The sequence below is a fragment of the Genypterus blacodes genome, unplaced genomic scaffold (genome assembly GCF_046128005.1).
Source record: "Genypterus blacodes isolate CSIRO-AG114 ecotype Tasmania unplaced genomic scaffold, CSIRO-AGI_Gbla_v1 ptg000055l_1, whole genome shotgun sequence".
Lineage (NCBI taxonomy): Eukaryota > Metazoa > Chordata > Actinopteri > Ophidiiformes > Ophidiidae > Genypterus > Genypterus blacodes.
In genome coordinates this window covers 7310558-7382646 of record NW_027466867.1, presented here as the reverse complement: position 1 = coordinate 7382646, position 72089 = coordinate 7310558, and the positions used below count along the sequence as shown (strand labels likewise).

The window sequence follows — 72089 nt, the reverse complement described above, 5'->3', positions numbered from 1 at the left end:
TCTGCCTTCCCCGTCCTGTAGGCCACTGCGATAAATACAGCGGTGAAATAAATGTCAGAGGGAGAAAAGGAGCAAACTAAATTCAGCAGGAGAGAATAGTCGTTTCACCATTTCTTCAAGTTGTATCCTGGACGACTGGAGTATATCAAGGATATACTTTCCTATGTTTCATAACGATTATGACAAGAGTTGGAGATCGAAACCGGGCTTGTACTGTAAAGTATATTCCAGAGAATCCTATTGATATTCTTCTTAAATCGCAGTACAGACAAATAACCGGAGTATCATTAACAACCTCACCGGAGTTGCATTTCTGTTCACCTGCTTACAGCTACAGTTTTGTGGCGAGCATGCTGCCGTCGCTCCAGCAGCAACAAGCTGCTTTCACACAGCCTGAAAGGAAACGAGCGTGTGTCACTGAGCCGAGGTCACCGTTCTACTAAACAAGGCATCCACAGACTCGTTCTGTTTCTACAGCTATTTCACCCGGATTCAATCCAAATCCTTGCGATGAACACAAAAAATGTAGACTTGTGAATTCAGCAGAGTGCGTTCATCTGACAAGCAGATTAAACGATGAGATATGAAGCCGCATGTGTGCTGAATTGCGATCGATTCCTCCCCCGCCGGCGTATTCGCAAAGTGTCTTTTAAACAGTCCATTTGCAGAGAGTCCAAAAATGTGCTTAAGTGTAAACGATGTCGTCCTGTGTCAATGAGTGAAGCTTTTGTCAACGCCGTAAACTTACAGCTTTCAAAAGTTGTCTTCGGCCTTGTCTGAAAAGGATTCCATTCCTGTGGGCATTTCAACATTCAGGAACAGTGTTAATTGAAGTTAGATGTTGGGGAAAAAAATGAAAACTATTTGATATGAATCTGCCTCATTCATGTAGTTCAACCAAGGTTCTGATTACATTTCTTAAGTATTTTCTATTGTTTGGCGACTTCAAAAGGTGAACTTGCTCCCACTCTCCATTTGTCATCCTCTGCTTTCACCTTGTCCTTGGTTTAATGTTCTCCAACTCTACTCCGCCCCTTATAAAGCACAAGTGGCTCATGCGCGGCTGCAGTTAAGCAATTTGTCTCTAAACGTGTAGCAGAAGAAGCGGCGGCTTTTGACTCCTCGCATTTCCTTTCCCCGCATTTCTCGATCTATACGTCTCACACCCCAACCGGGCTGACCCCTCTCCCCTCTCCGCTGCTATGCGGTCACACTTGGCATCGCCTCAGCGAGCGTCTCTTCACCTCCGCCGAATAAAAGCAAGGGGGAAGACGGGGATGCATTATACATGAATTACAGGCTGGCAGACAGCGCGGCACATGGCACCCATCTCGATGTGATGAGCCTGGGGAGGCATCTACTAATTCTACTAGAGCATGCACGGTGAAGACGGCGTAGAGACGAGAGATGAGACGCTGCTGGAGAGCTGCGGGCTAGAATATGACAGAAATTAGGGGTAAGGACAAGCAGAGGGGAGGCGTGTTTGTTAAAATATTCAGTCAAGCAAAAGGGCAAATGAGGATGATGGCAGGGTTCTGTGTGCAATAACATGTTTATGTAAGTGTTGACTTGATTCATCGGTAGTGGTGTGTTTGCATGTTTAAGCATTTCAGTAGAGCTGCATCGGTCTGGGAGCTTGTTATGCTTACATATTTGAATGCATGCATGTGTGTGTGTGTGTGTGTGTGGCAGAGGGGGGTCACGTGTGTTTATATGGTGTGTGATAGGCAATCGGTGGTGAGGGTCAAGCAAAGCCTGTATAATGACAGAGTAAAGTGGCCGGGCCAGGTTCTAGTCACGTCTCCGTCATCGACACACACACACCGCTCTTAAACAAGGCATATACACACACACACACACACACACACACACACACACACACACACACACACTCTCTACTTAGATAAGGCACACACTCAGCACTAAAAACAAAAACACACTCACAGTTCAGATGAAGGCGCTCAAGGTCGTGGGCTAAATAATAGATCTCTAAGTCTGTTTAGGACCACAAAGCTCATTGCTTCACCAAAACGGGATCAAGTGGCACTACAGCGCAGATTGCTCTGTTAGTCTCAGCACAGAGTGTTTACAGAAAGAAATCTAGCATCTTGAACAGCCTCAACCAGGAGGAGATGGCTGTTATCTAGCAGCGGTGGCGATAAACGTGTTGACGGCCACGGCTCATTCCGCCGCGCTTTTTTTGGAAGATGGATCTCGCTCGCGTGTGCGGCACCTCGGCACGCCCCGTCGAACACGTGCACGCACACACACGCGCGCCAGAACCCGCTCCGTCTTCCGTCTGGCGGCTGATGGAGCGGTTGTCTGAATCCCTGATGCCATTGATCTGAGGCGCTGGCTGATAGCTGCCCCCGCACCCGCAGTCACAGCGTCTCCACATTGCTTCAGCCCGGGTAAAAAAAAAAAACTAACTGCAATTGATCCTCCTCCTCCTATCAGGGAGATGTTTCATTTTTTCCTGGAACAAAGCCACTTTTTGTTGTTGTATTTATGTCTAACAGGAATGAAGTGAGCGTGATGAAAAGTGAGAAGCCGAGAAAAGGAGGGGTGACTCAGGTTGTCAGATCTAATGACTTACTGTTATTTTTATGTTTCTTAAGCTTTCGCAGTTCAATTAGGTGAACCATCTGCCTCGGTGTCAACGCTATCCGCTTAAATGCGAGCGTAGTTTGATTTGACGAAGATCTGGGTAGCCACTTGTATGTGTTCGATGAGTGTAATCTGTACGGGCAGCGCAGAAACAAACCGGTGGGGCTGCAAGCTCGGCTCAACGTCTGGCCGTTATGAAAGCCGCATTTAAGCCCAGCAAGGTGCATTAGGCAGCGAGACGGACTAAAGGTCAACAAGGGGACTTGGAGTGGAAGCAATATGCCTCCCCCTCTTCTGCTACGGCCAACAGAGACAAAGACAAACGGTGGTGCCCGCTATCCCTGCACACCCACTAGTGATCTTTTGCTGAGGATCAATGTGAACTACTCCTACTCACTGCATGCAAAGTCCATAAAGGTGATGGGCTGCTGCTGCTGCTGCTGCTGCTGCCGCCTTTCCAAATTAATCAAACATAAAAACCGATAAGAATAGGAGCAAAAAGAGAAAGAAACGATATTGAATTCCGGCTGATGATATCATTTGGTTTTCCGAGCGCGCTGCCTCTGAATAATACAACTAAAATCCTCAGACTAAGGGGGGAAATCATAAATAAATCAGTGGTACCTCCTCTGTAAAACACTGAGTATGCACCCCCGGTAATTGAAACTCATTCAGAAAAGCTTCTCTGACCTTAATTACTGCGTAGGCTAACATTTCAGATACACCGTTACGAGGGCTCTGCCAGGTGAAAGCCGAGGAAAGCCCGCATGTAAATGAGCGAATGCTTTGTGCCGCTGCCTCTGTTGTAAAAAGCAGAATGGACCCGTCAAATCTGCAAATGGAAACTTGAATTCTAATCGGCTTTCTCAGAGAGGTGGGTACAACGGGGGTGGGCGAGGAGTGCTGTGTGTGTGTGTGTGTGTGTGTGCGTGTGTGTGTGCAGAGCGGAGGGCCAGGCGCTGTACAAACGAGGCGCACCAAATTCAGCATAAGTAAACTGCATAATCAACTGAGTGGGCTTACATATTTTGATTGGTAAATACTTGAAATCATAACCTAGATACACAGGTCAATAATTAAAACAAAAAATGCCGATATGACGGTTTTTGTGAATGAGAGAGTTAAGTTTGACTTTATGTATTCCTCCATTGAATTTCTAAAACCAGCAGAATGAGAAATCTCTCGGAGAATAGGAAAAATGGAACTTCCTGTTTACATATTTGACCTCATCAAAGTAGATCCTACGGGTGGACGGTGACAACTGCTTTGGTTATGAGCACCCTGCAGGAGCGCCCGGCATGAAAGAGCAAAGGCAACGCAAAGACGGGTAAACACAAAGTGTGCAAAAGTCTCAGCTGCGGCGGGATTCGAGCCAGCGAAGCGTTACGGCAAGCCTGAGTGAAAGACAGAATAGGCGGCGCAGAGGAGCTGATGGCAGCAATGGAGATGGATCGAAAGACAGCAATCAATAGGTGAGGGGGGAGAGGACAGGTGAGAGGGAAGAGAGTGAGAAATGACAGGAGGGGACGAGCGGGAAGGGGAAGGGGAAGGTGGAGGTGATGGAGACAAATGTGGAAGGAGGGCGGGCAGCTCTTCTCAAAGACGGTGCCTCGACCAACGACATGGCAACGCTCAGTCATCAAAGGTCCGCTGGGGGAGGGGGGGGGGGGGGAGGGTAACTCCAGCTGGAGACGGATTATTATGCAGTAAATCAAACTGCTGCACGCGATGAAAGACAATAACTCACACGCAGATTTGCAAAACACATCATCAGCTGAGCCAGTTGTTAAACCATTAACATCTCATTTCCCGGGTGTCAAACAGGTGAAGGAGTAAAGACTATTATCTCTGTTAAAGTTTTGATTTCATCATTTTAACAGCAGTAATGTGAAACAAAATCATATAATCCATTATGGGCGTTCTGTTTACCCCTCGCCTTCTTGCCTAACGCTTACTTTGCGCCGCTGATGCGAAATGAAAACGGTGGCGCTTCTAAATCGTTTCTAATGCCGGTTTGTTTTTTAAACGCGAAGGCATCAGCGACAGAGACCCAAAGAGACCTGTCGCCATTTGCAAAGAAAACTATAAAATCCTCAGATTTCAGAGGAAATCACTGTGAGGGATGAGTGAAGCTACATTAATAGGGACCAAACGCAGGAAGCCTCGCGAAAATGATTGTTTAAGTGCCAATAAACTATTCCAGACAGGTAATTTGGCAGCCGCGCATAGCAAATTGCACGTGTAAATCAGTCTATTTTAGAGCCGCGCAAGAGCTCCGGCAGTGTCAACACCCCTTTGCACGCTGCCGATAACACACTGACACGTGCAGGCTTCACACACGACCTGCCCCCCTAATGTGTGCAGGCCTACAGCAGTTTGCGTTAATGTACGGAAAACAATACGTATGGTGGATTGGATCGGGTATTTACAGTATTTGGAGAATACAAAGAGACAAATATGGACAAAGATTCAATCCTCAAACAAATACACGTCACATACATGCATCTAGAATACTGCCAGGCACACACACGTCATCCTCGTGTACTGTAACACACAAACTCTGTCTCTCTGGAGCACATATGCACACACACTCTCTCATTAATCACTGCCACTGGTGTCTGTGACAGGTGGGCTCCAGAAGGGTCCGTGGCAGGAGCTCACCTCTCTTTCTCTCCCTCCTCCACAGGCAGAACAACACACAGAGCGCTACACACACACACACACACACACACACACACACACACACACACACACACCAATCTCATCTGGATGTCAACACCTTCAGCAAGACACTGACTTCGTGGGCGTTGAACCCACAACCTCACCTTTGCTATCGCTGACCTAAAGCACAGAACGTTTACTTTTCCAAATTACAACATGCCATGTTGTAGATGTTGTAGGCGACATGGAGGTGTGTGTGTGTGTGTGTGTGTGTGTGTGTGTGTGTGTGTGTGTGTGTGTGTGTGTGTGTGTGTTGCGTGCCTTGTTTTTCAAGGCGATATCCACAGTTTGGAAAATGTGGACAATGTGCAAACTATTCTCATTGCGGCATAAGTCGGCATGGCAACTGTCAAATCCTGTTTACAGGAGTTTTAATAACATACCATTCCTATGATCACCTATGGTTACATACCTGCTGTATAAAGATCAGGTTTGGTCATTTGTGTAAGATGGATTGCTGTGAATAAGCCTCACTCACACACACACACACACACACACACACAGTAATAGTTGATTTAGCAGGATAGAATCAGAGCGAATAGACTAAATACACTTTAAAATGAACCACCTGGCAGGACGTGGAGTCAACTCTAACTATTAAACAAGTCCAAAAGTAGCCGTGATAACGTGCAGTGTGTTCTTGTGGATTCTCCAAAACACCTTCAGTCTTCTGAGAAACATTTGGAGGAGCGCAGGGAGCACGAGAGGAGGAGGAGTGGAAGCATAACAAACAGCATGGGGCTAAAGCACAGAGCGGAGGAATAATATCCCCGCGCCCCTTATTCTCTACTTTTTCGGCCCTTGGGTGCGGCCCGGCTTTGTTTAATACCAGTCTTTTTCCGTAAGTGCAACAAAATGCTTTCATTAGCAAAGCATTATGCATAATGATCCTCTTCATTTCCATTCTTTGCCCCTCAGTGAAGACACTAAACGCAGCGCTGAGCCTCACATGGTGGGCGTATCATTAATTAGACAGCCTCCAAGCAGGGCATTGTTTATTTGCTCTACCTGCGTCTGTGTGGGTGTGTATACAATACCTACCGTGTGTGTGTGTGTGTGTGTGTGTGTGTGTGTGTGTGTGTGTGTGTGCGTGTCATCCTTTGAGTGTGTGTGTGTGTGCCTGGCTTCCGTCACCACTGCTCAAACCATAATTTTCTTACATTTCTATGCTCCTTTGCAATTAAGCCATATCTGCTTCACTTTTTACCATCTTATTTTTCTCCCTCTCTCTCTCTCCCTCTCTCTCTCTCCTTCTCTCTTGCTCTCTCTCTGTCCTCTCGTGTGTTCTGTTGCTGCGTGACGTCTCTGTGGCTAGGCAGAGACTATAGCCGGTTGCTTGGTATTTAACTGCGTCTGGCAGCTCGTCTGGCTCTGGGCCGTGTTTATTAAGCTCCGTACTCCCCGAAGCCTCCATACCGGTGCGGTTTCGAAAAAAAAAAAAAAGCATTTGCTCTTTAATTGACTCCAGCACTGACTCACATTTACATAGGCTCATACCTTCCTCCGTTCATCCCAGATTGTGTATTTTTCATTTTATCGTTCCATTACACTCTATTGAGGACCGTGAAGTGGCAGTGGAGGGACTCAAGATAGGATTTCCAATAAAATCTGTCAAAATACGCCAGGCTGAACCTGTAAACAGGTAGTGCTACAGCAAACACTTACTCACTTCCCCAGAGGAAAGCCATGCTTTGCTGGATAACACAGACTTTACTCCTTCCCTTCTTCTCTGATACAGTACACACCACCTCAGAGTGCATTTCAGAATGCAAACAAACTTAAGATGGATGTGGTCGCGTGCAAATCCGCACACTTAATCTATGTTGTTGGCTCGGAATACAAATATATCCAAGCTTTGGCGCAGGAGCGAGGGATCGAGGTCAGGCCCAGTCACAAAGGTCACTTAGGAAAGGACTTAAGAGAGATAGGAGCATATTACAGGAAGGGCCAGGGGTGTTGGAATATAGAGAGTGGCCATTGAACAGAAGAAACTAGTTTATGGAAAAGAAAACAAACCGAAAGAGATTTATACTTTTGGAGGAACGGAAATAAGAATGGAAGGGGAAATGTAATTTCTGTTTTCTTCCTAGTCCATCATTTTTTTGCCTCCTCTTTTTTGCCGCGTGCCCACGCTGGAGCTCCAATTATTTACGCCGACCTCTCCATCTCTCTGCATGAAATAAGTACTCGCCTATCTGGATATCGCCGGAACATATCTAAGGCACAGGCCGCGGGAAGGTAATTGGACCGAGCCTTTATTTTCTGCCGTTCTGGCTGTTGTCCAACGTGAGAACTCGGAAATGAGAATCCTGAGAGTGCGGACGCGCTGGGACACGAGGGGCCGAGGCGAGACTCTGTGCTTAAAGTTGGACTAAAGCTCAATTTGTGGCACTGCTTTGGTTATTTGACTCAGGTTGACTTTAAGTAGCAGGCTGCCTCTTCCACTCCAACTCCTGCTTATGATTCCAGACACCTGCCGGCGCCGCCGCCTGCGTGGCCTCCTGTGGAGCGTTCTGTCAGGACCTGCTCTACCCGTGGACTAGATGTGACAAGGGCTCACTTCTGACGCAGCGTTTTGGCAGGGCAACACAAGGCGGACATCTTTTTCTAGCTGAACACAGACACCTTTCCCAGGAGGTACGACAAAAACTACTGCTGCTAGTAGGACTGGGAGCATTTGTACTGGAAGATCCCTACATTTCAGAATATGATTTCATCTTTCACACACACATGAAATAATGCTGAACATTCTGTGAAATTCTGTCTCAAGACTTCTAAATTTATGCCATTAAACATTTAATGTATGGGAGATCGAGAGCTACATCACAATATAAAAAGTGATTGACAGCTTCTGGACGGCCATGATATATTAAGGCTCTGTACAGGAAAGGTTGCGTGTTTTCAAGGGAGACTCATGATTACTGATTTAAGACCATGCTAACAAATGATCCTGCTACAATGTCACCTAGAGGCCAAAATATTCAGAACTCTCCTGAATTGTGATAAAAATGTGTTTGCAAATGTGCCATGTGCTGGTTTTTGACACAGAGCCAAAACAACAAAAGCTTTAAAAATGTTCAAATGGCAGCACTGTTGGATCCAGATAATCAATTCTTCCTTGGCCCGATGACGAGGACCAATCTGACACACAACCATTTTGGATGGCGGCGACAGTGCGGTTGTAAATTGCTTGGTGTCGGAGCTCAGATGAGCCACAGCTGGACCGGCGCAGTCCTCCGCACAGTGGGGACACACCTGCTCGTCCGGCCGGTCGGCCCGCTCGCCGAGTTCCTCCATTAACAGCGGCGTCAGTGGGGAGGCAGCTCAACGGCACGCAGCGGACCGCTAACCAGATAGGAGGGCCGGGAGGAAGAGGTGAACGGGGAGTCGGAACAAGTGAGGAGAGTGGACGTGGAGGGGATTTGTTGGATAATGAAGGGCAGAGGCAGGTTGTCTCAATTCATTCATAATGAGACATCACTATATAAAGAGCAGAGTGCTGCTGAATACATATTAGCTGACATTTTGTGGTTGCTCTTATTTAAACGCACATGAAAGCGACACAGGCTCTCCAGCTGCGGCCTCACTGCGACACAGGCTAATGGCTGGAGAAAAGAGAGCTTTTGTTTTGTAAGGAGAAAGCTCTCATCATAGCGAGACCCTTCCTCCCCTCCTTCCATCCTTCACCCCTCTCTTCCTCCTTCTAAAGGACATGTGTTGCGCGATCAGACGGCTGGAGGTCATTGTTCTCCGTCCCTCCGACTGTCTGTCTGTCAGCCAGTTAGTGTGTTAGCCCTTGTGTCAGGTGGTGAGCGCGAGAGGAAGAGTGCTCCTCTTCATTTATTTATTCCCACATCTCGGCCGTCATTGTTCCAAACAAAGCAACAGCGAGACCCGGAGCGTCTGCACAAAGGTTATTAAAGGCGGGGGAAAGCTTTGCCCCTGAGGCAAAGAGCAAACAAGAAGGGTTTAATAATGAATGACATCGGCCGACATGACGGCTCATTCTTTTGCAACCGTTCGTCTCTACGTCGGCCATGTTCCCTACCACGGATGATAAAGATAGGGTGTGATTCCGGCGGGGTGGGGGTGGGGGGGGGGGGGGGGGTGGGGGGGGAGAAACTTCTGTATCGAGTCATCCACCTTGTAATAGCTACCTGTCAGGGTCGCGCCAACGCTGGTAAACAGCAACACGTACGCTTGAGCGAGTGTCGCTCAAGCGTACGTGTTGTTCACTACATCCTGCCGTGAACAGTCTGCTACTTTTCCTTTTTTTAGGACTTCCCCCCTCCCGTCATCGGCGAACCTGGTAAAGTGCGGTACTGAAAGGCGCCAATTAAGACGTTCCACCCGCACACTCGCAACAACACATCCATAATACTCACCTTTCTCCGACACTATTTGTTGCCAAACTTCCACATCTCACTCATCACACCCATTACAGCCCCATGTTCCCCTATTTAAACATGTCTATAATCTTCCTCTCCGTTTCCCTGCAGCGTCATTATACACTCACGCTAATTCAGACTATTTTCATCCACTTTTGCTGCATTTCTTTGCCGCCTCTTCGAGCTCAGAGGAACAGAACTGACAAACGCTGCTGTTGCCTACATGTGCGCCTTCTTTGTGCACACATTCATCACCTACATACAGTATACGTGTTCACAGGAGAGCGGCCATGAATGTATACAGTATGTACAGGTATGTATGTATTTGTATTCATGCCATATTGACTTTTACAAATAAAATTGTCTATGATTTCCGTTGTTGCTGCTGTTTTTTCCTCTGCTTCAATGCCATACACAAAACGACGAACTCTTATTATCGCCGACCAAGCATTTGATTTGTCCTTCACGTTGCACATTAGCCTGGTGGTTATCACTTTGTATTGTCCAGGTAGAGCTCAAATAAACAAGCGTATGTGGCAGCAAAGGTGTATTTGCTGCTCCCATCTTGAACCTGAACATGAAATATCTGCTAAATAAAGTACAAAGTTTGATTTATGTTATCGGTAACTATTGGTAACTCCTTTTCTTCTTTTACCGTCGTTTCCATTGCTTCAGGAGACGAACGATCCCAGAAATAGCATCCAAAAACAACTATGGGGAGCAACTATGGGGAGCAAACCTAATGGAATGAAAGTCGTTCTAACAAACTACTTCCTTTGTTGGTCAGCGATGAGCTTCGTATGAGGCAACAAAACGCCGCAGTGACGAACTGCTGCGTGCATAATGGCTGACATCAGCGTCGGTGCTCTTCACCTCGGCAATCAGGCTCTGCTCTTTGTGCAGCGCCACAGGAGGAAGGGTTCCCTAAAGGCTCCTGTGAATCACTCATAATAAGGGAGTCAATTTGGGCAAGATCTATAAACAGCAATCTCTCTCTCTCTCTCTCTCTCTCTCTCTCTCTGGCTCCATGCTGAAGATCTCTCTCTCTCGCTCTCTCTCTCTCTCTCTAGCTGCACTCCACCATGTTATTACCAGCCTCTGGAAGAATTAATTGCACTCATTGGGAGGTGGCCCGACAAGATTGTCAAGCTTTTTGAAGTTGCTCGTTCCTTCAAACAATTCTTTTTTAATGATCCCCACTCCCTGCGAAACAACAAAACAATCACCGTAAAAAGAAAGAAAACAGCCCAATTAAGGAAAGGATGGATGTCGCTAAACACCGACGGTTTTGCAAGGCTGTGCTAATTACAGAGGTAATCTAGCATGTAGAGGCGAGGAAACCGTGCTACCGTCTCGCTGCCTCGCCTATCAGACGGCAGGACAGCGCAGAGGCGACGTGAGAGCAGGAACGGGGAGTGTTCCATCGACAAGTCGTATGAATCATGAATCCCCGAGTTAAAAAGCCTCTCAGGCAAGATTTAGGCAGAGCGGGTTACCGGGAGTCTTGTTGATGAGGCTGATGTGAAAGCGAATGTTTGCGTTATCGCATTTCATCACCTTCTAACGTCGACGTGAAGCTTTTGCAAATACGTTACAACAACAGCAGCTCTTCTCTCTCCGATTTCTCTCATTAACGGCGATTCCACACACCCACGGTTGATATTCATTCCCACATTTCCCAGTCTCTCACTCATCCAATTTTCCAGGCTGTCAAAGTTCCTCTCCTTCACTAATTTCACACATCGCAATAAAAAAAACATTTCTTATCCGATTTCTTCGCACGTCCTACAATTCCATTATCGCCGTTCTGTCATTCAGTCTATTGTGCAACTCCTTCTGTGGCACTCAGAGTGTTTTTGCTACTGTGTCTCCTTTTTTTTAATAATCACGTCTGACTCACCAACAACTTATTGGATGAGGGGGGGGAGATTATGGTTGAGGATTTTCAGAAATATCATCTATGACACTAGAGGAGTTGTGCCGCATTGCTCCTCCACAATGACAAATGGCTCTTCCAAATTGCAGCATCTGTCAGTAGGAAATATAAATACGAGTCTCGCTCCAAGAAGCACGTCAGCTTCCCGCGTTCGGCTAATGTCAGCGGCCGCGTCCTGGGATTACTCCAACCCAACACAAGCCTGCTCCGTAAACCAGCGGACCACTCTGCCTCCTCTGGCCTCATCCGGCCTCTTATCCTCTGTTGCAGACCGTAGCTCATCCCTCGCTCTCCGTTTCATAACACTGTATGCTGGTCTCATTATATTGTCTATGTTCCCTCTCCGTCTTGTGACTTGGAAGGAAGTTTCATCTTTCTCTGCATCTGCCTCTATTCATGATATCTGTATTCATTCATGAGCGATCTCTCCTTGATATTATAATGTGGGTTAATAATGGTTCGGGTCAGGGCTCTGACCGAGAAACTTACTTTCTGTAGTCAGAAACACCAAGCAGTGTGTTCGACCGCCTGCTGTCCTTCACTTCTCTTCAGTAATTACAGTAACGGAACACCGCAGCCCCCAGGTGACCATGAAAATGTGAAACGGCGCATAGATAGCCTTGGAAAACGATACAAATGTCATGCAAATGTCATTATTATCTGATCTATCCAGTCCAAGACATTGAACAAACTGTGACCAACCGGAGAAGTTGTTGTTGTTGATTTCCTGGTTGTGAGACTTTGCATTCACTTCAATATTACAAACAGATTTTACAAATTGTATTATTGCCATTTCCTGGTAACCGGCAGCAGAACCATGAAACGTCCAAGAGAGGAAGGACAAATGTCATCCTGAACTCAGCATAGAAAAGAACTCGTTTCTGCCAAACCGGCTTACAACAGGTAATGGCTGTGCAGTAATGGACATTTTGAGTGCTCCTTGTGAAGCAAGCAGGGGAATTTAGTCAAATGTTCCTCAGCCTTCTGGCTCTGAGTAGTGATCTCAGTAGGAGCTGTGCTGCGATGCCTGAATGTTCCATATAGATCCTCCTCGTCTCTTCACTTTACATGCGACAATAAGCCATCGAGGTTGCAAAACAAGTACGGAGGGGTACAACTTAAGCAACAAGGATAATATAGATCTTTGTTCCGCAGCTGAAACAAGCGACTGTGCCATAGATGCTTCCTCTGACTGTGTGTGTGTGTGTGTGTGTGTGTGTGTGTGTGTGTGTGTGTGTGTGTGTGTGTGTGTGTGTGTGTGTGAGAGAAAGAGGGAGAGGGAGAAAGAGAGCTAATGAACAAGATTGCTTGTCGTACTTGAAATAAAACGGGTCCTTACCTGAGGGTGTAATTGCACACAATTTAACAACCATATCAACTAGACGGCAGTCAGAAGCCTTCACCTTCATTAACGATGACGGACACGTGCACACACAACGTGCCGCACACGTACACACACATTTACAGTACCTGCGTCTGCTTGCTTATTTCTTTCACTTAAACCTTCTTCTTCTTTGTCTGCTTGAGCCTTTCGCCTCCACTGGTTCCATTACAAAACCAAATGTTCCACATTGTAAACATAAGTGTGAACTGGGAATTGAACCTCCAATCAACTTGTACTTGTCGTTAAAGCCTTTTTGCCCGACCTGACTCCTCTGTACAAGTAACGGAACATGATTCCTTAACCACTAAGCTGACTGTAATACAAAAATATAAGATCACCTCGCAACGCTGCTCTGAAATTGGAATACGCTTTTTACAATTTCATCCCCCATGATTTTTCAAAGCGCCGTCTTTAAAAGGAAGATAATTGCACCGTGTTGTCCTTTCATTTCTCTTCAGCTGCACGATGTTCCCTAATGAATAGAGAACGCGCAGGACCAAAAAAAAAAACCAAAAGCAACTGGACGGCTCATCTGTGGTGCAATTTAATAGTAGTTAAATCAAGTGAGTGGTCACAAATGAATTTGACATTGGGAACGAGGCAAATGAGATTTTTACGCATCTAATAACCAACCAATTTTGAGGTGTTGCACGTTTCAATATTCCTCTTTCATAAAAATTGAATTTGTGTTGGGAATTGTATTTTTTTTGTTCCTTCCAGGAGACGTGAGAGAAGTGATCAGATCAAGTCCAAACTTGATCTGATAGTCAAGGTAGTCAACCTAACTCTTAGACAGTTTCGTGTCGCTACGTCCTTGCAGTGTTGCTGTCCAGATTGCCTGTTCTCAATGAAATCTGCCATTACCCTGGAGATATAAATGGCAATGCCGTTTACCATCTCCGAGTTACATACATCATTGTAAAAACAATCAAACACAAATAGCCTCTAACCACTTCATCTCAACTGACAATGGGAGAGTTTGAGGCTAAAGACGCGGCTGCTGCTGCGGCGAAAGATTTGAAAACCAACACACACACATAAAGGTGAGACTAAGCGGCGGGTGACAGCATGAGCTATGAGGTGATCTCAACCGCCAGGGACACAATGGCCGCCCCGAACCCGCTTCTGGAAACAATGCTTCCCCCTTGTGAAGAGCTCTTTTAAAACTTACAGCTCGAGCTGAAGACGGCGTCCAAAAAGCGGCCGTGAGCTTTACAGGTCCCGCATCAAAGCTGAGTCATTATCCGTGTTTCTTTGGGACCATCTCTTCAAGCAGGGGCATTCAAGTTCACCCAAGAACCTGTGAGCCGAGTGCGACCCTCACCTTTGTCGTCTTTTAAAGAGAAAAGAAGAAAAAGACGCGATTTCGTTTCATTGCAGAATCTTCACGAAAGTTTCCACACCGACTACACAGAAAGACACACACACACACACACACACACACACAGTTGCACAGTTACAAAGTTGCTCTATCAGATTGGCTGCAGTGAGTTCTCTTGCAGACTTGGCAATGCAAATAAAACTCTGAAAAGCTTCAAATCAATTCATTGGAAAGGAAAATCGTAGAAGGGCTAACACAACACATGGCTGACAACGCAGTACATGACGAGTGTGTGTCTGTGTGTGTGTGACTGAATAAAGGAGCCTGGAAATGACATTTGCGAGTACGACTAAATGGATTTACAAAGACATACTCTAGGAATAATAACACTTTCTATGCCAATTTCAGTCAGATTATGGTGCCAATGTGACATTTGAGAAATAATAGTTTCAGATTTGATAGTTTTAGTTTTAGAGCGTCAGTATGTTGTATGTGACTTTTGAGAAACAACGAACAAATCCATAAATTCAGCGCTCTGTGAGGAATGTGTGTGTGGGGTGCCTCCTACTGATTGAATCCGATTTGGGGGGAAAAAGTTTGAGCCCCCAAAATACCAACATTGACTGGGATGCAGGATATGTGGAACATGTGGAAGATTCTGTTTCTGGTAATACATAGATTTGTTTCTCTATTGCTACCTCGTCCCTATCCTCCTGTGTGTGTGTGTGATCCTTCCAGGCAGCACCACAACATTTAATCTAACAGAAGGCGCTTACCCCGACACGCTATCACTGTAAGAAAGACGAGCGTTTGATCCCTGACAGTGTTCCTGACAGGGCAGGAACCCCCTCAGACAGCGCCCTATCTTTCCTACCGAGTTGCCAAAGAAAGGAAAGAAAAGAAAAAAAACCTGTCGCCTGCCAGCCGGCAAGTTAATAATATCTATACTTAATCCAATAAAAACTTTGTGCTTTGCTCTGTGAGCGAGCGAGCGTGAGGGCAGATCAGGCGGCGGCGTGAAAAACAGAGAAGCCGAGTTTTCAAACATCAACTCTGATACGAGGCATGAAGCCGGCTCGTTCTGTGTTGTTATGTTAGTCCTGACATGTTGTTTGAACACACTTCGATCTTTCACGGGGGAGGAAGACAGAGGGAGAGCGAGAGAGAGCGAGAGAGCACCTGGGGAGAGGAAGTGCGGTTGCAGATGCCGCGCACACACGCGGTCTCCGACAGTGACTTATCGTTCAAAGAAAAGCAGATAAAGCAGGTGCATCTCGGTGCACTTGTGTGTTTGTGTGTGTGTGTGTGTGATTGTGCATTCTTGCGTGAACAGGTGACCGATGTCCGGAGCTGGGATGCCGAGTCATGAATATGAAGGCGAGGTGTGCTCCCTTACCTGCTTTCATTTAATCGCTGCCTGTGCCGGCGGAGTGGAAGCTCTCCTCTGACCCCGGGTGTGTCTGATCCATCCTCTGACCGGCCGAGGCTCATTTACTCTGGACCCAATAGTCTGCAGTGGAGAGAGAGAGAGGGAGAGAGAGAGAGAGAAATGGTTGAAGACTGTGAATGTGCAGACTGAATTCATGTGTGTGTGTTAGAAGCAAAAGGAGCCAATGAGGTAAACGAGGGCCCGAGGGAGACCACCCTGGGAGAGGCGGAGGTGGTAGGAGGACAGGGCGAGGGAAAGTAAGATTAATGATGCCTGGGAAAAGGAGTGCTCCTGCTGGCCCGTACTTTAAAGACAGCAGGAGTTAGTTGCTGGCTGCTGGTCCAGCGGGGACGTGTTTTCCGGGCCTCTTCCCATTAAAAAAACATTCAAAGTGTTCTGCTGGATTCCCGGGAAAAACAAGCGCGCCTCTCGTAAGGCCCGGGCACACACACACACACACACATGCACGGCACAGGAGCAGCTGAAACTTTTGGAGGTGACCAAACGACCCCCAAAGGTTCGCTCCGTCCGCTCCCCGTCAGCGCTGAAGGATGGCAGGAAGCGGCATTATGTCGGGTTTTAAACAACGCCACTTCTTCCCGGTCTCGCGGTGCTCATAAAAACGCTCCTATGCGAGGGAGACGCATTTCCCTTTGACGCCTCACTCCACTTTACTTGCAGGACTGTGTGTTAAAGCTGGCGGACAGTCAAGATCGTCAGCCTGTACTTTAAAAGACACTTAAAATGCAGTCGGCGGTTACTTTTCCGGCGTGCTTTATCTGCCCGGGAATCTATCAAAGCGGTCACAACAGAGACCCGGACACACGGGGAATATCAAACAACACATAACAATGCAAAGGTTGAGTCGGCAGAACGCTCCAGAGTGACCTCAGCAAACAAAAAAAAACGCGAGCCTGCGATAGAGCCAGACAACTTTCCAACACGCGTCTCGCCGGGCACGCGTTGAATTCTCCCTCAGACTGCGGGGCAATCGAACCACGCGCAGATAGATAGATATATGGGAGAGATAATGGGAGCTGGCGTGCGGCCATTGGAGAAAGCGGTGGAGAAACACAAGCTGATAAATGCTTATTGCATTACACAACGGCAGGGAGTTTATTAAAGTAGAGGCGGCGGCTTCCCTACCCATATACCCAATCTTTCCCTTAAAAGAAATGTGTTTGAATGTTTCCTGGCATCTCTCCGCACTGTGTGGTCAGCGGCATGGATAGCGGCGGCACTAGCGGCGGCGGCGGAAGCATCGGCGGCGGCTTCCACTCCAACAGTTTATGACAGCAATTTATCACCTCCCTCATTCCCCCAAAAGCTAATTCTGTGATTATCCATTGATTCAATAAGCAAGGCTGAATGATTGAACACGGGCAATTTCCCTTCCCCTGTAAAACAATGTGACAGGGGAGGATTCAGATAATACAGACAGAATGGAAATCCCGCAGGAACAATTTGTCGAACGAATATCTGCATGTCTTCAACACTCATATCACAGAGACGGGAGTGCGGCACATTCTACATTTCGGCGGACATCATAGATAGATTATCTGCCAGGGACTTTTTACAGCGTTACTCTTCAACCACGAGTGCACGGTTACGGCGAGTGATTGATCCCCGAGGCGAGAAACTTTCCTAATGACGTCGCTTGAAACTTTCCGTGTCACAAGAAGCAAGAGAGAGAGATGCGAGAAGGTCGCATGGGATTGTTGCGGTGTTAGTAGATCTGGAGGAACAGAGGACGGACTCAGGATGTCGGGGACATCCTGAGTCTGGCGCTGAATCTGGCGCTTCCAGACTTCGCCGACATGCGCACGCCAAGGGGTAATGAGCACGGAGGCGGAAACACGGGGCCCTTAATGGGATTACACAGAGAGACGTTAATCTAGGGAGAGCAGGTGGGGAATTAAACACGATCAGAAGGGGCTGCAGCGAGAGGGAGGGAGGGAGGAGGTGCTGGAGAGACAATGGGACACGGACAGAGAGAGAAGCAGAAACTCAGAGGACTCAAACACTATTAAGCATGTTAACATGATCATTTCAGCTCCTTTAGTTACTTTGAAGGGAAAGACTCCAGTCGTCTCTGGTCTCTCTTTACGCGGGAAATTAGACGACAGATGGACGGATTTGAACGCAAGAGGATGTGGACCTTTTTGCCAGGATAGATACGTTACCGGTCTGACTGAAGCTCATTAGCCAGAAGCAGACTAGGCCATGGAGCTGCAGCAAACCAACAATTAAATCAATGGCTGCAGTTTTCCCCCTCGCCTTATTATTAAATCCCCCTTTTCCTGCGTGTGGACTTTCCATTTTTGTAATTCAGATTCTATAGCAGCACATTGATTTGCTTTAATTTGGCGTAGCGGTGGATGCAGATTCCAGCCTTCCTTGCAATCTTGCCTGAAAAGGTGTTTGACATCATTATGGGTGTAGAGGGGAGTGTGTGTATGTATATGGAGCTTATTGAATCCACAGAGCCAGGCGGTCGCTCTGTCATATGGAAACCTTACGCTGTAGAAATCTTTGTTTCAGGGCTTAGAAATGAGCTTGAGAGCATTTTTAGAGGCGGCCACATGTTTGCTTATGATTTTTCAATAATTTAGAACAAATACAATGTGGATCGATTTAGAAATTCTGTTTGAACTCATACTTATTTCTGCTGCAATCTCTAGTTTTAATTCTCTCTTTCATCTTATTTTTCGAGTTTGAGAAAGGAAAACACACATTCATAACATTATTTGGGTTTATGAAAGATATGATTGGATTTATTCAACTGATATCCAGCTTTGTCTGACTTGTCTTGACTGACTTGAGACCAAGACCAACCTGCACCCTGACCCTTGACCCCTCTGTTCATAAGGTTTTGATTATGATTCGATGTGATTCTGTGCGTGATCCGACTCCTTTGTCACTCTCTTTGTCACAATCATTCTTTTCTGTTCACTTCCTCTCTCTAAACGTATATATATCTAAACATAAACCACCACACAAAGGCTGAAAGCAGACTTGGCAAAAAATGGACATTATAACGCTGAACCGCACAAAGAGGCCGTTTCTGAGAAGCCCACCATTTTTCTGTATTTCAACCAATAAATTTGCTTTGAAAACAACTTTTGTTGGTTTACCGACGCCACTCACACTGGTCTGTAAATGACGCCCTTTGAGAGCCGGATCTAAAAATAAATCTCCAGACTCGTAAAAGCTCTTTACTATAGCCCCCAATTCAATCAGCAGGTTTGAACTTTACTGACTTCCACAACAGTAAAAACCCCAGCAAACACGCGGACAGTTGGAAATTGCCAACAGCCTCCCTATTAAACAAAGTCCCAGTCCAGTCGCAGAGCAGCCGGTGAATTACGGTCTGTTCATCACATCAGCCTCTGGGCTCCGACTGCTGCTTGGCATTGTGTGCGTCTGTGTGTGAAAATCAGAGAAAAATCACAGAAATTGGAAGAGATTGTGTATCTCCCACTTTATCTCTCTCTCTCCCCTTCTCTGTGTGTGTGTCTGTGTGTGTGTCTGTGTGTGTGTGTGTGTGTGTGTGTGTGTGTGTGTGTGTGTGTGTGTGTGTGTGTGTGTGTGTGTGTGTGTGGAATAACATCTGGCAAAACAGAAAACCCCCAAACAGCAGAGTATGAACGGGGAAGATGAACTCTCCATCCCAATCTCTCCAAACAATCATCCACTTAACCCAACAAAGGCCAACAAGCGAAACCAACACTCGCTGAAGAACAAGTGCACACTCAGACAAACACCCATACTCAAACTGGCATACACAGCAGTGTGCAGAAGCTAAAGACGAGAGCTGACGGAGGTGAAGTGAGGACACACAACAAACGCCTCAATGGGCAATCTTAGATGCACGACCATGAGTGTTTTTGAAATGTGTGCTCGCGTTGGGAATACTCACTGCACTTTTGCATTGCAGCCTTTTAATGTTGCTTGTTTGTCTGTGCTGATACAAATTAATATCGCCTGCCGGTTATGAATCATGCTGAGGGCTGCCTGCACAAATGCCAGGGCCGGTTGAACTACTCGCACTCTAATATTGAAGTGGAGCAAATCCGAGGGGAAACCAGGCGGCGAGGACACCTGGATTGAAAGGAAATTAGTGCTGTGGGTGCCGACAAAGCCTCTTACGCCGCCGTTTCTTCTGTGGTATCTCCGTGGCACTGTTGCACCATGCCGCCATGCCGCCGCAGCCTCTGGCGGCAACGAAACAGAGCCGCCAGCATCCAAGCAGCTGAGACCGGGATTAGCCTTTGATTCTTTTTGGAGGTGTTGAAATGAACCAAGCAGACACTAATCCTCCTTTCCTCAGCCCCCCCCCCCCCACCCCACCCTCCCTCCCCCCTACTGTATCTCACAGGCCGCTGAGACTGGGCAATACTGGGGAGGGGGGGAGGGAGGGAGGGAGGGAGGGAGGGAGGAAGAGAGAGAGAGAGAGAACCTGAAATGAACTGGAACAGACAAAGCTCTAATAACTGTACGTGTTACAACGTGGCTGCTGGTGCGTTGACATGGAGCCGGGAAAGAGCCTGCAAGAGAAGGAGAGAGAGAAAGAAAGGGAAAAAAGAGAGGGAGCAAAGGAGCAGCAGAGAGGAAAAAGAGTCAATACGCAAGAAAAGTTGAGAGCGATTTGTAAAGGGCACCATTTACAAATCTATCACCCGTTCCGCCGGCCCTGGGTCGAGGGGATTAGTCTCTGTTACTTAGGCAGCTTTTGTAAAACACAACCCTCTGTGGAGGAGAAACGATTCCTATAGAAAAAAGGACAACTTTCACCTCTTCTCCCTCTCCATCTCTGTTCCAATATCTCACTCCATCTCCCATCACCTTTAGGCTTGATCTTCATCCTCTGCTCGCTCCTATTCAATTCCTCGCCTCTTCTTGTTCTACACCAATATCGTCGTTCAAAATTCACCGCACGTACCGTTGGTGTTGCGCGAACCATTTCCCCCCCGCACACCCATCCACGCCCCCCCCACTCCCCTTTGAAAGCAAACTCATTCTCGCCTCCTTATTGGTTTGCTGCGCCCTCTGCCCGCTTTCACGCTGGGCTCAGCATAATTCCGCCATCGGAACTGGGGCGCCGCGGCTGCTGCATTTGGAGCGAGGCTAAATTACGCGGAATAAGTAAAAAAAAAAAAAAAACGCGGAACAAGCTCGGACGAATACTTGATCAGAGCGTGCGAGGAGGGAGAGCGAGGACCGAGCGTCGCTACAGCGCGGCCGTGCTTTATCATCACGCGCCGACAGCGAATTTTAAAATCTGTCCACACCTACACCTCGCTCATTCTCCCCGCCCCTCCTCGCACCGCCGCTCAACGCATTTTGATTCACAACCCGGCCATTTTTATTACGCCGCCACATTCCTCTCAAATTTAATGCCGACCCCGTATCTTATTTATTGAAGGGTTGAAAGCTGTGTGGGTACGCCGTATAAAAACGACTTCATGATGGCTCCCCTTTGCTGACAAGGCTATTGGCACTTGTTTGATGTTATTTGTTTTCTAAGTGGCTGATTTACCGACGCACTCCCTGCGGAGACGTCACTTTACTCTTTCCTCAATCTTGTATCTCCATCTTGCGTCCCTGATCCCGTTCCTAAGCTGCGATTTGTTTAAGCCTGGAATTTAACGCAACCCGTGTTCCTTCTGCTGCTTTCTTTCCGTATATGAAGTCAGCGCTGTGCTGCTGTACTCGCTATAAAATCCCCATAATCACCTGTGCTCCAAAATCTCAACCGGAAACTTAATCTCACTGCTACAACAAGGAAAAAGGCCTTGGAAAAGACTGGAATGGTCTCAAAAGAGAAGAAAAAGGGGGTAAAGTGCTAATAGGCTGAAAGGCGCTCTGGCAGGGACTACAGTATATAGGGTTTAGATTAAGCCTGTGGTACAATCAATGCTCAAGGACGGAGGAGGTTTTTAGTGATGAAGGTGTCACGAGGAGTCACCAGGAGATATAGTGATTCCAACTGCCAGCCGCCGCCAGACAATGGACAAAAATATGATACGGTATTTAGGTGAAGGGAGCCAAGCCAGACCTTGGACGGGGGGTACGATCAATCTTCCCACGCCGTTGGAGAGAACATGGGGGAGAGGGAGGGAAAAACTCGACCTTCTGCGGTGACGTGACGAAGCACCCGCTGTTATTTTTTGTCACTTCCAGTAGCTATCAGGATGGCCTTTCCAGGTTTAAACAGGAAAACTAAATGGCTGGCTAATAAAATGTGAAGCACCTGCGGGTTTCCACATCTTACAAACGAGATGATTAACCAAGGCTGATGATTGGAGGAGCGTCTTGTTTCCTCTTGATGAGTGAACCTTTAACAAACGCCAACGTGCAGATGGTTTGCAGATGTTAGGCCTGTAGCCTGGATTCCAATTGTTCCAAATTAGTGAATGAGTTTTGTTTCATTTTGCCAAGGTTTAGTTTGCTTTGACAGCAACCAAAATATTACAACAAGGGCGACAAAAAAATCTCCTCTCCTATCATTGGACCAGAAGGGTCGACACCAGAAGTGGGATACGGCCTCGGAGTCGGAAAAGAATGCAGATTTCCACAAATCAAGAAAATGTATGGGAAAGAGGAAAGAAAATCAAATCAAATCAAAATGCTGTTGATTGGTTGATTGTTGGTTCCCGCCCGAGTGCGGTTGCCGTGTTCAGACCTGCCCATATGAACATACTAGAGGAGAGGAGGCACCACATTTCAACAGGATGAAGCCACTTTTATTCTGCATCTAATCTCAAACCGCCAGCACTCGCAGTGTAATTGCTCCTCGTCCGAGTAGCAGAATGTAGCAATAATTCTCTAAATAGCCGCTAAATATACGTCTACTAACATGACAAAGGACCTTATTGTTAATTTGGAGGGTTTTCACTAATCTACAGTACTTGTTGATGTACTTTACATATAAATACACATGCACATTACTGTAACATGCAGAGTTTGACCTACAGTAAATGTCACCGCCGCTCCAACAGGCAGTATTTTCCAAACACTATGTAATGATTTCTATCCCGGTGCTATATTCCGCTTACAAGACAGCATATTGTGTCCTTTCCTTTATCTCCTCTTTATCTTTTTACATCTCCCTTTCCATCCTACCTGCCTGCCTTCCTCCTCTCGGCTCCAATCCTCAAGGTCAAACGCGGCGGCGCCCCCTTCCATTTCCCCCCCCTCTTGCCGTTTTTCTATTACAATATTCTCGCCCTCTTCCTCCCTCTGCTTTCCTGCCAGGTTGAGATGCAAATCCCATTTAAATCCCGTCACCTGCCGCCACCTGCAACCGCGAGAGGGAACGCGGGAAAAATGGGTCACCGGGATATTACTGCAATTTGTGAAACGAGCACAAATTCGTGTTGCTTCGGCGCCGAGATGTGGGAAATGACTTGACGTGCCACTCTGGAGGGACAGGGGAGGAAATTCATCATCTTGCTCGTCTCTTTACTCATATTTGAATCTACGTATACTATCGCCATGGCGCTGCGGGTATTAATTAGGGCGGAGACAAGCCGTCTGACCCTTCTCTGGAGCTCCACTGAGCCCATCTGACCTCCTGCTCCCATCCATCCTCCCCGCATTTCTCATTTTCATCTCTCTTTTACATGCCCTTGTTTCGTTGCAGCCCCCGATGTTTATTAGCGGCTCCCAAACCTAGTCAATCAGGCGGCAACGCTCTCCTGCGAGGAGCCCGCTGCCCTCTGCTGTTGCAACACGCATCTGGAGTGAGTCACATCGCATCTAATGCCATCTAATAACGCTGACCTCGCCACCTCGACGCGCTCCGAGACGAGAAATAGCCTCTGGCGTCAAACCTTGCGAGCCCGTATAGCCACACTCAGACTTTAAACTGTTACTCCTACTATCGTGCTTAGTTTTGCTATTCATACTCATCATTTTTTGCCATCAGCGAGTCATGTGCTTCTCAGCAAAATATTTCCTCGCTGGGTCATCACCTCCCATCATCCTCGAATGCTTGGGCCTGACAAACACAGACGTAACACCAAACTGCAACATAGCATACAGAAGTACACACAGAAATATTTGTGGTTTATGTCAGAAAAAGGGGAAATAATCTACCGCAAGGTAGCCTGGCTGAGTTTCTGTTAAAGCTTTGATGCCCTCTTTAGGTCAGCCGTGTGCACCATCCTCTCCCTCTTAGTGTCAGAGGAAGGTTGGGCTCAGCAGGTTCTCTCTCCATGGCTTGGTGTAATATCTTCCTAAATGAGCCTGGGGGGGTGGGGGGGCTCTGCCTCCCTGTGACTCGGCAGTCTGTCAGGCCCTGATAACACAGTGGGAGGAACGTCAATGCTGTCGATTCCCCCCGCTCCTCTACTTGACCTTGGCTGCCACTGCATCACTCCGCTTGCTAAGTGGCCACTTCTGTGCCCTGGCTTGGCACTGGCGGCGCCCCGCAAACTCTGCATTTTGAAGGTGTGGAAAATTCACACGCACACAAATAAACACCAAATAAGGCGCCGCGGTGGCCTTTAATTGCGACAGCATTACTAAAAGGGTACACTGTGATAATCCCTTAAAGACGTGACTGCGGGCTGCGGGCGTGTTGTACGCCGCATAATGATGGCGGGAGAAAGACCATCAACTCATCAATCAATTTGTCTCTGGCGTGACGGCGGCAAAAGCTCACCTCTAATCAAAGAAGGCAAGGGCTAGTTAAAGATTCTGCTACATGTCTGTGAACTCTCTGGAGACCCGCAAGGAACTCTGGGTTAATGTGCTGTCTTGTGCTAAGCAGGTGCTGAGGAAGTTGTTATACCCGGGAATCATGGGTCTTCCCATTAATTACGTTTTTTGAGCTTGACTGTTTCCCCGGTGCCTGATAATTAGTCTTAATTAGTGCCCCGGCTGATGAAGTTGTAGGAGCAGATACAGTGCCTGGCTCGTGATGACGCGCTCCCCGTGGCTCATCCAGACTCATCCCTCCCTTAACTCCTCAGAAATTAGGATCCCCCCCGCTGGATTTTGGGGAAATTAAAACAGACGGAGGTTGGTGTCCGGAGATCCTGGATTTTTGCGTTCAAGGGAATCTGGGATTGGAAGCGTAAGCGTGACATCGTGGCCATGCTTGGTTTGCTGAATGGCTTTTTATTTTGGCGCAGCATATTTGCATAAAGACATATTTGCAAATCAGCCGGCGTGATGACATTTATTGGTGCGTGGGTTGTTCGACGAGTTCTAACTACGACGAGACAGCCAACTTATTCATCTCTGGCTGACAGCTTTAACAGCGGCCGGCGCTGACCTACGAGCAGCAGCTGCAGAGATAACCATCTAATGTCCCCTTGCAGATAATGACCCTGTGTGATTTGACCTCCATTTTACAGCCATTACCACTTTAACCGGCCCCATCACTGCACAGAGCCAGGCTGGAGCCGTTACAGCTGGACCACAATGCAGATGCTGGGGGAAAGAATCTGTAGTCGTGAATAGACGACGTGTCGCCCGGCAAACAGTACTGTTGCTATGACAGCCGGAGAGATCTTAAGATTGCTTCCCACAATCTTCGATAATGCTACTGGCTCAGAACAGAACATCTAGAGCCCGACAACATGTGGCTCAGGTCTGTATGACTGCAGGTCAGAGTGAAGAATATTCTACAAAGCTTTCTGACATATGCTGCAGGTTTTGAAACCAACACGGTAATTACTTCTTATAATCAAAGAACCAGGTTAATGCTTTGCCATGTTGGACTTGAAATGCATTAGAAGCAATGTGATGAAAGCAAAGGGAAGGGGTTTCATCTTGACACGAGACAAATAAACATGTCAAGCTCGCTATAATATGGAACGACATAGATACGGAAGAAATGAATGGATAACACGGGATAGAATACTGAGAGAATGCAAATTATCTGTGATCATAGTAGCCCAACTGTTATTCCTATATTTACACTTATTTTCTAGTAAATGGATTGTAAATTTGTGGCAATTCTACTACAGAACTATTGAAAGCAATGTTTATGTATATACAGTCAATTTCAAGTGACTGAGACAATGGAAAGGATGAAATTTGAATACATTTTCTAAGTACAGACTCTGTAGCTGCATGGTTAAATGCCTGACAGCGACGAAATTAGCAAAAGCCGAGCCAGCCAGTAAATTCTGTTTACGTTGAAGTGGTCCGATAATCCGAATCGACAGAGATTTCCATCTTGAAAGAAACCTGCTCAATCATCCATGCAGGGAGGATGAGAGGGTTATGGACTGCTGCCTGAGCCGAGGAATCAAAGGCTACAGATCTGTGGATGCTGTCTAACACACTTACACTTGTCATTGGTAAATCTGGGAGGCTTTTCATTGGCAGCTACGGACAGGAAAAGACGGGATGTGTGATGCGTTTGAAGCGGAAAAGGGAGGGAAAGATTGCAGTTCCTTTTAAGAATCTTTGCCCATTCATATCGGCCGTAACCACAGTACTCATGCTGCTATAGAATGGTTGTTAGTTTTTTTCCCAGGGCAAAGCAACCGTGCTGAGCATGTACAGACCACGAGCACCTCTCCGGAGCTTTGAGGAGACCTACAAACAAACAACCCCATCTTTTTTCCTGACCTATTGTGTTTACTCGCAGAGAGAGAACAGAGAAAGAAGCAGACGGCAAGAGTGAAGGGTTGAGGAGGGCGCCGTGATTGTGGGTTGAGAGTTCAGCGCTCACTTCAGAATCGCAGCGGAGAGGAACGAGTGCCCTGAAGTTTACATTTCCTGTGGTGAGAGTTTGCCATTTGCACTCGAAAAGATTTTTCATCGGGTTTCCCTCAGCGCTCGCCCGGGATCAAGCTCGAGTGAGTACCCGTTTGCTATTGACGGAAACCTCCTGACGGTTGTTTCGATGAGCATAACAGAGTTCCCATTGAAGGGTGAGGGGGGGCCAGGGCAAAGTGGGGGGCGATGGGGGAGGGACGTGGCAGCAAATGGAGCCGGTGTCTCTTTTTTTATCTTCTCTCGATGCTCAACGCCGGCCTGCTGCGCATTTGTTTGTGGAAAGAGTCATTTCCTCTGGGCGCCTTCGTGCACACGGTGGCACGCAGACACATCACTTCTGACAATTACTGTTTATTGTGTGTTTTGTTGAGGTTGGGAAGGGGTGAAAGACGCACAAGGGCCGATTCCCTAGTCGGCCCCGCCTCCTCGCCTCCCCCCTCCACTTCCTCCACTGCAGGTCATTACATTTTAACACTCCACTGAAGCTTCAAATTAAACTATTTTGGCAACAAAAACAGTCTTCCCAAAGAATTTCTCTCTCTTGAGACAGAAATTGGCACTGGCGGGTTTGGCTGAGCGTCTGGATGCCAGATTTCACATCTTCAGTTGGTTTTTTTGGGGGTGTTGCATACACACAGCGGGAGCGTATGTATATATTAGCTGTTCATTTGCAGCCAATCACAACAAGGGAAAGCTGAGTGAAGTGAAGTCTTTTTAAGCTTAAAGACACACAAAAGCAATTCTATGCCCATATTTACAGTAAATTCAGAGGAAACTGGAGTGGACCGCATACAATCCACAACACACACTGCATCAGAGAAGTAAAGTTGGACCGAAGCAGAAAAGAGTTTCTGTGAGTCTAATAGTAGAAAATGATATTAGCTCTATAGTTGACGGGGAAACAGCAGCACACTTCAGGAGTCAGAGAGAAAAACGGCTAAAATCACAGAATAATAGAGTATTTGGTGTCTCGGCTGTGACATTCTGAAATGTTGTCGCCGGGGACTTTCTGTGAAGTTTGTCTCCACTGTAACTTCCCACGACGGCCCCACTGGTGAGCTCTCTCCCACGTACACACACACACACACACTACTGTGAATATGGTGAAATAGAGGTTACATGCAGCTCGGAGTAGCAAGAGGTTATTTCATTTCCTGGGTGGATGAATGAAGACGGCAAAGAGAAAGAGACGAGGGCATGATGTCAACACGCACATTATTTTATCTCCAAAGAGCTGACCGGATGTAAAAGAGCCGGAGGCAGCAAAACGTGCAGATGTTTCTTCACACATTTTCACTTAAGCACTAAGAATAAAAGGCATAAAAAGTAGATCCAAAACTAAAAATTCTGACCAGGTTAAACGCTTAAACCCTCCCTGACCTTCTCATCCTCTCCGCTTGACTTTATGAACCTCACACTTCTTTCCGCATTGAGCCGTACACGTTGCACATAAACATAAAGTGCTAATGCGGCGAGCGAGTGTAACTCATACGGGAGAGACGGGGGCAGACAACAAAAACAAAGCCACCGGAGCCTCTTTGCACCGACGTAAAAACAAATGAAAATGCTGTCAAACTATATATTGATTTTGATGTTATCCTTCTTCAGGAACACAACAACAACAACAGGAGCCCGTGGCCCGAAACAAACTGGGGCCTTAGCTCGTCAAATCAATATCCAGTGAGCACACACCAAGCGTAATTCTGAAATAATCGGCTTCTGTGTGTGTGTATGCCAAATGTGTGTGGGGATATGTTTTAAAGGAGATTATTGTGTGCGTTTGACACACACACAGAGAGAGAGAGAGTGAGAGAGAGAGAGAGAGAGAGAGAGAATATGGTGGTGTAATCATGCTTACAGCCCATCCCCTCTCACTCTCCTTCTCCCTCTCTCAGCCTCCCTCTTTATTTATTTACCCTGGTCTCATCCAATCGAGTGGCAGATCAGTCTGTGGAAAGGGCAGCTTGCCAAGACAGCCCTCTGTGACAGAGCAATGCATTAGGACATTAAGACACCCGCTCCTGCGCGGGGAAAAAAAATCAATCACGCACCCCCGGATGCATCAGAGGCAGAGAAGGGCACCTCTCACACCTCTCACACCTCTCACACCTCTCACACCTCCTCTGAATGCCACGCTGGCTGATGCCGCAGCGCCGTTTCCGTCTGGTTGCCTCGAGCGGTGTGCACACCTGGCTGGGCTTGTTCGCCTCGCTGTTTTTCCACTCGCGACTCCCGACCAGGAGCGCTCGACTGGCCGTCTGCCAGCCTCTCTGTGAGAGCTGTGAACAGCCAGCGTAGGTTGAAGCCCCCCGCCTATCCTGAGTTTGGCCAGATTAATGAACGCCATGTAATTGTTCGCTCCCGTCATCCGTTTTCTCTCTTTTCCAAACAAATTAGATGCTTACAGGTTTGCAAGAGTCAGGCTAAGTCTTTAAATGACCTTAGAGTCTTAAATTACAGAGCCTGGTTCCTGCGTGTCGGCCGGAATACGGTGCAGAGACAATGTGGTGACCTTAAAACATCTAGAAATGAAGCGATAAAGAGAACTGGAGTGTTTTAACAATGCCAAATCTGTGCATGAGACAGAACTGTCTGAAGAATAAACGCTCCATAATTAGATGTGCAGAATGTGATAAGACAGAGAATCAGAGATGAACACAGATCATGAATAAACATCATACGTAGTGAGTAGAAGTATTGGGCCAGTATGGGCCAGTATGCGCAGGATATGTTAATTTTCTTCATTAATTCATGACTTCATTCTTCATTCTTTGAAGCGATGCAGCAGTTTGCTAGGATGAAGGTTTTAGAGGTCTGGGGTGAGTCGCAAAATTATATTAAGCGCAGCATGATTGTGATAGTAAAAACTGAATGATGTGGGGGGGGGGGGATGATGGAATGCATTTTATGTAATCTTTTAATGTGCAAATCTTTGACACCACTGTGCATACTGAGTAAAAACTGGTCAATTGAGATACAGTTTCTTTCATGAGGCTTTTGAGGCTCACACTTGGTGGGTGTCACGCATTCCATGTTGGCAAATAGATGGAATTAAAGAAGAAGTAGAGGACTGATCTAAATCTGAATGACCTACTCTGGATTTCTATTAGAAACTTGGAACTTTGACAATGTTCTAAACAAACTCGCTGCTTTATTGCACCATAAGAATGAGGGGGAATAATGAAAAGCCTAAGATGTGCGCTTTAAAAAAAGTGTCATGGCTCTACTGTCCCATCTCAAGATGAAAATGAGAAAGGCCAGATTGTGCTGAATATAACCAACCAGCAGCTATTCCCTTAATTCCAGTCTATTAAAGTGATCGACAGCCCATAATACTCTCAAGGTTTCATTTATGTGGGAAGTGATGGAATTGGGAGAACAAGAGCGGCGCCGCACGAGGAGTCTGAGGGAGAGGGAGAGAGAGAGAGAGAGAGAGAGAGAGAGAGAGAGAGAGAGAGGGAATAATGCTGAGGCATTATCTGAGAAGGGGGGGGTGTCCCATTAAAAAAAAAAATGGAATATTGTTTTTCGCCCCCCTGTCTCTGTGCCGCCGTGAGACAACGTCTAAACAAATAAATAAATAAAAGCTGTAAATAACCGCTGCCTGTTGCTCCAGTCATTTCTCCATTACTTTGGCCAGTGGAGTGAGACCGACTTCTTATTTCTTGCTCTGAGAAGCAGCTCTCAATTTCTTTGATAAAAGAAAAAAGGAGGAATGGGTGGCGAAAGGGGAAGGAATTGTGTGATTGTGTGTGTGGGGGGGTGCACGTGTGTGTACGTGTGTGTTGGGGGGGTGAGAATTACAGGGGAGCGTTGTGAATGAATATCCTGGATGCTCCTGTGCTCAGCCTTTATGTTTTGAATGATTCCCTGCCTCTTCCTCCCTTATTGAAGGACGACCTCTCCCTCCACCCTCGTCATTATCCATAAGCACAGCTACACGTACACACAGGTGGCGGAAAAGAGATTAGGATCATCTTAAACTACCAGATTAGCCTTTTAGTACTTTAATGGTTGTGGCAATTACTCTCCCTTCAACCATAACCATAAAAACATAAAGTACCTGATGTAAAAACTGCCCTTTTTAACAAAGATCCAATAGGTACGTGTGAAGATAGTGCTCTAGCTAATATATAATATTATCCTAATGTATTCAAAGTGACATAATGTGCCTTTTGATCAGACCATGTTAAGTAAAAGCAATGAACGGATGGAGAACGTTTGAATAGTGAAAGAAATCAGGCACTAACACGTTGCAATAAAGCCGACTTTGCCTTTGAAAAATTCTAAATGATAAATGATTAGTCATGCAAACACCTGGCCAACAAAAAAAAAACAAGTGCTGAGGATTAGAGGAGGTTTTATTATGATTATGAGCGATACGTCGTCTGCTCCATCCATCACCAACGCTGTGCTGGAGGTCCAAATCTCACTGTCACGAGACCAGCTGCGTGCCCGCTTGTGGTAAACGCTAATGACGTTAAGTCAGGTGTGCCGCACAGATTGCATTTGACACCCAGTAGACCCCCGTTTTGCCAAATTAAGTGATTGCGTGTCACCGCCACAACTCCGATTACAGGGGAATTTCAGTTTTAAAGGCTGCTGTCGTTTACGCTCGGTTGACACCAGCGAGAGTTTGCCGGGCTCAAATGCGTCTCTGATCTGTTTACGTGCAATCTATGCAGAAATAGCTTTTTGCCTAATGGGCTTCAAACAATGTCTTTGCTGTGATGTGTTTGTGTTGATATGCTGCCTGGAAAAAAACTCAAACGCTGCACGGAAAGATGACAAAATATGCAATGACCTTAGGACATCGAAAAAATTGTTTGGCATGCAGCTCTTTTGATTGTGGAAAGCAAATGGATATACACCCTCCGAGCCACCGATGACAACAATGGCATCGGGTTAAGAGACGAGACCGGCTGAGCGTGACTTCAATCTAATCCTGTGCCAGTTCCTGTGAAAGTCAGGGAGCCCAAATAATTCTGTCCAGTGGTCGAAGACGAAACAAATATCAGAGCCCTGCCGAGTGCTTAGAGGGAGCGACAGAATATCTTATGGCACTCACAAGAGCTTGGAAATAAAGATATAAGGTTGTATTTAGCAGAGGCGCTCCTCACAATGCCACATGAAGGATATTGGACATACAAGAGCAGAGAGGGTTCTTTTATTGTTGTCATTTATCTTCATGAAGTTGGAACAAAGTTACCTGCTAAGTGATTTCCAGTTGTTTCCCCAGCATAAGGCTGCAGTACAGCAGTGTGTGTACTTGCTGCGCCTTTGCATTGCCACTTTAGTTGGCGAGGAGACCAAGCAACACATCACACTGAACTTGAGGATAAAAATGCAGACACCAGCTTGTCAGCATCTCTAGCACCGCCAAACCTGAGACCTTGATGTGCCATCGTGCTCCGTTTTTAACATTTCATTTCATCGCCAAGTCACCCCGGATGAATCAGACTTAGATTTCAACTCTGGCTCTGTGGTTTTCTATGAAAATACGAAAATACAAAGCCGTAACCCGGCTGTCATAGAGCTAAACGACGATGCTATGTTGCGGCCTCACGTCCTGTATTTTCTGCTTCTCAGGTGAACATGATGTACCAACCAGTGAAACATTTAAAAGGAACCGGGTTTGAATAAGGCAGAGGAGGACACGGAGGTACAGATACAGAAGCAGAGGACGGAGTCGGGTCCACGGCTGATGTCAAGGGTGGTTTAATCTATTTATCACTCCAGTGGATAAACTGTTGGCTCTTTAAGTCACTGAGCAAAGCACATAAGGATGAAAAAGGACCGAGAGAGTGGAAACTCCTGGAAGGGCATGTGCATACTTCACTACATGTATATTTGAAGACGTCAGAGATCGGTTGTGCTGGCTGGAGCAATATAAATATGACCTACACATCAATATGAAGACATAGATTAGATTTCTTTATGTGTCACTGGCAGCTTACTGATCTTTGCCTTTGAAGCTTTAGGGGGCAATCGATTTTGTTGGGAGTTAATTATTGGATCATATACAAACCTATATAAATGTGCTGCTAATTTACTATAATATCAATTAAGCTGCTTTTGATCGTCTCTCCTTTAAAGTTAAATGAGCCTGACCTCATAGAGCTCTGCCATGTACCGCACACTTCCCATAGTCGGATACAGGAATAATTGCTTCTTGCCATGTAAAGGAAGATTTAGTCCGTGCGGTTTTTGTTTTGTTCACGAAAAGGATCAAATTTGTATGCTTCATAAAAGCGAAAGGTTCACACATCAGCTGGCACTGGAAATAACAGCACATCACAGAATAACATTCTCCTATGGTGGGCTCAAAATGCTGTTGTCACAAATTAGAGAATGACATTATACTTGCACTTTCACTGATTTGTTGTGACTCGTCTCTTTTGCTAATTAATGGAAGCGGCGCTCTCAGTCGGTCGGGGCATGTGCTGAGGACGAGGACACCCGAACACAACAAGGGGGAGGATGACAGTAACACCGACCTCACCTGTAGCGAGGCACAGCGTTATGTAAGAATTAGATTCAGCCTTTTGTCTCAGCTGGGATGAAGAGGACAAAGTATAGTTTTCCTTTAAACTGTCCAGACTAGACAAACAGATCGAGTTGCTTTTAAAAGGGACATACACATACATGTCATTTGCATAAACATAGAAAAATGTAATACTTAATGTTGTGAACATACGGATTCTAATTTGATTGGATTGAAAATGAAAAAAAGTGTACACATACGCTTCGGGATCAGAAAGTAGTGAAGTGGAAAAATGTTGTACTTGCAAGATTAAAATTGCAAATAAATATATAATGTAATGCGACGTGACGCTGCCATTTCTAATAAAACTCGTCTCCTATTTTATGGTAAATATCACAGTATATGAATTGCACATCAGTTACGGGTATGGATGATATCCTTCATTAGCCATGTGAGGGCTTTTTAATAAAGGCGGCGGGGAGCGTTTTGGCTGCCCAGAGGGAGGGGAGGGGGGCGGATGGGGGGGGGGGGGGGGGAGGGGGTCGCTCAGGATCACTTTGTAAAGCAATATTTCACCGAGCACACGGCATGAAGTCTAGGCTTTGGTGGCAATTATTTGCTTATTAATTTTTAACCAAGTCCCCACTGCTCAATAAATAAACAAATGCATGTAATGAAACAAATTGGTTCCATACCCAAATAATTGTTAATAAATCATTCAAAGCATGTGTATGGATTATACACACTTTCCTCCTTATTTCCATTAAAAAGACTGTGCTGAATTCTTAACAATTAGTCAGGGGCCCCAAAAGGCATCAGCTAATCAATATGTAAGACTCGATTGTTTGGTCTCTTGTGGGATAACGCAAAATGTGAGTACACAGCCGGTAAATAAATGATTCCTGGCTTTAAAAAGTTGGATCCCCAAAGGATAAATATTGCGTCCTTGCTATTTGATGACTCAAGCACATCAGAACGGCCGCTGGGGGTTTAGGATGCACTCTCTACCGTTTCATCACAGGGATGTTGACAATGTTTGGGCCTTTTGAAACACACAACATACCCGTGACAGTATCTGTGTCTTCAAACGCGTCATTTGCTATCATTTACTAAGCCGCTTCCATCAGCGTTGATGAGACGGGGTCCTGTCCCAGAGCTGCTGCTTTGACACCAATCAGGCTATAGCTCCACTCTGATGGACGTTTGTCTTTCTGCTGTCATGACTGGTTACAAATGGTCCTTGGCTGCACTCTGTCATGTTGATGACAGCCCTCTGAAGGTTCAGTGATGGAGGCTCACAGCCATGTGTCACCGTGTTCCTCTACCAACCCCAAAAGGTAACATACTCATTAGATCCACCTCACATGGCACATCACAACCAACCACATGCTCCCTGGAGATGTTGAAGTATGTACTTTATGAATATATATGAATAGAGATTAGGGCTGAATCAGCTGTATCACATTTTGATCATCATCGCAAAGTAAAGTCACACAGGACCGTGATAAAATGTATTAAATTACTCGTATAATTTAGCTTAATAAAAGGCTGAGAGCAGAAACGTGGATAGCTTGTTTCTCTCCCTGCCACTGCCTCTTGATGACTGGCACGTAGGTCATACGCAGAAGGTGAGCTAGTGAGTAGCGGAGGAACTACTCTCCTGTGATCAACACATCCTATCTGCCATAACTAGCTTTGGTAGCGATCCTAAACTCCCTAATGGCGACTCCTTCAGCCTCTAAAAGCTGATGCTCGTGACTTAAAGAGACACAAGGCTGCACACACACACACACACACACACACACAAATCCATGATGAATCTCTCTCTTTTGGGGCTAACCAATGCGACATGTTGCGGTGCCGTTTGAAAGGATGATACGACAGTGAGTCTCAGAGGAAATTTCAGTCTCCTCTCACACGATGAGCAAGAAGACGCAGGCCGCACAGCCTGATTGTCCCGCCAGGCCGCAGAGACTAAACGCATGGTGGAGAACTGCTTATTTTGCACATCACTCATCTTATGTACAAAGTCAAAGGACCTCTTGGGGTATCTGAAGGTGGCTGCTTTTGTCAAGCCCCAGCTAAATGCCACATATGGGCAGGGGGTTAACAGCCTTCATGTTTACCACTTGGTAATAGGGTGACATTCCCAAACAGATGGCACCCGGGCTCACGTTGAGGTGGCAATGTGACACAGCGCACGAGGAAAACTAACAAGTGGTAGCGTGAAGGGGAGGATAGATATGACATATGGCAAAAAAATAGTTTAGGTAAATGCCAGGATGTGGTCCAGGTAGCTCCGTGGGATGATGGAGCTTTATTTTTCAAGTGGCGGCCCCCTGCCCACCTCTCCCTTGATTAATGAGGGCAGAGCAGATGCTGTGTGTGTGTATGGAGAGGGAATGCCAACACCCCCCCGCCCCACATGGCAAAGGCCTTCATCTACTCACTTTTACATCAGACATGTCTGACTGTCTCTGTGGGTGTGTGAGACAGAGAGAGAGAGTCTGGCACCTAGAGAAGGAAATCAAGTGAGGAGCCACCTAGCTCTGGCTAACTACCAACTCTCTGCACAACCCAATTCAATTTCCCAGACCTGCTTATCCTGCTCAGGGTCATGGGGAGGTAGAGGGCCTGTACTGGGTGGGAGGGAGGGGACATGCTGGATAGATCGCCAGTCAGAATCCCATTTCTCCTAACCTGCATGTGGGAGGAAGCATCTGGAGGCCACACAAACACGGGGAGAACATGAGTCCACACGCAATGACCAAAGCATCAATTCCATTTCTTTCTACCTTTATCAGATTTTTGTGACAGCTGTTTGAAATTACAATTGCTGTCCCTTTTCAAGTGGCCCATATCCAAAACTCAAAAACAACCTGTCTGCACAAATAAGAACTTACTTTCCAAATTTAAGACAAACAGAAGCCTGCGATAGAAATAATTATTCAGGCTGTTTCTTTCTAAAGCATCATTACGGGTTTGCAACGGCAGAGGAGAGGAAATAGGGCACGGGTTGCAGTTTGGGGCGTGTGTGGCAATTACCGCTGGGTTGGAAAGTGTCAAGAGTTAAATGGTGCGCAAGTCAGACGGTCAGCAAATTCAGATCTGTAATGGGAGACTTATCCAGTTTCCTGTCTTAAAAAAACTCAAATATCAAAAAATACAAATATCAAACTTCTCAGGTGTGTTTACAATGCATACCTCAGATTTGCCACATGGGAGCATACACACACACACACAGTTGAAATTGGGTCACCTGTCACTTGGTGTAAATGTTGTATTACCGCTGCCGTATTTCACCCCACAAATGGAACAAATCAGAATGATACAGTATATGAATTAAAAATCTACCAGACTTCACTTTGAATAATGTGTTGTTTGTTTGAAATAAATCAAACGTGGGGACGCTCATAAAAAATATGCATATTCTATACAGAAACTAGACAAATACTGCTAAAATATTGAGCGGGGAGAGTTAGACAGACGCCAGCAAATTAGAGAAAACAGCAAACAACAATAATTTGGATGAGAATACTGAATATGAGGATCCTATTTTGAGGTGTCGAGGGTTTTTGTTTACGGTCCCTAATAAAGAGAAAGCACAGCGTGTGACAAACTACGGAAACATTTTCCATCCCGCCTCTGAGGTATAAATCGTTTTGAATTATGGGCTTTAAGGCCTCGCACCCTTTATTGCCATTTCTTGCCCCGGGCCACTCCTTGCCTTTATTTTATGTATTTTTTATCACCCGGCATAAATTAGCTCCATCTTTAAGTAGAAAGACAGGCTTGGCGCCCCGCGCAAAAGCAAAGACGAGTGTCCTCCTCGCCACTTGTACAGATTTAGAACTCCTTGTCAAGCAAGGGCATCTGAAGTGGGGTGTCATATATTAATGAAGCTAGCTGGAAGTGACTCAAGCACAAATGCTGAAGGACAGAAAATAAACTCTGGCATATTATGATGGCAGGAAACAAGTATTTTGTACCTGTTTCCTTTTATAGGGCTGATGGATTATTTATGATGAGGCTTCATTTACATGTGGAGCATTGGGATGAGAAGCGTCTATAAATACTTCAGGGCGCCTGGCAAATCAAGCGCTCTGCAATGGAACACGCACTAACAACAGCAGCAGCAGCAACAGCCGGGCGTGTGCTGGTCAACAACCAGCTGTTTTGCCTAAGTGGTAGAACGTGGGGAGACTGATTGCGTCCTTTCCAGAGTTGATCCCGTTTTCATTGTGGAGGTAGCTGCAGATGTGGAGGCGGCGGCTCGGAAAGGTCAGGTCTAAATTGGGGAAGGGACCTGCAGAGGGTTTATGTATCAAATCTCAAAAGTGACTTTAGAGGGAGGGAGAGAGAGGGAGGGAGAGAGAGAGAGGGAGGGAGGGAGAGAGAGTGTGTGTGTGTGTGTGTGTCATACCTGGGTTGGGGTTGAACCACAGCTACACGTGTGTCATTAATCTTACTCGGCTCTGTAATGGCATTCTCTTGTCCTCCTTGCCACACTATGGAAAACTAATGACTCCTTCAGTGACATATGGGGAAAACTGTGTCCTGTTCCTCAACACAACCACAGTTTACATCTCCACTGTTCTCCTCTCAAGTGCAGATATTGGATCTCTATCTCTTTCTCTCTCTCTGTGTGTCTCCGTCTGTCTCTCCTCGTCTCTTTGTCTGCCCTTTCAAAGATGTACAATGCCTTTCTAAATATGTATGAATATGTGTCCCTTGAAGCGTCCCTCTTTGTCCAGTAACCTGTGCAGCGCCAAATCCGCAGATAAAATTAATTATAACACAACGAGTCGCGCCTTTTTTATGCAAACATTCCTCAACGGCGATGCGTTTTAATTTATCCTCATGTGGACAAAAGGCCCCGCGGAAAAAACGAGCACAGCAGGGGAGGTGAGGGCACTTATTCATTTATCTTCTATTTATGTTCCTCCGTTTAATTGAATTTTCCGTCGTAGACCCGGCGCCGAGGCATAAATCACGCCGCGCAACTGGTCAAGATGGCCGGAGAGACGGCACACGGACGAGAAGGGCGGGCAGGGGGCAAGAGGAGGGCGAGATTTACGCGTGGAAGGAAAAACATGACCCTGGGTCTTTGTTGCCTGTCAGCAGAGCATCTTTCCCATTACCTCGCCGATTCATAGGCGCTGTGTTTCAGTCAAGCGGGTCCTTGAACGGATTCGGCGCTGACGCAGAAACTTGAATACTTTTTCGTCTTGACATTCCAGCATCGTGTACGACTTTTGTGTTGTCAGGTTATTCTCAGCAGGACGGAGGTGCGTGAAGGGCGCTTATGAGATCTCATGAAGGATGAAGAAGTTTGGCAGAGGAGGCTAGCCTTGAGTCGTTTAACACACTTATCAGCGTACAATACGTAAGTATCAGTACAACAAATAATTCATAAGAGCGTATATACCTACAGTTTGGTAATGAATGGTAGATATACCCTCATATACTGCAGCTACATTGAGTATTGTGACTGCTTTTCTATCGCGTCTCTGCTGAGAGCCGATCCCAGTCTTGGGTTTGAATTCTCTCGTTTCTGTGCTGAAGCCCTCTAATTATCGATTGGCCAAGTAAAATTTAATAACGGGCAATTTATTATGCCAGCAAGTCCTCCAGTCAATCTCCGGGCCTTAATCGCTTAAAAACACTCCGTGGCTCCACAAACTAGAGTCTAAGGAGTAGATTTAAATGCATTAGATGACTGAGCGCATAACTTGTTAGCGACAATGAAACTCAGATGCCAACAATTCAATATAATCACCCCGCCACTACCAACCACACATCATCCCTCTGTCTGTGTGTGTGTGTGTGTGTGTGTGTGTGTGTGTGAGAGAGTGAGTGTGTGTGTGTGTGTGTGTATGTGTGTGTGTGTGTGTGTGTGTGTGTGTGTGTGTGTGTGTGTGTGTCCGGCGTCCAATCCTATCTCGGTATTCTTCAATAAAGTCCTTTCTGCCAAACATGATTGAGAGCCACTCCGCTTCAGTGCAGGATACTCGGAAAATGACTTGAGGAAAAAATATTGCTGTTCTGGCAGCTGACGTGCCAATCCAAATTAAAAAAGTTGGAGTGGCCAGGTTTATGCTGCCTCCTTCACTGCCACTATATTTCACAGCTTTTGCGCCTGCCACACAGTCTCACACCGCCGCATTTAGACAAATATACGTCCCCACCAACCCCGCCGGTGAGGGTTACATCGTCAACAAATAACAATGCCGTGTTTTTGGCGACCTGGGCTGATTTAAAGTTATGATTTGTGTGAGTGAATGACCATTAATGAATAAATCAAAAGGCCTTTTAGCAGAAGGAATCTCAACTACAACTCTACACACAGATCCTACTGAAGTTAACATTATAGATATTTGAAAGATAAGAGACATGAAGAGAAAATACAAGAGCTGCAAGTCTGCTTATACGTTTCATTATTCATGGTACGTGATGCACTTTAAAAGGTCTAGATTTCTACACACAACGGGTCACAAGGCATCAAAAAAGGAGAGTGCGAGGGGAGGAATGGCGGCTATCGGTGTTACTGCTGCCCACAGAGTCTCCTTTATGTGGACTGACATGGCGGCGCTGAGAGATTTTCATTATGTTATTGCAGACGTCTGTTCGACTTCGGGCCGGCCGTGTAATTTGATAAAAGATTAGCGCGACATAAAACACAGTCAGGGGTGCAACGACGGAGCGCGGGAGGAGGTTGGAGGTGATGCGCCGACATAAAGAAGGAAACATAAAGATATTTGACATCCTACAAGGGGGTAAAGGTCGCCAACAATTACATCAATGTGTATTATAGGACAGACTGTCTACCCTTGTCTGCCACGTTTAAAGCGCCGCTGATTAGGTTTAATGGTGTTTTATTGTTTGAATAGGGCCTGAGAGGCCGCCGAGACTTTCACTGACGTTTTATATCCAATTATCTTCATGCTGAGTGGAGGGAGGAATGGCAAACACGGGCTAAATGGTGCATTTCATATGTGGTCAAACTCAGTCTGCACCGCCTGTCCTGGTCGGGTTGTTACTTTCACACAAGGACACAGAGAAGACGTCATGGCTGTTTCCTTTTACGTACCGTCCCAGGTCACAGACGGTGACATTTGTGCAGGCCTGCCTTTTGAATGAAGGCGCGATGGATCCCCGGTTCCATTTCTTCACGCCGCAATAAAAAGCAAAGGCCCGGTAAGTGAACGCCACATATGCTACAACTGGATTAGCGTGAATAAAAGTCTGGCATAGTCTCCCAGTGTGTGTGTGTGTGTGTGTGTGTGTGTGTGTGTGTGTGTGTGTGTGTGTGTGTGTGTGTGTGTGTGTGTGTGTGGCCGACAACAACAATCCTGCCACAAGGACAAACCAAACACAAATATCTCAGGGCGAATCAAGACGTATGGGTTTGTCTCAATGGATGCATTTCCTCAAGTATTTGGAACGCTGACAATGTTCGACACACTCTAAATGTGTGAAAATAACAAAAACAAAGCACGTAACGTTGATATTGCCAACCCTTTAATGAAACAGTTTATATCCTCCTAATGAATTATTGTGGTTTCTACAGTAAACAAATCAGCGCTGCACATTATTCATCCTCTTGCGGTGGATTTCATTTATCTACCTGGCCGTCAGAGGTGCGATTTGGACAGTGGGAGCCATGGCGACCTGTCACAACCCAATGGATGTCTTGGTTGTATTTCACGCTTGTGTAGCAGCGGAATTAACGGCGTTCTGTGGCGTAATAGCTGACTTTATGACCACAGGGATGATCAAGGTCACATCTGCATGTTTGACAGCCATTCAACTGTCACTGACCCCCACCCAGCACCCACAAAGGCACCCAGGGTTCTACGTATCCACATTGAGAGAGGATGAATGGGAGGGACGTGAGAAAGTGGCAGAGTAAGTACAAGAAGCGATGAAGAGTGGCAGTCATGAATGGACGGAATGCGGTCGGAACACTGAGGTGGATTAACCAGAACGCCTGAACCTCTCAAGGGCGAATTTCAAGCAATTTCCACTCAAAGTTTCTCAAAGTTTTTAATTCCTTTTATAATTTCCAGTTTATAAAACACGAGGAACATCAGTGGAATGAGAGAAAACAGATTCTCGTGCAAGAAAAGCAATAACCTGTGAGAATAAGCGCTTTCAATTAAGCCGGGTTTCCAAAGTAGAACAGGAGTTGTGGCTCTCGGTGGAATCGTCTCCGCTCTCCCGGCATTGACAATAAACTGACACTTGCGTCTGAGCTCAGCTATAGCAAATCACAGTTAATTGCTTTGTATTGTACGCACACAGATATTGTAATGTGTGAAATTATAGGCGTCGGGGAGTCCGCCGTTGTTTATCTCGTCCTCTGGCAAGTTCCCATTTCGAGACGCGGCGTGAGGCGCAATTTGGCAGCGCGCAAGTGTCCGTGTGATTACATTAATTATTAGCCGTTTGCGTGTTTGACTGTGTCGTGTTAGGGGTTAAAAGGTCGTCGGTGAAAGGTTTCGACTGCTAGACTGGAAATTATGGAGTGTTAAATGAGAAAATGTGCAGTTTGAAGCTCCCTCAGGAAGACAACAGCAGTGGCAAAGGTATTTGCAGCTACAAGTGCGGTCCATAATCTGGCAAGGATATAATGTTTGTTTTTTTTATAGCAGGGGGAAATGACTTTTATTCATCTTTTTTCCATCCTGTTTACCGTTATTTTTTTACGGCATATGGTAATATTATAGTATTTTACAGGCTGCTCTGTGAAATAAAGTGTCGTCTAATCCAGTAATCACAGCCCTTCACTTGGAGAGCCGATTCAATCTGCATACATAATTGAGAGGATGAGACGTTTTAACACAAAAAACAGTTTTTCCAAATGTCCTTTAACTCCTCCACAACAAAGGTGACTTCCATCTATTCCAACCTGTGCACCAGAGTGTTCTGAGCAGGGTCATGGAGGTTGGGCTGGAGCCAATCAGAGACAAGGTGCACCCCTGGACAGGTCACCGGCCTGTCACAGACACACAGAGGCATTCACACCTACAGGCAATCAAGAGCCTTCACACGACCTCAAACTCACACACATGCTCACACACGTTTTCTACTGGCAGCTGGATGAACACAGGAAGAAATACAATTCATAAAATTTGGAGTAGTGTCAGTAAAAGTAAAGTCAGCTGTCAGAGGCTTGTACATCGGCAAAATCATACACAAAAACACCAGCTTTCCTTGCCCACCGCACAACTACTTATACTGCAACACATCTCTCCCATTTGGCTTCGGTTGGATGATACGGCCGCTGCTATCAACATGGAGGTCAATGATGCCCGCGGGGTAGCCCATGAAGTCCCTGACGCTTGCCAAACAGCACATATATACAGCAGCGTACCAGACGGCAAAAGACATTACACGGGTTTTAATGTTAGAGTGTAAATACTCGTGTATGTAGTATGTTTCAATAAAGGATCTTAATCAGTAAAATGAGCAAAGTCAAGTCAATGAATGCCATGCATCTGCCATCTCAGCACGCCTGCCAATCCTGAGCAGACTAAGAGCTGTCACCAAGTCGACACAATGAAACTTGCACCCCAGTACACACATAAACACACACACACACTATCTGTCAGCAAAGCAGGCTGAGAGAGTGAGACGTCTTACCTTAAACCACCTTGGGGTGAAATAATCTCTCCCGTTCACCAGTGCAGGGCCCTGGGTAAGATCTGATTTAGTTATGTAGTTAGAACCAAGAAATGTTGTCTGTGTGCCTCCCAAACAAGCTCTTTTCCTTCACAGTGATTGAGTCTAACTGCTTTTACGGGCCGGTTGATTCGTTGTCTCGTTGTTGCCTGGGCTGGTATCAACAACAGGCCGGCAATCAGTCAATCACTGTCAACTCTCATGTCCTCAAAATCTGAGCTTCCTGCTGGAGTCTCTGTATCCAATCAATCTACAATATGTGTGTCAATCTGATCCATTAACAACTAGGATTTGGTTCAACCAATACCTGAATGTTGCACAATAAGATAAAAGTTGTTATTAGTTCTCGATCTGCTCTCGTTTAATGCAAAGTGTCGAACTGTATCTTCATCTTTGCAGGTTTGAAATATTTGTTAAATGACCCCCAGGTGAAAATTGCTGAGTAACTTTGGCCGGTTTATGTTTTAATGTTGATTTATGTGCACATCCCTTATTAAATAAAACATATTCAAGCCTCCACACATCATCCCCCCGCTGAGAGCTTCTTTGATTAGGATATAAATGCTCAGGCCAAGTTTGTCAGGGCGAATTCATTTGTTTACCTCAAAATCACTTTTAAGAGAAATTCATTGAGAACAGCAGCAGATTTAATTTGTCCTGTTTCTGGCCTCTTTTTTGTACTGCCATGAAAGACTTGCTACATTAAATCTGGGTGATGTTTCAAACTGTACTTGGCTCGCACATCTTAGTATACGAGCCCACCAAATTGATTAGTCAGTTTATTTAAATGGGAAGCTTTGATCTGGTCTCTCACACACACTCTTGACACACCCACACAAACACAACACTGCAGCTCTCCACACAACCCCCCCTGTGGCAGCATGCAGACAGACAGACACACAGACACACAGACACACACACACACACACACACACACACACACACACACACACACACACACACACACACACACACACACACACACACACACACACACACACACACACACACACACACACACACACACTTGGTTCTTGAGGTGCAGCGCTCTAAAGCAAAGATGTTAATTCACTTTTACACCATTACAAAGTGTAGCTCTTAAATGCAACATGTAGCGGCTCATTAATGTGTGGATTTTCACAGATTTTCTTTCCTGGTACACCACTTACAGAATGTGTGTGTGTATGTGTGTATGTTGTAATGCTAATGAACATCAGTGATATTCAGTGCAAGCTAAATATGGTCTTGGAGCTTGGAGCTGAGCAGTTGTCCTGATTTTCCTCTTTTATTTACCTAAAAGGCAGAGCAGCAAAACATATGGGTCTCCCCTGGACGGGCCAAACTATCCACACCCACTATCCACTAAGGTCAGAGCAGCGGAGCAGAGACCGACATCCATCTCTGACACTTTGACAGACACTCTGACAAATGCCGATGAAAGCCAGTGGCACCTTTGTACCATCGAGGAGCGACGGCCTGAAGGCAGGATTTTCCTGTCATCTTGACTCTGCTGCATTATTCTGCTTGATGGTGACAGGTGCAACATCAAGGGAAGTCCATGTTTACTTCATCTCCTCTTCTTTTTTCTTTTTTTTTTTTACACGCAAGCACATCATTTGTGATTTTGCTCCAGCCCGGTTGCAGATGTCCTGAAAGTTTCCCCGACAATTCCCCGAAACAGCGTGCACGCGTGAATAACTCAAAAAACTGAAATTATGCATCCTGAGGTGGCGTTGGCAACATGGGAAGTACTTTGATGAGGACTGGCTGTTAAGATTCTGCCACATATCGGGATATACAGTAATATCTGCTCGGTGAAAACGACAACTGAGCAGAGAAAAATATGGAGGAATTGAAAATGAAAACGCTGTATCCTGCTGTTCCATCACAAACAAACACGCACAAACAGCTGACACCCTGATGCTGCGGCTTGTTTGCTTAAGCGTGTTGACGCTATGGTTTCTTACCATTAAACAGGCAGAAGAAGGCAGATGATTCTGATTCTGCTCTTTGTGCAGGTGAGTTGGAATGTGTTTTTTTATGAGATCCAGGACAGCTTTGATCCTGGCAGGAACCCGGCTGCTCTGCGACACGCACACACAATAGTGTCATAATAGAGTTTTCCCAAGTTTTTGATTTTATCCATAATGCATAGAGTCACAGGAGTAAAATCAAAATCCTTTCTCTTTGACCTGCTTATGCTGTGCAGGGGCGCTGCTGCATGGGGGCTGGAGCAGCATCCCAGCATGCATTGGGTGAGAGGCAGGGGCACAGTGAGGACAGATCACCGGGGCTGACGCGTGGAGACAAACAAACTCATCCGAGCTCACACTCACACCTTACGGGCGATTGTGTGCTTCCAGTTCACCTAATGTGTGTGTGAATGCACGCATGCAGACACATTGAGTCCACATAACAGCTGGATTTGAACACGTTGTTGCTATGACATGACAATGCAAGAATATTTAGTAAACAACTCATGGACCTTCTCCAATCCCTACACACCCAGTAGGTCTTGCTCAAGGTGCTAGGTATTGAAACCATCACAATCTACATTTACATTGAGAATCGATACACGCTGATATTTACGGACTCATTCATTATTTGATTTCATTCCAAAACAAAACCTGCATTATTTGATCCCGAACACAAATTAATTAGCTTACTGGCTGCCTGTTTTGTCACAAATATGTAATTACGACGGGATTGGAGCAAGGCCATGAATAGCCTGAATAGCAAATGGCAGCGCAACTCTCAACCTTGCACGGGGGCGAAAGCGGCGACACTGTGGATTTATGGATAGGCAACCTTGACGGACACAAATGGATGTCAGAATATGATAAGCGATGAATGGAATATAATTCTCTCCATCTGTCAATAAGCACACTGAAAGGCACATCCCCTTGTGTTGGCTTCAACCCTACGGCTTGCCCCGAGACAACTGATACTATTCTACGGTGGCTGTGGAGGTAGAATGGAGAGTATTGATTCATTCTGCTTCATTATGAAACATTGTATTCGCTGAAGTGCAACAAGTCCTTGGGTGGACAAAAGCATTGTGTGTATGTTCATAACACGTATGAGCCAGACATGCCAAAACACGCCTTGTGTTATGGCTTGACAACACAATCGGAGACACTCAAATATCTTCATAATCGCATAATTCCAGATTGTATTGTGATAGAAAATTAATAAATCCTTACAATTTTTGCGTTGGTACATTATTTTGAGGGTTGATTAATGGTTTCCTTCCTTAATAGAATCTAAGACTGTATTCGAATTATTTGCGCATTAATTGCTTCCTCAAATTACTTTTCAGGATCCATTGTTGTTGGTGGCGTAATGAAATATTTGATCAAATTCATTAATCATTCCCCTGTAACTATTTATTACTACTTGATTGCGTTCCCACATGCCAACAGTGAGCAAGGCGGTTTTGGGCGGCACATTCTCTTGCGTGGCGGAGAAGAAATGGGATGTGTTATTAGCTATTAAAAGCCAATATGGCAGCATGTGGGGATGAATTAATTGAAGGAATTATGCAAATGAAATATTGAAATTTCGCAGATGTCAGTTGAGATAAAAATCCGCTTTCTGCTGTGTTTACGGGAATAGAATGACAGATTTTTTCCCACGTGCCTCTATCTGTCTGCGTGTCCGTGTGTCTGTCCACAATAAATAAAATGGCTTGTTTGCTGTAAACTAAGATGTAGGCGGCAGACAATCCTTGTGGTCAAACCGGTAAAACCTGTTAACACACCCACCCTGTTCATGTGGGCAGAGCCTGACATTAACATGTACTCCTGCCTGTGTGTGTGCGCGTGTGTGAAAAGTGCACTCCTCTAAGGAAAGCTCACCTCACGAGAGAGCAGAGATTCAAACCGACGGCGAGGCAAAGGGTAAGACCATTACTCGTTTTCTCCACTCTTAATGGCCTTCTCTCACTTCCTTTCCAAGTCGCTTTCATGGCCGAGGAGGATGATGGAATTTCATTACTTATGATTGAAAACCAATGGGGTTTTGAAAGCAGAATGAGATGGAAAGGTGCACTCAAAATGCCAGTTTACCCGCCAGATGCCAGCAATCTAATTTACTGTCAGTGGTAATAAATGTGGAGCCACTGGATGGCGTAGATAAGATGTTATTCCACCATCAGGTAATCGCTTAATATCTGATAATATCCATGGGGAGCGATCGTATCTGACTGTTAAAACAGGAGGCTCAACTTGTGGCAGGAGGAAGGCTCATCAGTGTGGGAGACTTAATGTTGATACGTCAGATTAATGAGACTTCACTCAATAAAGAGTTCGAAGGGAGATTTAAGATAAGGTTTAAATCCTCCAATGTTCAGTATAAGTTGTTGTGTGCGGTAAAATCCTAGATGTTTTCAGCGTATTAACTCTGTCATTTCCTCTTTATGTGTTCAAAATGTGGCGTGTTGTGTTTTGTACGGCCAGGAATGTGACCCGGGTAGTTGCAAACATTCCTATAACTGAACTGAACTAGAAGCAGATGATGTAAAAACACACCCAAGCCTGATCAATCGGCCGGGAGTGAATCACACTAAGAGCTGCCACAAAACAAAACAAACCCTGACGTTAGTGAGCGAAGTGAGTCATGGATGAGAGTGTGTGTGTCTGAGAGTCGCATATTAATAGTGGAACCTCCCTTCTCACATTCCTGTTCTTTCTCTTTCTGTACTTCGCAGACATCTGATCCATCTAACCGCACACCGTCTTCCTCTTTGCCTTTTGTGAGCGCGTCACCAACACCTGGCTGTTATGGGACGGGGAGCGAGTGAAGTGTGGGAGGAAAAGCCGCAGGAAGTGAGACAAACCCAGCCGGGGAGATACTCCGAGGAAACTGAGAGTAAAGACTCGGGATGTGCCTGTCCAAAGTGCTGCCTGAAATTCAGGGACTGTCTAATGAGCCCGGAGTGTGGCAGGGCGCTGCAGATCTCCAGCGTCATCGCCTTTTGTGGCTCGTGTATTCGGATGTGGATGTGTAAGTCTCAGAAAATAGGAGGGGGCGGGGGGAGATACGATGCTTATAAAATCACATGGTCGTGATTTCTGCTCGCCCTAATAGCTAGCAGAAGTGGAAATAATTTACTGTGCAGATGAGCGGGAATGTGGAACACTCAACCTTGACATTTAGAAGTTATTTGTGTTTTTTCCCCGCTGTGTGCTCACTGTGATTAAAATTCCAAGAAGGGTAAGAAATGCTCTAACCAAGCGACTTTACCAGCTGCTGAAGACGTACAATCTTGAGTGTTAGTCCGGAAATGGTTTTGATTTGTTCATGTATTCGCAGAATGTAACCGTGGGAACAGGACCACCGAAGCTGCCTTGATTGTCAACATGTCGTCCTCCTCCAAGACCCTGCAGGGGACTCAGACACCTTCTTCTAATCTTCAAATCTGACTTAATAGGGATATATCACCTTTAATATTAGATATATTCAGCCATGTTGTGATTGTGTTTCATTGCGATCGTCCAGTTTTAAAGGAGACATAGTACTGTAGAGTTCACAGCTGTAAAAATGCACTATAATAAAAGCTTAACTGCTTCTGTACAGTAGAAAGGGTTGTATAATAGTAACACATTTGAATGAAGGTAACAAATATATATGCTACACACTGTACATACACATATATGATTGCACTTTGCACTTCTGTTGAAGGTCACTAATCATGTTCGCTTGAAAATACTTCTGTTTTTGTAAATTTGTAAATTAGAATCATATGCAGCAAATTTCAATTATTTACTACTAATAAAAAAACAATAAGCTGAATACATGTAGGATCTCTCAAATGTTCTTTATTCTTGTTGTTACTCTCTAGATCTTTGCTTGTGTTTATATTTAAATATCTGGATATAAGCATCAAATGACTCAATGTGAATATAAACGTAACAGAAGCTTCGTAACCAAGGAGATCAGATGTGGACGGAGTTAATTAAAAATTTGCATTGATGCTGTCATTCAACCACATTCGGGGATGGCGACAACGGGAACATTGTTGATACCTGGTACGCGGCGTACCTGGAGCGCAATTATTATAGCAAATGTGCTTTTCCGTCAACACCCTGTCTCGTCTGAGAAGAGGTAATCAGTACACACACGCAGAAAGAGACAAAAGAGAGAAAGCAATTAACTCGTGTTAAATGGTGTGTTGCCAGAAAATAATGGCATCAGTGTTGAAAATGACAATATTTCTCGTCCTTGTGCGTGTATGAAGTCTGCGTGTGAGTGGGGGTTTGTTTTCTGACAATGCGCACGGCTCACCTGTTGTGTGCGCGTTTGCACACCGGAGGTCGAGGCATTCTGGAGGTACGCGGGTATAACTAACGAACAAACATTAGATTAGATTAGATTACATTTCTTTGCGAGAGAAAACCGACACCCTGTCGCTTCCTCCGACTAACTAACCTCAATAAATAAACTAATCTATGAGATGTCCCTGCAGCGTGATGATGTCACCCCCCCCCCTCCCCCAAAGCAACGTTGGTCACCGTTCAACAGCCTCGATAATGTTTATGGCCTCGAATATTCGGCAAGAATTTGGAAGAGACGGGCCATTTTCTCACAGCTCTGCCAGATGGATAAGTGGTTATGACTCATCAAGTTATCACGCCTGAATGTGTTAACAAATTACTTTTTATTTCAGATCATTGGTGAAGGTGAGGAGAACAATAGACGGGGACAGACAAAGGGACTCGGTTTGTGCGATGATATCATGATGCAGCGATGAATGGGTCTCGTTTCATTTTTCTTCATTTTGAGAACGACTACGATGTCTGATAAACAATATCACCAATACCAAAAGAGAATAAACTGCTTAGACTTTAAAGATTTAAAGCCAAGCTGAGTGAGGGATATTACCAGTATGGACGTGTTGTTTTGGAAAAGAGAAAATGAGAAAAAGAGGCATGTTGATGATGTTTGTGTTGTTCCGCCTCCTCTCATTCTATCACTGGAAATTGCTCATCGACATTCTGGGGAAGTCTAATAGAGGATCTCATATCCTGCTGCAGCAGTTTCCAAACTTGCTTAGAAATGGGGTGTGAGGGCAGTGACAGGCATGGACACCTGGGGGTTTTTGTCCCGGATCTGCAACCGGAAAAAACCTGGCCAGAGTCTGGCTCGGGCTTCCCCCCCCCTCTGTTCTTTAGGGATGTCCCCGGAGTGGCATTCCGAAAACATGACTGGAGCCTCAATTACAAGTCCCATAACGCCGGATAATCACAGTTTGATCTGGCTTTTCCTCTTCTCCGTGAAACATCTCTGGTGTAAACAGGCACAGAGCTCGAGACACATTAGTGAACCGACTAGACCGGAGAGATGAGTCCGCCGCCGCCGCTGCGCTGCACTGGAGCAACATCTCCCCCCCTGTAATGCCAGACTGTTGTCCCCGGAGCGCTGAGGCACTCCTGAAAGCTCGCTACATAAATGTTTACTCATTTGCCTTCATCTGTGGGGTAATATTAAAGTTAAAAACCACTGGGACAAGCACGGCGAGCACCAAGTGAGAGTGATGAATCCTCTCCGTTATGTAACCGTGGCATGTACGGGTCATCTGTCATCCACTTCTTTGTTGCTTTTAATTTCTGTTTTATCATTTCCTTTCCTGCTTCTCTCCATTTCTCTAATTCCTTGCCGCCGTCTCTTGTTTTGGCTCTTATGCGCCGCTGTGTCGTGGCGCTGTCGTCGCCATACAGGGGTGACATTTCAAGCAGACAGATTAGGGCCTCTCGCCAATTAATTTTGCTTTCCTTCCCCCGTTAAATACACAATCAAGCAAAGTCAAAATGTCAGCCAAACAAACGAGGGGCTGCCACGTGGCTGACAATTACCGCCAAAGCACCTCAGAAATGCCAATATGTTAAAGCGGAAGCAGCGTGTGAGATGAATGAGGACGCACCGGCATTTTTTTGGGGGACTAAAACAGTTACACATCCGCAACTATTTGCTCTTTCTATTAAACGTAGCGACGCAACGATGTAGTCTGGAATGCCAAGCGGTTCAGAAAGTGGATAGAAAAGGAAAAGACTTTAAAATATCTTCTCATTAGACGGATAAACTGTATAACCAGAAGATAAAAAGAGCAATTTCATTCAAGTGAAGTATTAAGTGTGTTGTGTTTACAGCAGAGACAGGTTCTTCCATTTACATAACCTCCAGTGCTTGAATACAGTTTTATTCCCACACACACACACAAATGCCTGGGGGAAATATGTGTTACTGTTACTTTACTTCACATTTATCAGACTCTGGAGATATAACTTGAGGTGAATGTTGCTTTTATCAAGTTAAAATCCCCAGTTTCACTCTTGTTTTAGCTGGAAGGAGCAACACAACTCTTACATTAAGAAAGCAGGTCAGAAGAATTTCATGTTTAATTTCAGATGTTGTCCCGACGTGACCTGGAAGGATGAAAGTCTCCCCCACCCAACTTCACTCACACACTCCATTCCAAACGCAAGGTAAGAATGAACGTATATGAAACTGTATCTTCCCAAATCAGACTCCATCAGTAGGAGGCGCCAGAGAGACAGATTGTCACAGAAGACATTTATGTTTTTGTATGTGAAATTGTGTTTACCTTAAATAATGACATAATGTAGCCACACTTTTACTACTTTACTACTTCCTCTTACACTTTTGAATCCTGTGTATGCAGAATTTATTTACAGCCCGTAATAGAAAATTTTTCGCTTATGGTATTGAAACTCTGACTTAAGAATGTGAGCACCTTTTGTTGTCTATTACACAATTCCTCTGCGATGCTCCATGTCGCCCTCTTTCGCGGTAAGACAAAACCGGCGCTGACTGTGACTGACATGGCCCAGGTTCCAGTATAATTTGTGGCATAAATGCTAAATTGATGGGTCATTAGAGTAATGAAATGACATGACAAAGGTAGAATCAAGGTCCTTCAGAGCTTACAGCTACGCTCGCCTGCCAATCCTGATTTGTTTTTACTAAAAGGAAATTTCTCCATGTTGATGATGAAAACGGCCTAGAATAGAGCCTGTAGCATCGGTTTCAGTGTCTCTCATTGTGTTTGTATCTCAGTCACACACACAAGTACACACACGCACACACATCAGCAGCAAGAAGGAGGCAGCCATTATTGTAATATTTCCTGGTTCACCTTCTAATGAAAGCTTCCATTAACATGTTTGTCTGAAAGTGGTATTTGGCTTTTCAAAGATCAGAACTTCTAAAGCACTCAACACTTATTGACACAGGCACAGGTGTCGGGAACTGAAAATTAGATTACCAAGGTTTTTCATCAAAATTTCCCAGAGAGAACGAGTAAATCGAGGGTTTTGTACGTCCTGGATGCACAAAGGGTTGAGAATAAAAGCTACATTTAGAGATCGGAGTGCTATTTCAGGCGATAGAGTCACCGCTCACATCTGTCCAGGGACTTCAACATTTATTGCTCCTCTCCCATGAAGATGAGCAAAAGGAGAATTCTAACAAGCGTGGATAGTCGAGAGAGAGATGAGACAGAGGGGAGAGAGAGACTGAGAAATGAGACAGAAGGTGACGTGACTGCTGATCTCATCTGCTCATCCCTAGGCCAGAGTGATCTTACGCAAATGTCTATCGTCTCCATAGAGACATTTTAAAAGTGAGATGGATGGAGACGCTCTGACGCATTTCAGACATAACCCTGCCCAGTAACACACACTTAAGGACATTGTGGATGGAAGCCACTCGCCTTAAGTCGTTTTTGATTATAGCCCCAAGGCGAAATAATGCGTGTGTTGTGTGACGCTTCAGTCGCGGCTTATTAGCTGATTTAGTCGATTCCACACAGCAAAATACCGGGAGGAGACTTGAGTGTTGAGTAATATACTGTTAAATAATGTTCCAATTTAACATGTGGGTGTTAAAGTAATGAATAGTTTAAGAATGGATAGGCAACATCTCAGGGACCAAAGCATCAAACTGGATAGGTGATGAAAAATCAATATCTGCTCAATGAACACTCGGGAGAGGAACGTTGCCTCTGCTCTTTCTGTTTGGCAGACATGGCTTGGAGATGCCCTTGTCTGTTTCTATCCAAGAACAAGGTCTCTTGCTTTCTCTCCTGCCAGCAAACAAAAACAAAGCTGATGTAATCCTCAGATTCCTTTAAAGCCTGATCGGAATGGTTTGGGGTCAGGAGGACCAGACGGAGGACATGCACACAGTAGAGTATCATTAACGTCACAATGCTTCTGTGCGGGGATTAGCCAAGATGCTTTCACTGCATTTTCGCCGCCAAGACTGACTTCAACACTCAGCTTTGTTCCGCGCCCGAGGGATGTGGAATGAGAATCCTGTGCAAGTCTCCTCTGTTTTCCTTGAAATTTTGTGCGGATCTCAGTAGTCTTGTCTTTTGGCTGACAGCCTTTGCAGCACTTATTTTGTCAGCGTAATTTACTGCCATTAGGACAGGCAGCATAAAAGGGGGCCTAAAAGGAGGAATGATTCACCCAAGGCTAATTCTAGATGACATGAGCGGCTTTCACTCAATCGTTGTCCATAAAAACGGTAAAAAGGAACCATGAAATCCTCAACAACACTTTGGGTTGCGAGCATGCACAGTGTAGACACTTTCTGCTTGAGGTAAAAGTGGAGTTCTCTCTCTTTTCCTGTTTTCATTCTCCATTGCTGATTCTTGAAAATAGATGGCTGTCATTGACTGAAGCTGTTTTCTGACAATCTGCCGTCAGGAAACTGTCAAGTGGGACTGAAATATAATTTTTTTTTGCCTTAATTGCTGTCATCTCTGTGCTGCTATGATGACAATTTACAAACACGCTCAACTTTAAAGTGCAGCTCTGCATAGAAATCTTGTGTAATGTTTGCAAAGTGACAAAATACAGGTCCAACCCTCAAACTTCAACATCTAGAGTTCATCTGTTCAGTTTCAGTTCATCAAAAAAGTTGTTGTTCCCATATTTACACCAGAGATTAAATGTTGTTTTGCAGGCAAAGTGGTGTAACTTTGTAGCATTCCTTGTGTTTATTTCATCACATTCTAGAAATGGTGCAACATCTCAAAATCCATAATCCTGTCCGAGCATTACTGGGAGTGGGTTTGTTTTTAAAAGCTACGGGAGCCAGAAGTCTGTCAGGGCCAAGTCTTGCAGTACTTCCTCCTCCGACATCCATATCCCTCAACATATAGGCCTCATCCATTTGCACCCATGTAGTTTTTCTGACATTTCGAATATTTTAAAAGTTTTCGTTAAGTCTCGCCTCCTAAAATTTTGATCTAATCATCCCAAACTTTTGCGTATAGATGTTTGAATCGAACCAGACAAAAGCCTTTGTTTTTGTATATTTCTTACCGTTTTGCTGTAATTGGCTGCCGATGTGGAGTGGGCGTGGCTCAACCTTGGTGGGCGCTCACTTCACAGATTGACCGGATGGTGCCACTGTCCTGTAACAACAACAGTTACATTTTGTCAATAACTGGAATTTGGAACAACATTTTTAATAGAAATGGAATCTATTGCAGTGCATCACAAACTGGGGATGATAGATTAGTGTGTGTGTGTGTGTGTGTGTGTGTGTGTGTGTGTGTGTGTGTGTGTGTGTGTGTGTGTGTGTTTGTTGGGGGGGGGGGCTCCTTGTTCTTCAATAAAAAATGCATAACACTTGTTGACATGTAAGTAAATGTCTTGAATATATTCATGCAGCCGTCTCGCTACGTGACTCTGTAAGTGATCTTTGATTTGTTCTATACAGTCCCCCGGGTGACAGCTCTCCTGATATACAACATGCTTACATGCAACACATATCAATGTCCAAAGCTGCTGTGGACCAGAATGCCTAACAAACAAGATAAACAACCCACATCCACTGAGACAGATCCACATTATTTCTGAGTTTAGTATCTTACCTCTGGCTTTGCTATTGAATGCATTAGAACAACTGCAGCATGTAACGCGAAACACACCCTTTCTTGTCCCTGTGCAAATAAAAAAACTCTTCAGATTGCAGCATGGCTGCTGCAGAGACACCTCTCTTCAAGATCACTTGTTCTTTTGATACAGAAGCTTGCGGCTCGGGCGGAAATTGCCACGCAACATCAGAGCGATTCCCATCATAACTCTGTGTGTGCTCGTGTGTTTGTGTGTCCGACTCCATTTAAATTGAAGATGATGTCCACTTTGGGTGAAATCTGATTATAGTCAATTTCAGTGAGAGGCTCATAGCATAACAACATAAATAATGTTTGTTTGTCCCTTTTTTTTCTGCTCTTCTGAATTGAGTTTGCCTGTGATGCATCACATTATCCACGCATCTATTCTGGCAAGAATGGAACCGTTTGCTTAATCAAGTTATTTGTTTGATTTATCTTTATCTTTCTTTGTATTCAAAGAACACGTGGATACATTTTGGCATTTGCAAATAAAGCCTACTGTGCAGAGCCTTGGTGCCAGATAGGGAGCACATTTAGATGAGACATTATATGGACTCCAAGAGTTGCTCAAAATGTTGATTAAAGAATGATTTCCAGTGCTTGTTCGACCCAGGATTGATCCGGAGAGGTGGCAACAATACAGCTGCGTGCTATTAACAGAAAATAGGTGGGGTTTTTTTGTATTACCTTGTACTTTGCTATGGAGTTGTCTGAGAGAAGGATCGAGAAATGTCAAGAAATCTGTGAACTTCTCCTGTCTGTTTGGAAAGAATGGCATCTTTGAAGTTGAAGCTATAAAGGCTGTCAAGGTCTCTCCTTCATCACAAACATCCCTTCTTACAATATGAGTTTTAGATTCACATTTTTATATCCTACCTGATCAGCATGTCACAAAGATAGAGAATATCAAAGTCACAGCTACACAGCCTTCATTTAGAGAGTTGACTAGGCTTTCAACAGACAGAGCAACATGATCAACCCACTGCAGAGACCCAAGCAGAGATGCAGAATCGGGTCAAAGGGTGTGTGTCCCCTTTTATTGCTCCTGTTCTCCAAATATTAACGACCACCAGAAATTGTAATCAGCACAGGACCTGCCTTCCTATCTCATATCAAAATAAACAAATACACAAATTAAACCCTTTGGTAAAGTGTGTGAGTGAGCGAGCAAAAGGTATGTGTGTGTTCTGCAGAACTACCAAGTAGGTAAAATGTGCGACAGTAATAAAATCATGGCTGCGGCAAGATAATTGACAAAATGCAATTACTTTTGAGCTATTAATTCTCTGCGAGGATGTTCTAAGCTATTAGGCGCCTGATCTTTGTGATTATTATCAGTCAGGCATATTCCTGTTAGTAAAACACAACTAAAAATGTTTCGAAAAAGGAAAACAAGAACTAATAAATGCACCCTGCGAGGCTGGTTTTGACTGAGAGGCTTTAAAACTTGCAGTGGGATTTGCTTTGTATGGTTTTCTGTACGTTACCTCCTGGTGTAGCTTTATACGTTTCCTGTCAATTTGTGACTTGTGACACCTTTTATGTCGCCGCCCGCTGCTATTGCGACTTTGTTCTGCACGTTGTTATTTGTGTGTGTGTGGGCATATCTCTGGATGCCACTGCATTGTGGGTAGTGGCCCGCCTCATTGGCTCTGTGGAAAGTGACCTTCTCCACAGTATATTTCACACCGGGTCCCAGCGGCCCTGAGCCCTCTGTTCCAGCTGGAACATACTGTTGTGCGACAGATGCCACATTAAGCAACTCTCTCCCCACCGCCGACCCAACTCCAGAATCCCTCCACTGTCACTTCAAAATGGCCTCTAAGCTGGACCGCCAGTGAGTCAGAGGCCAGCAGAGTCATTCAGAACACACACTTAAACACACAGCCCCTCTCTCCCTCTCTCGCTCTGTTTTCCCTCATTCCGCCCCAAACTGAAATGATCCGTGCGTGCTTTTGACATAATGGTGGGGTAATTCTGTTTTAGTGCTGTTATGTGTCATTTGAGAGCTTCCTCGCATTATGCTATGTTGTTTTATTACAAAGCAATAAAGTAGTGTTTTTGTTACATCTTAGTACTTTCAACAGATGCCTTTTTGTTGCCCTCTTGGCTGACCAGAACAAACATTCCTTTCTTCTCAGTTCCGAAAAAGTGAAACATCAATCAGGTTATTTATAAAAGTAATATGCAGCCTCACACTAAGCTCGCCACTTGACCTAATATTCTAAATACCTGCACGATTAATTCTATGTAGAGCGTTGGAGCTGCGCCTGTAAGGATTTCAGAATAGACGCTCTCCTGCCTCAAAAGTGAAGGAATTAAGCTGTTGCTTTTTGTAAGCTTCTCCTCTGTGGACACACACAGACTGGTTGGAACCAGATACACCAGATGCATACTATTGATTTCTTAAGGTTTGCCAGCCAGTCATATAGCAATACAATCGTTCCAGAAGTTTTTTTTTACTCTTCTATGGCTCAGTTGCTCTCCTTTGTCCATTTCAGTTTTCTTGACAGAGCACAAGCACACAAATTGGACCTTCGCACACCAAACACATGCAGCTCAAGTTAAATTCTGAATCCTTTTATTTCTGATCAATCAATACCCGGGGCCCCATAGTTATTTTTGGGTGACAATAAACCCATTCACAGCCTAGAGTGACAGGCTAAGTGTGTCTGCAGGGCGGCAGTTAGTAAAAACACATTTTGCTCATAGATTTCTCTCCTCCTGGCATTCTGAGGAGTTTTTCCAGGACATGTTAAATGTCAGGAACAGCCAGAGGTGCAGTATTATTAGCTGGGAGCCCAGTAACGCCCAGAGCCTCCACGCAGTGTGATTACGATTGCCCCTGCAGTTCAAAACAGATGCTACTCACTAGAACTGGCACCACGGAAGAGCCTGAGGCAGGCAGCTATTTTGGGTAAATTAGTAAAGACAACAGTTGCTCCCCAGGTTGAGGCTGCCACGCTGAGGTGCGGTGCAAGGCGACAGAGTGGAAAACACAGACTGAACCCGGGCAGCACAGCCCCACAGGCGTTTGTCATTTGGAGGCACTCCAGCCGACAGGTGGCTGCTGCGGTCGACTGCTCCCCATGCACCTTATCCAGGTAATTAGCCATTCAGTTTGGGCACACAGGAGAAGAGGGCAGTCACTGACGGAGACAGGCTGGCTGTGGAAACATTATTTTTGTACATTTCTTAACATTGCCTTGCTCAGTGCGTCACCACCTGCTATGCGGTTTGCTCGCACCGCTCACACCGACACCGGCTTCACCATTTAAATAAGATATATTTTATTGACATCCTTCCTACACTCGCTGAAAAAAATCTTCTTCCTTCATGCATTTTTTATTTTAATGTTTTTTTCATAGTCCCTGAAAAGCTGACATCTTGGTGATACCTTGCATGGTATACAGCTGAGTAACAAAATGCCTTTCGGAGTACCCTGCAGCCACCCTAAAGATCTTGAGGCCACAGTATACGGCGGACAAAGCAGAACTTTCGGAGCAAAATGATGTCTTGCAGGGCTCAAGATGTGTTGATTCAAGAGTCTTCTCAGCGTAGGAACCCACACGGCTAGCCTTTCTGTCTATTCTACTTCAATATCTCACCTTGGCAATAACTGCTTGTTGAAGAAACACATTACAAAGATCATGATGACATGTCTAGGAAATTTCCAGGACTAGAAATGAGCTCAAAATCTTGATAACAAATCTCCACGAAGCTAAAAGTGGATCAGGAAGAGTCGCAGAAGACTTGACTCAGGATAAAGATATTCTCGATCAAGCATTTAGAAGGTCCTGAGTCAAGTCCCGGTGGAAGACTTCTGAATGTCTTTTTTCCTTCCTCACCTTATTCTATAGCAGCTTGTCCTCAATCTCTCTCTCCTGAAACGGCATTTGCTCCCTGTGATTTCCAACCCCTTCTATATCCTCTGCAGTCCCAGCTTGTCCCCCTGACACTAAAGATCTCTTTTTTCTCTTCTTTCAGCAGCGCCTCCGTGTCAGGAGTAACCCGGGGCTTTTTGTTGGATAAATATTGCACTCTTGACACAAAGTTTAACACAGACATTTATATAGTCTGCAGTACAGCGAGACACTTATGTGGGAATAACTCAGAGCTGCGATACGAGGCTACACTGAGATACACGGCAATGTATTCTTCACTCTCTGCGAATGGCACATAGAATTTTCAAGTTGCAGAACAATGCAAATGACTATCATTTCATCTGACATGAGTTCGATATAAATTACTGTTTTTCTACTTGTAAGGAGACATTTAGCTAGGAGACAGATGTCCTTCTCCCACAGAGCACAGCGGCTACAGTCTTGAACTCCACTTAAACATAGGCACGATTGCTGATATAATCCTATTGTGCTTCTATTCTGAATTATATACTAATTATAGTTAATTGGCCAGTCAAACTCAGTAACCCCTCTGGTGCAACATGAAAGCACTGACCTCTACCAACAAGCACAGAGATACAGAGCTGATAATGAGCCGCCACTTTCCTGCACAGTGTTTTAACGATGGCTGTTCGTGCCCTCTTGGCCATCAAAGGCATGTAGATGGAATCCCCCGGGAGAAAATCAGTGTTCAGCTAGGGGAAGTGTATAGTTTCAATGTTTTGCTCACAACCCATAAAAGTCCCAGTAAATAGTTGTGCTTCACTCAGTCAGCGTTGATCGGCGGTAAATGGGGGAATGCGAGCTATGTAAATGGAAACCCGGCTCGAACGCCTCTGTTGGGAAATCGGGTGGCCATTTGAATATGCAACCCCAGGGCCAAGTCTCTAATTCCTTTCCCCTCAACACGCCACACAAGAGGAAAGGAAGTGACAAAATGGCAACAAGTACACAGGCAAGAATTTGCATTTTAATGTGCCTGTCGGAATCACTTTGGCTAAGAGTCGCGTGGATGAGACGCAGCACAACCCCACGGGTCAGCACCAAACAACCTATAATAGCTGCCTCCTACAAAACAACATCCTGCATGAGAGGAAGTTACTGGGAAACAGGAAGGAGGGGGGGGCGAGCAATTACTAAGAGACATGAGAATCAGTTGAGATTCTGGAGGCAGCCAGTGTGGATAAAAGCCAAGGTAAGCACGATGAAACAAGCAGTCAAGACTACAAATCTCTACTTCTTTGTTCTTAGTTTTGATCAACAAGTCCTTGAAGTAGCATTCTCTATATGCTGCCAAGGTGAACATTTTAATTAACTGCGATGACAACCTAATTCCAAGAGCGGTTTTCCTAAAGGACAATTGAATTTTGGATGTGTGAAAGAAAAAAACAACCAACTCCCCAAAGCACCTACGGCGAGGACAGGTTGTTCTGAAGGAACTAAAGAAAAATATATCAACACCTAATTATTATTATTCTCGGTGTTGGTGTGGTTTCCCTTCTGTAGATCAACCAACCTCTCGTCTCCAAAACTAAAGGCACGGATCTTTGATTTGCAAACTGCAGCCTGGGAGTTCATCTGCACACGGTGGAACTCTGTTATTGCTATTTTAAAAGTCCTCAATCACATTGTCATTTGGCAGAAGGTGAGGTGACTATCGAGCACCTTGATTAAATCAGTTCAATTTTAGCTCCCGCTGTTAGCGAGAGTGTATCTTTCTTGTATCGATGAGTGTGTCTCGCCCTTCCAAACGCAAGGACGCTGACTGACACCGGCGTTCAGACACTTCTTCCACTGTCTGGGACGATCTGGAGCAGACAGGCAGGCAGCAAGGCCAGACATCCGGAAGCTATTAAGATGCCACAGCCATCCAGGAGGAATTTGGAGGTGCGCGGATTCCTCTCATTGTGCGTTTAAATAGATCTCACTGCAACCGTCTCCTTGGATTATTGTGAAAAACCGTCTCTACTTGTCAATATCCTGAATAGTCAATAGATGAATTCCACTGAAACATGCCAACCTTGGTTTACAACAACACATTCTCTCCCTTTCTCTTTGATTCTCTTATCTCGCACGTGTTTCTCTGCTCTACTTTGTCGCTGGCGTGCGCACAACTTTTCTAACTTCGTCTGCTCCATATCCCTCATTCACTCCCTTTCCTATACCTCCAATATCCTTCATCATTTTTGTTTAGCCTCTCCCATCAGTCTGTCTCGCTCTCCCTGGGCCTTTCCGTGTCCACTAAACCCTTTACCATCCTCTTGTAATCTGACCCTGCCTTCCGTGCCATTATTGCACCAACTCTCCCAGATCCAGTCCTAATGCAATTGGAAGAGCTTTTCCACTCTCGCAGTTCCCCCATTTTCACTTAATAAACCCCATCTCATTGTTTTTAGGCCACAAACAGAATTTCACATCAATTGAATTTATCCCATCGCTCTGGGCTTTTCAGTAAGACACCCCACTTGCTACCACTTTTCCTCGCCTGTACTGTAGTGTGTTTGCTTGAGGCTGTAATGTTACAATAAGAGAAATAACTCGGAAAGAAAGTTGTGAAAGAAAACAAAGAAAATAGGAAGACGTGTACAATGCAAAACAACAGCCCCTGCATGAAACCTCTCTGAAGCCCCGTCATCACAGACACTTCACATGGATCCATTTGACTAACTGGTGTCTTTTCCACTGATTGGCCGAGGTAAAGAGGAACAAATAACATGCAAACAACAAAATGATTACACATTTATCGCAACTTCAGGGAGTCATTTGTTCTTCTTCCAATCAGGCTGTTTGTGCACTTGTGTACTAGTGGGGACGCTTAATGCAGAGTCCGATTGGAGGAGATGAGACCTTGCTGTGCTCCCGGGCAATCATTTCCTCCAGGGAAAAAAGGTTTCTGTGGGCTTAACACGCACCTGATGGCTCACTTGATTACCCCGAGCTCTCTCCGCTTCCGTCTCTGTTTCCGTTCCCTCATCCCACCTTCCTTGGACTCCCTCCGTGTTTGACCCTATTGATTTGCCTCAACCCAAGCTTCTGCTCGCTAGCCTTCCTTATTTATTTGCACAGTTAATCTGCAGCACAGCTTTGACCCATTGTCCCCGCAATGAAGTAGAAACTAGCCGCAATGGCTGAATGAAAAGCCTGGCAATTGTTTTTCTGTTGCTCTGCGGCAGCAAAAAGATCCATGTCGCAAGGTCAGAGCCAAGCAAAGCAGTTATGGATTCCGGAGTCACAACAACATCGGCACAAGCAAGAGCAAGTAATGGATTTTATGAAATAATGTGTGCAAATATCTTTCGTTCTCTGGTCAAATGCTTGACCATGTTTAGCTCAATGTTGTCTGTTACATCTGATCCCACATGGTTCACATATAATTGGTTGAGGCATTTTTAGTTTTTTACGAACCCATTTTGTAGTAATTTACTTGTATTTCCCTGACAACAAGTCAATTTGGCTTCATAACAATACTGGTGAAGCAACCAAGCAAGTTAGAATTGCCTTTGTGGTCTGCAAAGTAAAATAGCTGAGGTACATTATTGAAATTTAAGGTTGCAATATCATCTGGCTCCATGTATGTCACAAGTGGGACTAAAACAAATCCAAGCAACTCCCAGTGCCCAAATGAATATTAAAACTCATAAAAAGCACAAATTCAAACCGTAAATCAAAGTAATGCATGAACTTTCACCGGAAGAGCAAAAATCCATTCAACACCATATTCAGCGTAAGAAATCATTAAAGACTAAACTTAACAAACATGTTTGACATTAATGCTTCTCGTCAGTCTGTTGGAAATTCTAATTAACTTTTCTCTTAATGTGTTGTTGTCTTCTCAGAGCTTTGCTTGGCTCCAAATGCAAAACAGACTGACACAATCCTGTGAGATGCATTGTTATGAATACAAGCATGGCAGCAAAGATTTCAGAGGACATCATGGGTCTCAAACTAGCTCCATGGAGGATCATAACAGGTTTGCAGGTTTTCAGCCACAACCAAACCCAGCTGAATACATTGTTGAGCTCCCCTTGTCTGACTGAACGTCACTCTCGCCTCTCCATGGCACATAGCTGGAGAACCATGCCCTACACTGCCTGTCTCAAGATTACAGTTTCTCTCAATCTCTATATTTGTGTTTGGCCAGCAGCAAGTTGCCACAGCTGGTGCAGTGAGTGGTGCTATGACCGGCTCATAGTGTGAGTGGCAGCAACTCACTGTCAGAGGGTCATTGAGGAGCATGAGGTAGATACTGAGTCGCATTCTGTTGCACTATTCCAAAATGGTCCTTGGGGACATTCAGTCCTTGGGAGTGAGTGTGTCAGCTTCAGCAGTAAACTGAATCACCTTTCCAAAACGACTCCTCTCTCCCTAAACGTATTTCATAGAAGCAGCTAATGAAATTTATATGAAATAATCAGACCCACAGTTTGACAGTAGCAATTTTATTGTCATTCTCATTATCATAAATCATTTGAACAGGTTGGCTAAACTCTTCCTATAATTAGTTGTGCTTGGCAAGCCGATGTCCACTTGGCTTCAGTGGTTGCTCATTTGTGTTCTGGCACATTGCTCACAGTTAAATTGTTTGTCTAATACTCTCAAAGAATTACTACCCATGTAAAGCCAACCTGTATGTCTGGACTCTTCCCAGTTTGGAAAGCGTTGTAATCGCCAGAGGGCTTTGTTCTTTCTTAACTCAGATGCAATGACAATATTTGGGTATAAAGTATTGGCTCAGAATCTGTCCTTGGGCACGAGTCTTTCCACAGAATGTTCTACGACTGTAATTATTACCTCAGTCCAACAATGAAACGCTCCCCGGCTATAACAAATCCAGTAGCATTTACATATCTTCCTCAAAGGGTCTTACAAAGTCCCCAAATCCAGATTAACCTCTGCACTTCTAAAACTCTTAAACGCTGCACTGCCATGCATTCATCCTTCTATCACATATTTAAGTCGATTTTTCAGTAAATGTGCCTCGCAATCTATTTTGACAATTGGTATTCTACAAAGCACAAACGTTTCGGGTATGGAAGCAATAAAACCTCATCTGACTATCTCTGTTCCATTGTAATCTTCAAGCCAAAACCCTCCAGGGGCCTTATTTATAAAACATTGCGTTCACTGAACACAGAGAATTGGTTATAAATAAGGCTTATTGCAAGAAACCCGGCCATGTTAAAAAAAAAAGATCATGTCACAGAGGGAAGTCACCAGGCGTCTGTTTTTCATGTATTAGACAGGTGAGTCAAGGTCTTTGCGGAGCTGGAGTGGCCAACTGTTGTGTGACGAACAACCACTGCCCAGCTTTGGCAACCAGCGCGTAACCATCTGTTGGGTGTCAGTGTAGGTGCAGCTTAGCCTCATGTTGTGCTCTAATGATCATAATTAGATCACGGAAGCGAGTGGATCCCTGTAGAGTTCCCTGAATATCTGCATCACTTGGAAGCGAGTAAAGGTGGAGGACAGGCTTGAAAGCTACAGCGCTATGTAACATTTTGACCTGAAAATATTATCTCCATATTTATATATATACATTACAGTAATGGGTAAGGCAGAAAAGGCCAGTGTCTGTTCACAACAAAAAGAGCAGGCGTTCATGCAGGTGAACCTAACCTTCAGCCTGGCCTGGAGCATGGCACGCTTACTCTGCTTTGTAACATTACTTCTTATAACGAAAGCCTTTTATTGTACAGAGCACCCTTCACAGGTATGGTAGTTAATTTCATTCAACTACAATTCATTCAATACTTGCAGTAGGATTTAGATTTCAGGGCTACTTAACTGCCTGTCTCAGATACTTACATCAAGTGCTCTTTGTCTTTTCTTTCTTTTTTGTGCTAAATAAATATTTGTCTTTTTAATCTTACAGCTATGGCAGATATTGATAAGGCTAAACGGTGTTTCCGGATAATGACATACAACTGATGAAGTAAACTAAAACAAATATTGCGAAACGCAGAAGAGAGGCGCTGACCACTGGAGGGGGGAAAGGCTCGCCCAGAGATATCTGAGCTGCACCAGCGCATTAGGGCCAGTATTGGAAAGACAGCACTCTCGGCTGTGCCATCAGCTGAGCATTTGGACAGAGATCTGGGCCCCGTGCCAGAGCTTTCATCTCCTAAGCCTTCTCCTATCTCAGAGTCAGAAGGTAAGCTTGTTTTTCAGAGGTAACACAATTTGACGGTAGATTTGATCTCAAAGCTGTTGCTGTAAAACCGTGGAAACAACAGTGTGTAAAACCATCTGACGGCAGCTGATTATTTTTGTGAATATGTGTTGTGTTCTTAAATATGTGTCACCTAAGTGCTTAGTTTGTATTAAAAATGAAAATATTTGCTTTTGCAGATGAGATCATTGCATCCAGTAACCTCCTGCAGCGGCACGTCCATGCCAGCACCAAGGTCCGGTTCAACCTTCACTACTGGACAACCAAGAGAGAATGCGCCAATAACTTACAGATAGCCTCAACGTTTTTGCAAGAATATAAACACAACATAACCGCTGTTCTGTTTCCACACACCTTCTCGAGTTTGTAAAGCAGCTTGCCACCCGCTGTGTCCAAACACATCTAGCGTCCTTTTAAGATACCGACGGTGCGCTTGATGGTGGAGCGAGTACGCGTGTGCTGCTGATTGAAGGACACCCCCTGTGGCGTCTGAGGGTTGGTGAGTGGTGTCGTTAACCAGGGGGCCGGGCATATTCTCTATCTTCCAATAAAACAAACCATTATTGGAAAAGAAGCCGACTGTCGCTTACTCAAAGATGCGTACCAATGAGCCACGCATCTCCAGCAGCTCCTTGTTCCAGGCGCAAACCCACAGGACGGCTTTGTAAAGTTAGTGGAGTGTTAAATTAACTTTAAAAAAATGCTTACGGTTAATTGAAATAATGAAAATAAGTACTGCAAATATCATTGTTCATAAAATACTGAAATATTAGCATAAATGAGTTTTACCTGACAACACATCTTAAATAAGAAAGCAAGGGTTAGACTCTTTGTGAAAATTGCGTAAGCGGGTTTTAAGAGGAAATCTGAAGTGGTTAATGAGGCCCAATGTCCCTTAGACTGCAAGTAACCATAGCAGCAGTGCTTATTTGCAATGTTAATGATTAAGCACTAACAACAAACTCTAACAATTTCACTAATAGACGGTAAAAACCCTGAGTTCCAACAATAGTCGAAAACAAGCACACGTTTGGTAAGAGGCCATGGAATAATGACCACTTATTTCCATGTCCCAGCATGCCCCATAATGAGAAAATAATGACTCAGAGACAATGCCAAATGTGATGTGGATAACAAGAGATTTACATGGAACTCCAAGTAAGGATGGAAAATATTGAAGCATTAGAATTCCAGTAGATAATTTGTGCTGTTTCCATTGAAAGGGGGCTTGAAAGATCCCAGTAGAGGCGGAATGTAAATGCAAAGTTGTGTTTAATCAAGCTTGAGCCTCCAATTCTATTTTGAGGTACTTCTACATACCTGAGCATTTGCACTTTGTGAAGCTTTATAATCTTCTCCATGACATTTCAAAGGTAAATATTGTACTTTTACTCCTTTACTAATTATTCCACCCATGCACCAAACACACAAATGATAATAGTCATTACTCATTACATTATTCATAGTGGTGTTATAGATTATGCCAAACACTAAATAAAGTCACTGGAAAAAATAAATCCACATGGAAAATTAGCCACATTAATGCTGTTTACATAATAAGGGGAACTCTACTCTCCCTTGCTGCAGCACCACAGTGCAAAGACCTGAGCAGGCTGTGAAACACAGATGTTGGCCAAATACTCAAGAGTGTGTGTACTTTGTGTGGCAGGGCAGTTCAGGGTCGATGGGTTTGCCTAACTGCCAGCATTTCCTTTGGTACGAATCAAACATTTTGCAACACATACTCCCAAGCGTGAGTCCATTCAACTCTCTCGATCATATTTTGACAAGTTTTCACAACTTAAGTCAAACTCCACAGCTGTTCAGAGTCAGACATGAGTCAATATGCTTATTTGCAGGTAGAATATGTCCTCCCTCCTTCCAAATGTTAAAAAGATGGTAAATGGATAGTAGAAAAAGTATAAGTAAACATCACCGTGTCCAAAATGCAATCATTCCATGGTATGATTTTCACCCAATTACATGCAAAGTCAGGCTAAGCTGGTGCGTCTGTTTGTTTCTGTGTCTCTAGCAGAGAAGGAGACGACGCTGTGGAATTCGAAGTGAAACAAAAGACAACATATTGCGGGAGAGAGAACAGAAAACAAACATTGGTTCGGGGATTTGTTCACACTAAACAAAGATGGTGAAGGCGATATGTTACTTGTCTTGTGGTGAGAAAAAAAGATGAAAGACAACAGAGTGGAATCTGTCTTTCAGCGGAGCCATTTGTCACATCGGATTTTCACATTTCTTACAATGCTTAAGTGTGTATTCTGCAGGACCGAGATATAACTAAACCTCTTAAATAGAAAGGCTTTGAAAACTAGCGTAGCCTCACTTGCCCACTTTCCACTTGCCTTCTTTCTCCTTCATGTATTTCTCTTCACCCACCGCTCCCCCCCTTCCGGTTCCCTTCCTTTTTTATTTTCTCTGCTTCTGCAATCTTCTTCTGATTTTTCCATTTTCTGTAATCTTGGGGAAAGTGTCATTGCTGGACATCACGTTGTGTCACCAGCTGACATCTGACACAGCCCAGGCAACATAGTCAATAAAGCCTTCTAATTGAGTGCCACTGGCTGCTGTTTATTGACAAAATAAGACCTAGGAATTAGGTGCGTGTCCGTCGGGCGCTCGCAGCCCTGAGGTGCCTCTGCCTCTCGAGAGCTGTCCGGGACCGATCCATCATCGGGGGAGCCTGGTCTCCTCCCTTCTGTCAAAGGATCATGCCTCACTTAGAGAGCAAGTCCTTTACCTTCCCCTGTTGTGCTCAGGTGTGAGTAGGAACATGAGAGCCGGAAACAGAGTGAACATAAAATGGAGAGACTTGTTTGTGCAAGTATGTATCCCCACATCTGCTGTTAATACTTGTGTTATCATCAACACCTTTCTCTGGAATGCCCAACACAACAGGAAGCACTGAAGAGACAAAAAGCACTTTCTCCCACAGCAAAATACACTCTTAGTAATTAATTAGTGTTTATGCTTCTGTACACTATCTTCTGTCGCCTCGCCAAAGCAAAGATAAGATTCCCATTGCTGAAACCCACTCTACCTGCTTAATTAGAGGCCGAGCAAAGCCTTGAGGTGAGATAGAAAACAAAAATTTCACTATCAACACGAAGACTTTTATCGTCCTCCTTTCCCTTCAGCAAATTAACTTCAATCATGTGATAATGGGTTAGTGGACGATAGCGGCTGCCTGTAGACGTCTCAGGTTATCTGATTACCTCCAGTAAATCTCAGGAGGAGCACGGCGTCCATTTTTTGTAATGGCTGCCCAGACAGTGACTGGAGTGCTTACACCATCACCGACCAGGCCTAATCTCTCCCCTCCAATCCCTCGGGCCTTTGGTTTCTCCTCCCTCCTTTGCTTCCCGACGCTCTCCTCACATACATGCGCCATGTCTCTTCTCCTCTTTCTCTGGGAAATCTCAGGGACCAGGTGGGATAGATAAGACCTAGATTGTGGAGCGACCGGCTCGTAGACGGGAGACGGCGGCGCTAGCAGGTCCCAGCTGACAGTGATGAACGAGCCATCCAACCTTCTGATAATTCGTCACTCACGGGCAGAGAAAGGTCCATTAATCAAAACAAGTGCGGTGGCGCCACATTTTCTAATACAGACCTCCTCTCTCCCACTTTTTCCGATCTTTATCTCCTCCACCTTAAACCGGTGTGACATATGGCTTGAGATCCAGTTCAACCAAGGATTTCTCTCACAAGAGGTGGACAAGCATGGGCAGCGTAGGCCGAGAGGGTGTAGCCCAAGACGCTGCCCCTGAGGAAATGCTGTCCTGGCAGGAAGTGGGTGAAGAGATGGAAGAGCTGGGAGAGCAGGGAGATTGATTGATCCATTGCAGCTGTAATGCATTAGGAGTTTCCCGGTGGAGAGAGGCTGTGTGGAGAATGTTAGGCATTGCTGCTCAAATCTGGGTAGCGGGGCACAAATCAGCAGCAGCACCGTCTCCAGAGAGGTTCCCATTACCGCTGCTATATATAACAGTAATCTTGTTAAGCTTCCATTCCGTCTGAGCCCTGTCAGGGGCTTTGATTCAGTCAATAAGTGACCCCTTGGACTGTAAATGAGATTCAACCTGCTTTCTAAGGCAGGCACATACAAACACAGGCCCATCAACACAAAAAGAAACATACATACATAGTTCCACATGTGCACACAGGCACATATACACACTCCCCCACCCTGGTGTTGCTTTTGTGTGCAGAACAGATCCGGTTTAATGAGAGAAGGGGCCTAACCTGTATGTCCTGACATAAGCCCCTAATGACAGCCATTTGGAGTCTCTTCTGTTTACCCCTTCATTTGGAGACCATGCGTAATTAGAAATGGCTTTTTTCGAGCAGAACAAGTCATGCTGTTGTCCTAAAAGGTCCCCACAGAGCTTCGAATATTTCATGAAGAACATCTGCTGCTTCAGAAAAGGAGAATAAAATCAAACCAAAACAAATTATCTGTGTTGCAAAGAGACTTGGGGAAAAGCGGTAGAGGAAGGTTGGCTTCATTTGGTTTGGCTGCTTTCTGCTCAACAGTATTGGTTCCAAATATAATGTATGCTCAAGTTGCATATTTTTGGGAGTAAAATAGAATACATAGAGATAAACAGACCTTTTCCCTCATATGAGGAGCCGAGGAATATCTGTGAAATTTACAGGCAACGATCTAAGCGTCTCAATGTGATACAAAGTCAAATGACAAATAAGGCAAGGGGGCGAAAGATAACCAGAATTCAGCGCCTGAGAAAGAAAATGTTGGTGCGTGTCAATATCACGCTCAGCAGACGTCCCAGGCTCAGATGGCTGCCTGGTGCATCAGCCTGGAGTGACTCCATGCTCTCAGCCCTTTGCCATACAGCGCGGTTTAACCCCCCCAAGAAATGCAATGAAAATTCTCTCAGAACCCCTCCGAGTGACTCCATCAGTCTGTGCCTGCCTATCTGCAAATGCCAGCTCATTTCTCAAGCCAGGCCCCCCCAGTTGGACTCCAAACGCTGCTAACTGCTCATTCTTATGCGTCCCTCCTGCCAAACAACGCATCAGCCGGGATGAGGAAAGAAAGCCCCAAGTTTTCCTCGACTGTATTTGTGTCTGAGGAGGCTGGCGAAGGTTGTTTTTTTTTTTTGTAAAAAGGTTATTTGATTGGTTAGGGCGTCTGAAGCCCTGCGTGAAATGGGATGTAAGGGGAGATGAGTGATTGAAGGCCTACGTCAAATCGGTACAGGCTGAGTAAGTGTTCTGAATCTGTAAAGTTTGCTTCATTTCGGGGGGCCGGGAGGCGAACAGCAGCTTGTTGCCCAATGGTGTGTTGATGTGGAACTCTGCGGGGCTTCTTTCTGCATTGTTTTCCCTCCCCTCTATCTCCATCTCGGGGTGGTGTCATTGCCACAGTGTTGTGTTGTGGCTGCAGCCAGCTCTCCGGCTCATCTCTGTGTCCCTTAGTCACAGCTGCTTCCTCCTGCCATCTGTCCAAGTGATGCTGGTGAGTCCCAGAGAGCGAGGCCCCGCCAAGCTTCAAGCACCCCAGCCCATCAGCTATACAATTTAGACATTAATGAGAGGAGGGAACTCTGTGTGTGGGGTTCTGCTCTCGCTCGAAACGATGTGCTGATGGAGATTGGCAATCCAAAATAAGACTGTGTTCTTTTGACCCTAGCAGACTGAGACTAATGGTGTTTATTTGCATTTATTGATCCTTGAAGAAAGTATTCTACAAGCCCAGATAAATTTCACAGCATCTCTCAGTGCTTTGGAGGTTTTGACGAGCTAAAACTTGGGGCTGTCACTCCAGAAAGAGCAGCTATTGGGTAATTGCAAAGCTGAAATGGGGATTGCACTCCTGCGATGATGTCAAAACGCACCTGACTGCATGTAATTACAAATTAATATAATGAACACAGCAATGCCACGGCTTCCATGCACGGCCACTGCAACCATAATTAATTCCTCAGGTGTGTGTGTGTGTGTGTGTGTGTGTGTGTGTGTGTGTGTGTGTGTGTGCCTCAATGTGTGTGTTTGTGTGTGTGTGTGTGTGTGTGTGTATGCCTCAATCTGTCCTGACTGGCAGCACAAGACAATTACAATATTATCTTATCTCAGTCTGGTATTGTCACCACAAATCAGATTTCACAGTGAATTACATGGAATGAGCCTGTCGCCCATCAAAGACAAACGAGGTGCTGAGGTTTCCTCTGTGCCCGATTCTGTCTACTTTGTTATGAAATGATGAAAAAAATCCATCTCAGCGGGCAGATAATTGCACACAGAAAAAGTGTAAACAGAGACTTATAAATGGTCTCTGTCACTCTATACCACCTTTTTCAAGCATCAGAGCAATAATCATATAGTGTTGGCCACCCACCCACATACACACACGGCATTTAACTGTCACCACCAAATACAATGAGTAGCTTTGAGGACAAGTACAAAACATTAGTGACAGCTAAACTGATGTTTCCTGTGAAAAGGAGCTTAAATGCCATTGCGTCACACAGAAAATAACATGGTGCCTTACATACACGCATGTAAGTATGTAAATCAGCAGCTCTTTGCATAAGACCCCCCTTTAACTGCTAATCAAGGAATCCACCGCTCCGCATGTGTTAATAAAGCTGTCAGCCCTTTAATTACGGCTCTCGTTTTAAGTGGCTGGTTAATATACTCCATAAAAAAGTGTGCTTTCACCTCATATGAGTTCAAGCTCGACACCCACATGGAGCTCCCTGTCTTCAATGAGCAAAAGGCAATGGTACATTTGCACGGTTCACTATGGCGACAATCGCCCTTATCTGGCGCGGCAGTGACTTGTTACAAAGCGCTGACCTCACACGCAAAGTAACCCTGACGGAAGGAGGAGTTACATATTCATGGAAGGTTTTTCTACCCGTCAGATTCCTGCGAAGCCCCTCTTTCAGAGCAAAGCACTCTGATTAACAGAACATTCTGTTCTGGAACCATTTGGCCTTTTTGTCTCTCATTTCAACATAATTCCCTCTGTCAGATAATAGGCACACACACACCATATGCCACGATTTCCATATGGATGGCAAAGCACTGAAAAAAAACAACCGGGGGATACAAAGAAGACAAAAACAAAAGACCAAACGAGGCAGCTAGCTGAGGGAAGGAACACTGTGCGGTCACAAGCTACCGTGTCTGTACCGACACACAAACACCGTCTCAGTTGATTGGCCGAGTCGTGACGCTTTGAATGGGTAATAAGGCTGCTCTGCCTCTGTTCACCTTGTAGTGCGGTGATGGGAAGCAATGTATCTGTCCTGTAACACCTCCACTTGTGTCTCAGCGTGTCAGTAAATAATGCGGCGTCTGTGCCAGCTACGCATTACTGCAGACCTGGCTGCTGGACTAATGATGTGGCGC

The 72089-nt window shown here is 45.2% G+C and overlaps 1 long non-coding RNA gene across 1 annotated transcript; it reads left to right on the top strand.

Moving 5' to 3' along the window:
* Nucleotides 1–46470: 46470 nt before the first annotated feature.
* LOC143001722 (uncharacterized) lies at nucleotides 46471–49153 on the top strand. The gene is made up of 3 exons (XR_012963718.1): nucleotides 46471–46593; nucleotides 47403–47698; nucleotides 48008–49153. It is a non-coding gene; the product is annotated as an uncharacterized LOC143001722 (long non-coding RNA).
* The last annotated feature ends 22936 nt before the right edge of the window (nucleotides 49154–72089 follow it).